This window comes from Anolis carolinensis, chromosome 3, assembly GCF_035594765.1.
Source record: "Anolis carolinensis isolate JA03-04 chromosome 3, rAnoCar3.1.pri, whole genome shotgun sequence".
NCBI lineage: Eukaryota > Metazoa > Chordata > Lepidosauria > Squamata > Dactyloidae > Anolis > Anolis carolinensis.
The window spans coordinates 240,100,237-240,172,325 of record NC_085843.1 but is presented as its reverse complement, the minus strand read 5'-3'; positions in this window follow the sequence as shown (position 1 = coordinate 240,172,325).

The window sequence follows — 72,089 nt, the reverse complement described above, 5'->3', positions numbered from 1 at the left end:
TTCTGAGGGGGCCAAGAAGAGGCTCAAGTGAGCCCAGTTTCCTTTTTGTTGGGGAATCTGAGCTGTTAGGCTCCAAATAACCTTCAGTTGGGGTGATTCCACCATAAATATAGCAAATACCAGTAGTAAACTTCATAACCAGTAGAAACTTAGGTGAGGTGAGCTAGGATAAGCTTCCATTCCTTAGGATGGTTTAGGATTGCAGAGTCAGAACTTTAGGTTCAAAAATATTTATTGAAATAAAAAGAAATACATTCTTGAGAGAAAAAGTCTTGGAGCTAAATCTCATCTTCTAAAGAGGTAAAAGGGTAAAAAAGTCCATCCGGCTACATTTTGCCTACTAGAGAGAAGCACAAACGTACGTCCTCATAGATAGAAAGAAAAGCAGAAGACTGAAAGACAAAGAAAACTTAAAAGGAACACCTCCCAACAAAGGATTCCCCCAGACAGTAAGCAGCGAGACCTTACGACCAATTGCATCACTCACACCTGCCTCAAAGACAAGAGTTCTTTCTCCCACCCTGGACTTTCCACATATATATAAACCCCACTTGTCTAGTTTCCAACAGACCTCACAATCTCTGAAGATGCCTGCCATAGATGCAGGCGAAACGTCAGGAGAGAATGCTTCTGGAACATAGCCATACAAGCCCGGAAAGCTCACAGCAACCCAGTGATTCCTGCCATGAAAGCCTTCGACAATACTTAAAAGGAAGTTCCCTCATTGAATTCCATTGCTACATCATCAAAGGGGGGGGGGGGGAGTGGCTTGCATGAGGAGGAAAGATGTATAGGCATGTGGGCAAAGGAATCCCTCAGCAGAGCCTTAGCTACTCATTGAGGACTGGAAACTTGATGACACAAGAGACTTGTGCAGTTCAGGGATGAACCCCAACAACCCTTCACCCCATTCAAGGAATAAATGGTGACTCTATAGCAGGCATGGGCAAACTTCGGCCCTCCGGGTGTTTTGGATTTCAACTCCCAGCCAGTAGGCTGTTAGGAATTGTGGGAGTTGAAGTCCAAAACACCTGGAGGGCCGAAGTTTGCCCATGCCTGTTCTATAGGGTAAAATCATGGCAAGAGGAAGCCTCTCTCCTATCTGGGGGTGGGGGGCGGAGAAGAGGCTCATGTGAGCCTCGCTTCCTTTTGGGAAGCCCCCCGCTTCTCAGAGTTGTGAAAGAGGGATAATTTAGCGAGGAAGAAGGGCTTGTGTTTTTTCCTCCCTTCATCATCCATTGAAACTTCCAACCTGAGGTGATGGACAGTGAAGACCATCAAAGCCGTTGTTTTCTGAAGAGAGCACTCAGGAGCCAAGGAGAACTGGCCTTAAGTTCCCTCCCCGTCGGTCCTGTCTCCTGGCAACTCTTTTTACAGAAGGGACACGCGTGTTAGGCACCTCGTTTCCCAGTTTGGCCCCGGGGGTAAACTGGAATGGCATTCAAAGCCGCCGCGGCTCTTCTTTGTGGAGTCGGGAAGAGCCCAGAGAGTGAGGGAGAGAAGACAAGCTCAACTGTTTCCAGAACACGCCCCACACCTGCTTCACACCCCCCCCCTCCCCAAAACGACTCGCAAGAATCACCTCGTGGTGGGATTTTTATTGGGGTGCTACTACACTGTTTAATAAATGCAGTTTGACACCATTCCAACTGCCCCGGATCCATGCTAAGAGTCCTGGAAGTTATAGTTTTAAAAGGTCTTTAGCTTTCTCTGCCAATGAGTGCTGATGCCCCACCGATTATTCTGGGCACCACAAGTTAAGGCAGATGTTGACAAGCTGGAATGCGTCCAGAGAAGGGAGACTAAAATGATCAGGGGTGTGGAGAACAAGCCCTATGAGGAGGTTGGCCGAAGCTGGGGCTAACAGCGGGAGCTCACCCTGATCCCCGGATTCGAATTGCCAACCTTTTGGTCAGCAAGTTCAGCAGCTCAGCGGTGACACCGGGGGATCCTTGATATGATCCGAGACATGATAGCCATGTATAAATATATGAGGGGAAGTCATATGGAGGAGGAAGGAAGCTTCTTTTCTGCTGCCTTGGAGACTAGGACTATAGCTTCAAACTACAGGATTCCACCTGAACATTAGTAGGAAGAACTTCATCACTATGAGAGCTGTTCAGCAGTGGAACTCTCTGCCCTGGAGTGTGGTGGAGGCTCCTTCTTTAAAGCAGAGGCTGGATGGCCATCTATCTGGGGTGCTTTTAATGTGATTTTACTGCTTCTTGGCAGGGGGACGGACTGGATTGCCCACAAGGTCGCTTTATGATAAGACTCCTTTCCCGGAGGCTTTTAAGCAGAGGCTGGATGGCCATCTGTCGAGGTGCTTTGAATGCGATTTCCCTGCTTCTTGGCAGGGCGTTGGACTGGATGGCCCAGGAGGTCTCTTCCAACTATGATTCTTCTCTGGAGTGTAGAGAAAGCTACTTCCTTGGAAGCTTTTAATCAGAGGCTGGATGGCCATCTGTCAGGGGTAGTTTGATTGTGCTTTTCCTGCATGGCAGGGGTTGGACTGGATGGACCATGTGGTCTCTTCCAACATTATTATTTTGTGATTCTATGATCACAATTCCCTGGATTCCGTAGTATTGAGCCATAGTGTCAAATTCCATTAATTTGACAAGTGGTGTCAAATTGCAAACTTGGCCACTCCCTTCAGGTGTTTTGGACTTCAACTCCCACCAGTCCTAACAGCCTCAGGCCCCTTCCTTTTCCCCCTCAGCCGCTTAAGGGGCCTGAGGCTGTTAGGACTGGTGGGAGTTGAAGTCCAAAACACCTGAAGGGAGGAGCCAAGTTTGCCCATGCCTGCTTTAGCCCAACTAAAATACAAAAATATTCGGCCCCCTTCGCCTGCCTTGGGTCCCCAACCGGTAAAAGAGGGATAGCCTTTCGCACAGGGCGGATAATGAGGGAGGCAGGCATTCCACGGCTTGAGGCAGAGGCTTTCGTTCCTCTTATGTTAATAGTTCTCATTGCTTCAGCTATTGGCCAGATGCTCCTAGCTTGGGGCAGGCGGCTTTCCCAATAGGGCTCCTGCGCCCTAAGGCGGGCTAATTCCTCTCTTCCTTCAAGCCCCTTCAGGCACAGAGAGCCAGAGAAAGGGAGGCAGTTCGGGAGAGAGCAACTCTGGGGCTCCCGTGGCTTGGAGTGGGACGAGGCTGAGGCGAAAGGCGGGAAATCAGGCGAAGGAGCGTGGCTTTGGAGTTGGCGCTCCTTCCAGCTTGACACTTCATCTGCTTCCCTCAGCACGCCTCCTGGCCCGCCAAATATAGTCCACCCAGGCCAGTTCCCTCACATAAAAACACTACGGTTGGGGTTGTTGTTCCTCCTTTACCTGGGAAGGCTTTCACCCACTTCTAATGATGCATCTACACTGTGGAATAAATGCAGTTCGGCATCACTTTCACTGCCATGACGCATTGCCATGGAATCCTTGGATTATTAGTTTTTGTGGGACACCAGCACTCTTGGGCAAAGAAAACTAAAGACGTCGTCAAACTACAATTCCCATGATGTGTTGTCAAAGGCTTTCCAAGTCTTGCCAAACTAGTGGTGGTGCCTCACTAAACTACAAATCCTAGGATCCCCCGCCCCCCCCCCCCCCCCCATAGCAAGGAGCCAAGCCAGTTAAAGTGGTGTCAATCTGTATTGGGTTGCTGTGAGTTTTCCGGGCTGTATGGCCTTGTTCCAGAAACATTCCCTCCTGACATTTCACCCTCATCTATAGCAGGCATCCTCAGAGGTTGATAGGTCTGTTGGAGGCAAATTAAGTTTATACATCTGCGGAAGGTCCAGGGTGGGAGAAAGAACTCTTGTCTATTGGAGGCAGGTGTGAACGCTGCAATCACCCTGATTAGCTTTGAAAAGCCTTGCAACTTCAAGGCCTGGCTGACATTGCAACATTCATACTTGCTTCCAACAGACAAGGGTTCTTTCTCCCACTCTGGACCTTCCACGGACATATAAACCTCCCTTGACCTAGTGTCCAATTTACCTCACAACCTCTGAGGATGCCTGGCGAAACGTCAGGAGAGAATGCTTCTGGAACATGGCCATACAGCCCGGAAAACTCACAGCAACCCAGTTCCCATGATTCCATAGCCCTGAACCATGTTCGTTCAAATGGTGCCAAACTGCATTCATACCACGGTGTAGATCAGGCATGGGCAAACTTCGCCCCTCCAGGTGTTTTGGACTTCAACTCCCACAATTCCTAACAGCCTACCGGCTGTTAGGAATTGTGGGAGTTGAAGTCCAAAAGACATGGAGGGCCGAAGTTTGCCCATGCCTGGTGTAGATGCACCCTAAGTATTGGGACAACTAAAGGAATGTGATGGTTCTGCCAATACAAAGCCGTCGTCGTAGGTCATGCAAGCTGTCATTGCACCACACATTTCTCCCTCTCTCTACGTTTGCCCCATCTGAGGTAGATTAAAATGCCCCTTTAACGCGTTGGAAAAATATTCTTATTTGGGATTGTCAAGGAAACCCAAGGCTTCAGGAGGGAACACCTGTTGCCAAAATAAATATTTGTGTGTGTCCTTTCTCTTTCCAGTCACACAGATATCCCTCCTACTCTTCCTCATACAAATGTGTGGTGCTCTCCTGACAGAGAAAAGCAAAGGGTCGCTCCTAATAGCTCAGAATTGGCGGGTTTTCACACCTCCTAAAAACCCAAATTTGGCAGCCGAAAGTGTGCCTTTTGTTGGACTAGGGAAGCAGTGACAATGGCAGCAACGCAACTTGAAAAAAGAACGCTCCAGACTGCATCCTTTCCCTCTCTTCTTCTATCTGGACACTTCAGAAAGTCGTGCTTTTCCTTCGGGACCGATTTCTGAAGGAAGCCGCATTCTTCGGAAATAAGATGAAGAGTGTTCAGACGAGGCAAACCAGTCACTCTCAGCGCTTCTTGCATTTCACCTGCAAAAACATCAAGGGCTGGAGGGTTCGGAAAATGTAGCTATGAAGACTTTTCGGATGCCCGTCCCAACCTCGACCCCATTTCCATACGAATCTTCTTTCCAAATGAAAGCCGGACGTGGAGCTGTTGTCTTTGCCTACGTTACAAGTAGCTTGTTGAAATTGCTATTAAAATAAAAATGTGCCAACAATATGCAAGATGTTGTGGGGGAGCTTAAATATATCCATGCATTTACATTCTGTCTGGCCAACTGGAAGGAATGAAGATAACCATGTCTTTCTCTTGCTTTTCTGTCTTTCAAAGCTTCCAGAGCAGTTTCAAGCAGCTATTTAGAAGGCGGCAGTCTTGAATAAATCCCGAGAACCAAGAGTTTTGAGTACAGTTGACTAATGTTTATGGCTATTTCAGCACAAAGCAACAGCAAAACAACCAACTTGGAATTGTTCAAAGGAGATTCTATTGCATTCATTGATTGATTGATTCTATGCATTCATTGTCTATTTTATTAGCTCACTGTTCCAAATAGTCTTGTTTCTTTAAGAAAGGGAAAACAGAGGATCAGTATCCATATATAATGCTGAAGGATTTGCATTTATGGGTCAACCTGATGAAAAAGAAGTGAAGTTCATAACCCTTCAATAATGGGTTGTTGTGCATTTTCCGGGCTGCATGGCCATATTCCAGAAGCATTATCTCCTGAAGTTTCCCCCACATCTAGGGCAGACATCCTCAGAGGTTGTGAGGTTACCTCACAACCTCAGAGGATGCCTGCCATAGATTTAAGCAAAACGTCAGGAGAAAATGCTTCTGAAACATGGCCATACAGCACGAAAAATGCACAACAACCCAGTGATTCTGACCATGAAAGCCTTCAACAATACCTTACATAATGGCTAACTAAAAAGGGCCAGCTAGCACCTCCCAACAAAGGATCCCCCCAGGTAAGAATCAGCCAGACTTCAAATCTGCAAGGCATTTCAATGCTAATCAAGGTGATTAATTGCAACATTCACACATGCCTCCAAGGGGAAAGAGTTCCTTCTTCCACCCTGGACCTTCCACAGATATATAAACCTCACTTGATTAGTTTCCAACAAATCTCACAATCTCTGAGGATCCCTGCCATAGATGTAGGTGAAAGGTCAGGAGAGAATGCTTCTGGAAAATGGCCATACAGCAACCCAGCTTTATTTCTTTTTCCAAAAAGTATGATTCACAAGTGTTTGAGAAAAAAGTACAGTTGATATCAATACAACACTTGACTGCTCTGAACACTTAACCACTCAGAGTAAGTTTAAAAACCTCTATTCACACTTCTCACAAAAATGCCAGATATTATTTTTGGAATGTATGAAAAACCTATGGGCCTGGTTCTCATTTCACATCTTTCAGAACCTATTCAATCCTAAGTTACACAACCTAGTAGAGGCATTCAGCTCTGTAAAGTTCTTTCAGGAGTGCCAATTTTGTAGCTTCTTATTTATTCCCTCATAGAGGGACCAATGCAAGTAAGTGCACATCTGTCTTTTGAAGGCCACACATTAGGTGCCAGAATAAAATCCAACACAGACTTCAATTTGGCCCTCCAGTATCACAGAAAAGCCATTTTCTTGTCACTCACATGTAATGTATGACTGTTCAAGGCTGCTGTCTTATACAAGTGCCTGAATTCTGCAAAGTTTGCTTTAAAGTAAATGTGCTCAATATTCCATTGATTGTAGACTTTCCTGGAAGTTTACCCTATTGAACTCAGTGGGATTTACTTCTGGATAAGCATGCATAGGATTGTTGTCAATATGCCTCTGATTTTCTCTACAAACCTTCAGATACAGCATGTGGATAGTTTCCCTAAATTATGAACAAGCCTGCCATCATCACTGCAGTAGTACAGCAGATAGTTCACTTGGCAACAATGTAGAAAAAGGAAAGGGAGTAGAAAGCATACCATCATGATGCTTAACATTTCTTTAGTCAATGAACTAACTTTTTGAAAACTAACCTGGTACATGGATTTATACACCATCTCCTTGGTGATACTGCCTCTGCGATTATTCTAAAAGTAAGCGATAGTTTCTCTTAAGTATAAGGCAACCTTTTTATTTAACAAAATAACAGAAAAGCCACTTCTTACTGCTAGAAGGAAAGGTCATCTTCCTTTTCTCTTTTATCACATAAATATGGATCTCCCTTTTATGGCAACCCATATATCTTTAAAAAGCAAAAAATCTTCCAACTCCATCAGTATTTTGGAAGATCTAGATCTGAGAAACAAAAACAAAATACCTTGCCAATGTTTCCAACTGATCACCATCTTCTGCAGTTGCTAAAAGCTTTATTTTTATTGGAGCTAGCAGCCAATAATGTTATCTTCAGATGTTTGAGGATAGAGAAAAAGCTATCTTTGTTTTTTTTAAATTACGTTTTAGGATAAACTTGGTAAATGTAAAGGATGGTTAAATACTCCATTAAAAAGTATATGATAAGCCAAACTATGTTGAATTGATTGATAGATCTAAAATATGCCTTACCCTGCATATCCAATCATACTTTGCATGTACAGGAGAAAGAAAAGGGGTTGGGGAGAAGAAGAGGTAAAATCCAGCAGCATCATTGTGATTGAATTATTTCAGCATGAGCTTTTGTGCATTCCAACACACTTCTTCAGATGCAATGATGGAGTGATATTAAAGCCACAGATATTTAAACACAGTTATTTGGTGGAGGCCTCAGTGGCTCAATGTGTTAAAGCACTGAGCTGCTGAACTTGCAGACCAAAAGGTCCCAGGTTCAAATCCTGGGAGCGGAGTGAGCGCCTGCTGTTAGCTCCAGCTTCTGCTAACCTAGCAGTTCGAAAACATGCAAATGTGAGTAGATGAATAGGTATCGCTCCGGCAGAAAGGTAACAGCGCTCCATGCAGTCATGCCAGCCACATGACCTTGGAGGTGTCTACGGACAACGCCAGCTCTTCGGCTTAGAAATGGAGATGAGCACCAACCCCCAGAGTCGGACACGACTGGACTTAACGTCAGGGGAAACCTTTACCTTTACCTTATTTGGTGGAGGAGGTGGGGTAGGATATGATAGAATACAGAAAGATGCAAATTGTGAACCTGGCCATCAACCTTTTAAGACTCATGTTAAACCGATAAAAGATTTTTCAAGTGACCAGCACAGGAAGAATTTTGTAGAGTGTACAGTCTTCTCCACACAAGTTTTGTACTTCTCATACCAAACTTGCACTTCTCAATATTGCCTGTTGCCAGTTTTCCAACTTCAGTGCCATGTTTCTCCCTGCAGATCTCACATGAATTGCCAGTTGTATGGATATACCATGTTTCTTTGATTCCAAGATGGCATTGGTTGTAAGACGCACACTAATTTCAGTACCACCAACAAGGGGAAAAAAGCTTTATTTATATATAATTGGAATTGGCTTTGGGTTGATGAATATGATTATCTGATTATCTGGCTTTGGATCTATGCACAATAGTTGTCTAATATTTACATATGTGGTTTAATTGCTTTTAATTGTTGTTTGGGCATGGAATAATGCTATTCATGTAAGTTGCCCTGAGTCCCCTTTGGGTTGAGAAGGGTGGGATATAAATGTAGTAAATACATAAATAAATAAATAAATATAAGAAAAGCACCTGCGATTCTAAGATGAACCGAATTTTTAGAGATGTTTATATAGGAGGGAAAGTGCATTGTAGAAATGAGGCAATACAATGTTTGTGTAAATGTCATAGCAACACATGGGACATACAGAAACAATAAGATTTATGAGTTAAACATCCTCTCTCATCAAATAGTTGAACCTTAAAAACAACATTTAAGCATAGTCACAGAATTAGCTAAAACTCTGTGGGAAAAGAGAGTGAGTCAACACAATGTACCACACAAATGCTTTTGTACTTAAAAATTGGTTAAGACCATAAACCCTCAGTCATGTGATGAATTGCCATTTTTTGAGATGGAACCTCCTAAAAGTCTTTCAAGGACATCCACTGGCAATTTCACTTGTCTCAAGTTTTATCCTGGGCTGGTTAATTAAGACCACTTTAAGCTTTCTCTTAGTAAAACCCATCTTGTATCATACAACTAAAACAGGAAAAAAAGAATAATGAAGTATGGTTAGAAGGAGACCCATTTTTGGCCTGCTAAATTGAATGAAGCCCACGGGCCATAAATGGTGGCCCATTAGAAATGCAAAATCTGCTTTTGCTATTTGCCAGAGAATCCAAAACCAGAGAATTTGTCAAGTCCTGGGCTGCCCAAATAAATGACTGGCAAGATAGGCCATTTTGCTGAGATCCGCTTTGCTACTGAATACTCCCAAGAATACACTAAATTGTTCTGAAATACAGTAAAATACTACCATTGTATAACAATGCTCTCTTTATTCTGAATAGGTATGAAAATCTAATTCTATTGACCCAAGAGTACTGGAAAAGATTGTGAACTGTAAATGTAGTGGTAGAGTTACAGGAAAACTGGTATAAGAAACTCCTAATTATAGATGGAGGAAAATTTTATTTCAGTTTATTCTTGAGAAGCATTTCCCATAATTCACACATTTCTTCATATCATGATCGGGAGAAAACTTCCTTTTAAAAAACAACACATATATGAAAAACCAGACTGACATATTAATCAATCCAGGCTCAAGGCTTTGAGAGATTGAGTTTTAACAGTCTGAATTTGAATCCCTATATATTCAACCATGTTAATGCTAAATTAAGATTGCTTCCTCTCCTTTTTCCCCCCTCAGGGGCTCCTCATCATTAACACTGGGATGGCAGGCAGACACATTGTGATCTTCTCCATTCTGGGAATAGCTGTTTTGTTTGCAATTTAGCTAGTACACATGGAAAAGAATTTATTTCAGTTTGGTTTCAAAGAATTAACCATAATTCACCAATTTATTCAAACTTGGGATGATTTTTTTAAAAAAAATGAATGTGTAAGAAAATGAAACTATAATATTTTCCTACTCCAGGCATGTAGCGGGGGTGGGGTGGGGGGGGGGCTTGAGGGGCTTCAGCCCTCCCCCCCAAAAGTCTCAGGGTGGTCCACGAGAAGGCCGTATATTTATTATTTAAACTGTTATGTTTATTCATATCATGATCTGATCACCATGCTCAATATATTCCATATGCATGGGGGTATTGGGATAACAATTCAAAAGGTTTGCTAGGGTAGATCCTCTCTCACTCAGAATTAACCCCCCCAAACCAAAATCCCAGCCCCCCCCCCCCCCCAATCAAAATCCTGGCTATGGGCCTGTCCTACTCCAATTGTCAATATCTCAATTTTTGGAGTTGAGGGAGAAGAGGCCTCATTAAGCAATGGGAGAGATCATAATGTTACTTTTTTTCAATCATTATTTATGATATTATATCCCTACCATGTGCCTATGCAAATCTATCTATCCATCTACCCCCACATACTTATGAATGAAAAGGCAGTATACAATAAATAGGACCAAATTTAAAAACACAAAGAAACAGTACACCACAATCCTTTCAGTGATTCCATGTAAATATATCATTTCATCTTGAGTAAGATATGGCTTTTCTGATTGATAACCATGTAAATATTTGTGACTATGGAGGGAGAGTCAAAGGAATTCATGTGAAGAGCTGGGAGCAGCTGTGGGAGATGGTGATGGGGCGGTGGTTAGTTCATCCTCTGATGGTTTGTAGATAAAAGTGGGTTCAGGGGTGAGGGGTCTTTGCAGAAGGCAAGGTGTTGATGTGCATTTGTGCGCTGGGTTTTGGAGAAGTTTCTTGTAGTCTTGCTGCTGCCTGTTTCATGTTCAGATCTGCAGTTTGGATCTGAACCAGTTTGGCTGGAGATGTTGCTTCTGCAGACATTGGAGCAACGCTGCTTTGGATTCTTTGTGCTTCGACCTTGGACTTTGGCTGAGAACTCTTCTCTTCTTGCAACTCCCTCTGTTAACCATTTGTGTACTTTGCCTTTTGTTTTGCCTCAGAGCCCTTTGTCTGACTTGTTGCTTTTTGCATTGAGTTGATCTGGATTACATTTCTGTTTACCCTTTTGAACCAGGTCTGATCTGGGGTTTTGAGTTTTTGACCAGTGGAACTGCATTTAAGTATCCCTGCGTCCTTTTCCTTTTGTTTCAAAAAACTCTGTTTTGAAGACACTTTTAGGTCTGGCCCTTTAAGGCATCTGTGATTCCAACAATTCCACTGGTATGGTTGAGAGAGGTTTCTTGGTGGCTGCCTCATGGCTATGGAATTCCCTCTCCTAGCAGTTTATGTTTATTCCCCATTTGCTCTTCCTCTGCTAGCAGGAAAACATTTTTTAAAACTGAGGTCAACCTTTGACCTATAACGGGTTGCTGTAGGAGACTGCAATACTTTTATTCTTGTTACTTTTTACATGTTGTGGGATGTTCTAAACTAGAGAAGTCCTTCATAGAACAGCTTATTTGATTTGCTCCTATTTTTATAAAAATGATTCGTATTTTAGCTGCACTTTGTTTTAATTTATGTGAACAATCTGGGGTCCCATATTGGGAGAAAGGTTGGATACCAAATAAAGAAGGGGGAGGGAGAAAAATATCCTAAAATATGAATAGTGTCAGTCTTTTTATTACAGTACACTTGGGTTAAACATAAACAGTATTAATTGTGCTGTTTAATGTTTCATGTTTTTTTTAAAATAAAAGATAGTTCTGTTACATGGTTTGATTTGGTATACTGTACAGCCTTTCAGTGCACCTCTGTGGATATATATGAATGTACTGCATCCCCAGCACTAAACATAAAAAGAAGAATGGAGCCTGGTAAATGAGTCAAGCTATTATTTATTCAATGCACACTATTTGCACATAGACGCCATTATGGCCCAGGCAAACAAAGAACCAAGTGTAATAAGAACATTGTTCAAATGATATCCCATTTCAAGCGGGAACTAGTCTTTTATTATCTTTAAACATCAGTTTGCAAGCAAGAGGAATCCCTTGACAATGCATAGAAAGGCAGAGGTTAAGGAGGAGGAACAGAGTTCAGTTTGCCAGACATAAACATGGGAGTGACATTCATATGCTGTTTGCATCAGCTTTGATTTCCTGGTCTCACACATTGGAAAATATCCTAATGATTTCACTTTGAATGGCTGCCCATTTCACTGCCAGTGCTTGAGCTACACAGGCTGGCCATAAAGAAGACAAGAAACAAATCTTGATTATGACAGAAAGGTGGAAACCAACTTCAAAAAGCACTGGAGAAAAATGTTTTATTTGAGCAAAGGACATAAGCTCTACAAAGGCTATTAGTCAAGGTATAAGGTTTCAATATGGATAGGCAAATCTCACTCTTCCTAGTCCCTTTCCTTTGTGTATGTTGACCATAATTCTTTCTACTTTAATATCAGTCTGCTATGAGCTGTTTTTTTAAAAACACAATCTCAATATATATGTTTTAATGGATAAATCTCACAGAATACAAATTTAAATGGACACTTTTCATCAAATATGATTTTAAATACATACTTTGAATATTTGCATACTGTCAAGAAATATTTCATAAATCTGCAATCTAATGAATAACCATGTTTTGATCCACACAGTAGTTCAAAAGATCAAGTCAATTTTTATCTTTGAATGTGTTTTAATAAGTTTTTAAGGATTTTAACTATTTTTAATACCATTAATATTTAATTCTGTTTAAATGTTTGTATATTCTTAGGTTTTAAATTGTATTGTATTGGCTTTACTGAAAGCTGCTTTGAGTGTCTTTTGTAGAGAGAGAAAGGGGGTATAAATAAACATAATAAAATAATAATAATAATAATAATAATAATAATAATAATAATAATAATAATAAATAAAAACTACAGGATGCATCATTTTGGGCAAGAATTCCCAAAACACAAAATGTTCAGGCATGCCTAGCTTTTAGATAATCGAACATCTCTCTCTTTCTCTTGTGCACACTCTCTCTTGGACAACTGTTTTCTATTTCTTCAATGTCTGCTTTGCATATATTACTGGAACCAAAGTGGCGAGAAATGTTCTTCAATGAACAGCGGTATATTTTTCAGGTACCTGCCACTCGATACAGGAGATAAATTCTTATATAACTCTGCAACTGGCCTGAGCAAACAGTTTTGCGAACTACAACTTCCTGAAAAGTTTGTCCTGCTGGTAAGTTAACCTTTGGTCCAGCACTGATCATTTTTGGAAAGGGAGGAGGTGAGTTAAATAGGTATGCTGCAGGTTTCCTTGACTCCCCTACAAATAGCCTATTAATTCTCCCCTTAGATCTAATAAAACAGAAGCTTGATGTCCCTTCCAGTCCTCTAAAGAGAAATTTTCAAAGTGGTGCATGGGGATTTAGCTGTTTTACTAATGCATAAGTCAATGGGAGCTGCATGGCTGAGTCTCGGTGCAATGCTTTGAAATTTTTCCCCATGAGTTTATGACAGCGTGGAACCACAGTTCTGAGCCCCTGGCTTCTCTGCTTACATGTCAATGATGCTAATACTGCCTCTGCCTACCAATGTGACAAGGCGAGGATGTGCTTCTATTGGCATCTTTTCTTTGAAGTGAAGGGAAATCCTAAAGCTTTCATTCTGATAGTGAAAATCCTTGCTAACAGCTCTCCCCTCTCTGACCCCCACACAAGACTCTGTAATCCAGACTTGCTGCTTGGAGGTACCACACGTTTTCTGTCTGTCTAGACCCCTTGAACAAAGGTAACATTTCATAGGAAGCAACCCTCAGCATTAAAAAAAAACACTGAAGTTGTTTCTGAGTTCCAAATACATGATTATGTACATTATTTTGCCTTATTTGTCTATGATGTCTAATTCTTCTGAATGTATAGGTAGAATGGGGAAATCTGTCAGTTCCCCTTTTTTCTAAATTTCCAGTTCTTTGCATCACAAATATCTTTGTGAATGTTGGTTAATTCTTCAAAAACAAATGGAAATACACCAACCATCTGCAACAAGTGTGACTCTCAGTGGGGATAGGACCACACTGCACTTGACTGCTATGCAGTTACTTACTTAGGCAATCTCTCATTGTCTGAGTATGATGGTCTTCCAAGTTCTTGGAAAATGCCTGTGTGCGGGTTTTTTTTAATGTGCGGAGGTCGGTGCATAGCCAATCAACACATAGACTTCACAAAGTGAGGGTCCCAACCAGTGGTGTGGTTAACACAACGATGGTGGCTTCTCAGTCTGTTGCAGCTTTCTTCTGTCTTCACAGCCATTGTAACATGTATCATGTTATCTTCCACCTGATCCGCCATTGAGGCCTTCGGATTGTGCTCGGCCTGAAACCTCCTCTGCTGCCCACCCTAGGAGTGCATGACTCTGATGGTTACATCCATAGGTTCATTGAAACAAGCAAGCCCCCTCACCACAACAAGGTGGAATCCATCAAGGGGGGCATGCAATTAAGGATCAGGTGTCTCTTGAAAAGAAAAAGAAGTGAAAACACCAATTTAGCTCTACAAAAATGGGTCAGTAAAGAGGGATTTTAAAACCCCCAAACCATTCAAGAATCAAGTGTGAAAAGCCCTGTACCTTTATGGGCAGATCTCTCATTGACCCTACGTTCCTCCACCATCGTTAATTGTTGGAAAGATTTCTGTAATATAATCCCATGTAGGCAACCAGCTGTGAAAAATTGGACAAACCACATTGCTCCCATAGCTATCCTTAACAGCTATTTAGATGAATGTCAGCTGAAGCCACTATAAAATGTAGGCTGCATGGAACACAGATATGTGGCCTAAGTATTACTGTCCTGCTTTGGTACTTGTCCAAAGTGACATTGAACACTGTTCTAAAGTCTCACAGCCATTTGTCCCATACACTCCCTGGCAGATGTATCTCAGCTGAATTGTTGAAGTGTTTCATCACACAGACCTCTTGCAGAGCAAAAAGGAAAACTATCAATTGCTGCCCAGAATTCCTGAGTTTTCCCTATTTTCTGGACTGCTGCCAGAGTCATGTGAGCTGCCAAGTCCTGGATTTCCCTGCTGTAATCAGGGACTGGGGAGATTATTGCTCAGTTGCCCTTGGGTCTAAGAGAGATAGAAAGAGGCAGTCAGGCACCACTGCGCTTATCAGGGCCCCTGTGCCTTCTACTCCAGCCTTCCAGGATAGCACTCAGTGTGTTATCTCTGCCCATGACTCAGTCCCTTACAGAGAGAGAGGAGCATTGCTCAATAGTACTGTCCTATTAAACAGTCTTCAAGCAGAAAATGTCTATGCTGAAGCTTCAGGGTGGAGAAAAAGGTGATATAACAGTGCCTTTTATGTAATTTCTTACATGAGTGATAGGTTCAGCACAAGTCCTTCTGATTTATTGTCATCATCATCCTAACAGTGAATAAAGATGGATGAAGCTGTCAATTTTATTTTCACCATTTCTCTTTTTTTCTAGTATTACATAGTTTGTTTCAAACTTTTAGAATGTTTCACTTTATCTCTAGATTTAAGATAATTTTTTAGTTTCCATGAAAAATTGAAATATTGTATATTATTTCCATGAAATATATTATTTCCATGATACGTATTTTGGCACATAAGTTTGCCTAAAAATTACAATGTTCTGCAAGTAAATTTCAAAGATAATGTATGGAGGGCATTTACACCTAAACTACATATTTTTGTAGCGAGAAAAAATATTGTGAACTGTTGCAGTTAAATGAAGGAAGGAAGAAAAAAAGATGGATCTCACAGATATTCACAATTGGTACAAAGTTTCATTACAATCGTTCAAACAGTTCAAAAGTTGTGAAATTAACTAAATGTACTTGCTACTTCTATGTACAGTGAAAGCATGCAAATGAATGATTCTGATTGACAGAGAAAAAGTATGCAACCCACACATACAATCAAAAGCTGGCTTTGTAGTTGAACTGAACTCCAGTATTGTTTGTGTTGTGCCGCCACACTTTCGTAACGTTTCTTGCTTCCCAGAATTTTGTAGCTTTGTTAAGAGTGTTCTCAACTAAATTAATGTATAAAAGGAAAACTCTGTTCATGGAAGAGTCTGGCAATGCAAGTGTTCAGACACACTTCAGAATTATGTGGATTATTGAAAATGATTTGTGTTTCTTCTTCAATAACCAAATGCAAAGAAAAGCATTTGGTTATTGTGAGGCAAAGTGGTTTTAGAATATTATCACAGTGTATTTCATAGTGACACACTTTGGCTGAGCTTCAGGATGGATCATTGGCTGAATCTGAAATGTATAAAATACTGATGTTATTGATGAGGTGCATCCTATTCAAAGCAAAATAAAGACCCCATCTACACTGCCATTTAATCCAGTTTGAACTGCATTAAAATGGTCAGTGTAGATTCACATATTGCAGACTGAACCACATTGAACTGGATGATAAGAGTCTACACTGCCATATAATCCAGTACAATGCAATTAATTTGCATTCTGAAACTGGATTATATGGCATTGTAGATGGATGGGATTGAAGTTTCTTCCAATGGTCTTAAAATATACTGCCCTTATAGCAAGAAATATCTGTCGATTGGCTTCATGTTTTCAGGCCCAGGAAACATGCAACTGCCACAGGGTGTGATATGTTATGATGTGTTGTCCAACAGGGCAAAGAAATTCACAAATTTTTGAAGACATCTCAAATCCAAACATAGAGAGCATCATTTTTTTCCAAAAGAAAAGAGCAAGTACATGGAGTTTCTTGTCTCAATATCCCATGTCTTAAATTCATCCTGTTCTAGAAAAGCTGTGGGTGGGTACATAGTCAGTAGTGGGTGCATAGTAAGTATGAATGGGTTTGAATGGGTGCATAGTCAGTAGTGAGCCAGATAGTGATGAAGTTGGGGGTTGGGGAACTAATAAAATGGAACTTGATCTAGACATGACAGAAGTATTTCTGGTTAATAGAGCAGACTGGGGCGGCTCTGGACTGAAATAGATCTTCCTTTTTAAAAGAAAATACTTATTCATGCTTTAGGTTTCCATCTAGACCTGGCCTTCATATGGACAAAAATTGGCAACCATACCTAGGAATGACTTTGTCCAATTTAAGTTGTTGGCGCCAGGCCTTCAATGCCTGTTTCTAGATCATACAGATTTGGCCAGGATGGCACCTGCCTTGTCTATATCATGGTCAGACTATGGTGGTGTATCATTCATGAGGATTCCTTTGAAAAATGCTTGGAAACTTCAGCTAATGAGGTGCACAGCAGCTAATATGTGAACTGAAATCTGGTGTCATGAGGTGCGAGTGACCTGTGTTAAAACAATCACACTAGATTTCCCATGTGTAGGCCTTCTTCAAAGTGCTGGGGCTCTTTCACACTCTATGATTCCAATTTAAGTACCATGGCAATTTCCTAAGGCGATGTTTCTCAAACTCTGCTCCTCCAGGTGTTTTGGACTCCAGCTCCCAGAAATCCCAGCCAGCTTACCAGATGTCAAGAATTGTGGGAGCTGAAGTCCAAAACATCTGGAGGAGCAGAATTTGAGAAGCACTGTCCTATGGAATAATGGGTTTGTAATCTCTTTACAACGCAAATCCCAAGATTCCATAGGATCGAATTACAGAAGTTAAAGTGAAATCATGGTGCTGTAATTGTATGGTGTGAAAGGACCGTAATTATCTCCTTTAGGACCAAGATGACTAAAGGATCATTTCTTCACATACAAGCCCATCTTCAAACCTATAAATGGTTGGAACAAAAACGTTCATGGGTATCTTGGCGTTAAAAGTCTCTACATAGGGAAAGCTGTTTTTCTATTTTAAAATCATCCTGTTTAAGAAGGCTTTGAGCTTTTCCTACATTATGATCTGAATGATGAAAGAGCCTAATTGTTGTCCTGCCAGGCCCTGCCACAGCTTGTATGTAATCCTATCTCTCTTATTTTTTTCTTAATTGCTTTCATTTGCTGTCTCACTGTTCTGCTTTATCTTTCATATTCTATGCATTTATATTCTCCTTGATTATTTCTACAGCTTGAATTGTACAAGGCAAGGAAGAATAAGCATGTACAGTATATTTTTAAAAATCTTAGCTGTTGCTGCTGTTGTTTTATTGTTATTTCCACTTTTCTTATTACTATATTTATACCATGCCCAAGAGCAATCCTAATTAATCCTGATCTTAAAATGTCCCAGTATCTCTCTCCTTCTTCTACTTTACTCATTATCCTCATATTACTCCAGTTGCTATAGACAGATTTGCAATGTCTCCATTTTCTAGTCCTAACTACTGTATTGAGTTAACTGTTGAATAATAACTCTACATATAGGCCCCATCTACACTGCCATTATAATGTAGATTAAACTGCATTATATGGTCAGTGTAAATTCATATAATCCAGTTCAATGCAGTTAAACTGCATTATATGAGTCTACACGCTGATTATATAATGCAGTTCAATCTGGATTATAATGGCAGTGTGGGTGGGGCCTTAGATGAATTCTCTTGCTTCAATGAGACTGCTATAGTTGGAACTTCTAACTGAATTTAGTCTTCAAATCTTCTCAATATCTTTGCAATGAATCTCCTATTTCTAACCAGTATAACTAACAATGAAGTATGCTGAAAGTTGTAATCCAATAATATCTGAAGGGCCACATGATTCTGACCCCTGATTTATATCTAGGAGGAATGAGTTGCACCAAGAGTGTGGTAAAAGATAAGATGGCGTCACCTCCTTTCTTCTTGTACAAAAGCCAACTGGACAGGCAGCTGAATCTTATTTTAACACAAGTGATGGCAGAGTGTTCACCATCATATATACGAAAGACAAAAAGCTAATTGAGGAAGCCCAGAACAAGCTCTGAAGCATAAACAGTGCAATCCTACAGCAATTAAGGAGAAATACCTGGTAGAGGTGCCTACTGAAGGAAAAGAGACACCATCATATTGATATACTATTCCAAGCACAAGGCATAGTGAAAGAGAAGGGGTAGTGATGCTTGATGGAGAAGGAAATCCTTAGATGAATAATAGTGGTGAATCTGGAGATTGGAAACTCTGCATTTTTGTTCCCATAACTTTATATAATTTAATTCCATCAGCAAATCTGGCCGCCACACCATTCAGCCATAATTGCAGATCATATGAATTAAAAAAACACTTACCCCAATATAAATCTCACAGATTAAAAATCGGTTTTACAAATGTATACAATACTTTACATTTGAATCCATGGGACGGAGCATACCAACCACTCGCTTCTGCCTTCAAGGTGGCAAAAATGAGATGCTGGCAAAACTAGCAGCTGCCTCTACTGGTGTCCAATGCCATTTTTAATAAGAGCTTAATGTATAAGCATTATGAGGCTTTACAGTCTCTCTGACTGCAAATGTAAGGCAAGCAGCAGCCACCAGATATATCACATTATTTGAACCAGATTGAATTAGTTTGTCTCGGGGCATGCAATGACTTCCAGCAGTGAATGGAGCACACTTCACCCATCCCAGCAAAATTCTAGTGCTGCTTCTCATTCCTCTTGAAATCAGCTCCCTTAAACAAGCTCTATTATTTAATTTGGCAAAGGATTCAGAGTCCTTATTGGAGTTCCTCTATTTGTAGGTCAAAGAAACAATTCAATAACTTTCCCAAATTATTAATCTAGTTGCATGGGAAATGAAACTATGGAAAGGTTCTTCTGTCCTCACATCTCCTGGCCTGAAAACACCTTGAAAGAAGAAATTGTCTTATAAGAAACTTTATCAGATAACTGTTTCAGTTGACTGCCATGGGGTGACTTTGTCAAGATGTTGTCATAGCAAGAAGTAGCCATGTGAACACTTTCTTATATGCAACTGAACCCAGTAGACTTGTTTTTGTATAGACATGTACAGGATTGTACTGTGAATAAACACTTTTTACCATAAGAAAAAAGAAAACTTGTCCTTAAAGAACAAAACATTCAAAATAAACCATAAATCAAACCTGCCACAAATGCCGTTTACTTTCATTTGTGTTTCTATCTGTTTAGCATTTTACCCAGTTTTCTTCTTCTTCTTTGTAGGCTCTTTTAATACTGTGTATTGTTCATGCTTTATTTTATCTCTTTATTTATGTCCTTTTAATGCCAAACTTTCTTTCATCTCTCTAAGACCTCTTCTCCCCTTCTCCTGATTCTGACACTTTCTTTAGCTTCTTATGTTTCCCTTTAAGTACTCTTTTGCTTATTTGGCATTGTAGCAAATCAGTGTAGGACTTCATGGTTGTCACTCTTCTCCACACATACTATGACTGTCTCAAAGAAAGCAACCACCAGAAGAGAATATGGGGGGTTTTTTTGCTCTTAAAGCAAAGGTCTGACCTTTTGATCAATCAGAATCTCTCCACTGTTGCTTCTTGGCCAGATTCAGATAATGGCCTAGATCTCCTTGCTGGTCAAATAGGACAAACTGTTTGAATCAATGGGATTCACAGAAGTGTTGATTTATCATTTGACACTTGATTCAATAGGTCTTTTCTAGTTGGCACTAACAGCTTTGACTCCATCCAGCAGGGAGCAGTGGTCAGCTCACTATAAGTATTGTTTTAAGCACAGTGGTCAGCTCAGTATAGGTAGCTATTGTTTTGAGTTAAAAAAAATCTTTTTATTCCCAGCTTACTCTTACACATTTTGAAAACTGGTCCATCATTTTTATTTTGTTTTATTTTAAAGGATGTCATATTAAGGAAGGGGCAAGTATGTTTTCTGCTGCTCTAGCGACCAGGACATGGAATAATGGATTCAAACTTCAGTAAAAGAGGCTTCACTAATCATTAGGATGGTCAGAGTTGTTCAGCAGTGGACTATGCTGCCTTAGAGTGTAGCACAGTCTCCTTCTCTGGAGGTTTTTAAACAGAGACTGGATGGCCATCTGTCAGGAATGCTTTGATTATGTGTTCCTGCATGACTCCATCCAGCAGGGAGCCGTGGTCAGCTCATGATAAGTATTGTTTTATACACAATGGTCAGCTCAGTATACATATAGCAGTGGATTGGACTGGATGTCCCTTGTTGTATCTATCAACTCTTTATTCTATGATTTTGTGGTGAGGCCACACACACACAACAGCATTTTTACACCTCAGATCAGTGCCCTCTTTTCACACACACAAAAAACTCTAGGTATTGCAGCCTGTGAAATCATTTTGGCAAATTGGGCAGAAAAGCCCACAAATGACTCACTGCTTCCCTAATTGTAAACATGCAAAAATAACAAACCAGGTAACTAAAAGAAACTGTTGCCCTCTCATGACATCCCAAATATGTTGTCCTTCACGCCACTTCTGAGATGTAGTTAGGGCTGTTTTAAAAATCACTATGCCCAATACCTCCAGCTGGAATGCATTTCATGGGTATGTTTCCTTCATTATAAGCATTATTTCCAGTTTAGTTTCCTGACTTTTAACTAATTGCAGGTCCATAAGATAAGAAGATAAAGAGATCCTATCTGAGTAGGGAAATTATTTTATTCCAAACAATAGGAATGATATAATTTCACATATTCTGTAAGGCTTCTATAGGAAATTCCTTGCCTTCCCCTCTGTGAACATACAATCTTTGTCACTCTCTTTGTTCCTCAAAACCAATTTATTCTGGCATCTCCTCCTCAATTTCTTATACTGCATTGCAGCCTCTTGTTTGAGTAGCAGCTGTAGATGTTCTCATCCAGATAAGACACTGCGGTATCTCTTTTACTATAGCATTTGATTTTATGTGCATCTCAGAAACAATGTTGACATACAAAGTGCCAAACATTTAAGACTACACTCCTATTTAGAATTTGGTATTCCTATGAACCATTTGAAGTTAATAGGTTAGGCCGTTTGATTCTGCATAGGACTTGGATGCACATGATGACTATGTACCACTTCTGGAAATGTTGTTCAGCAGTTATTATAAAGACATATGAGGTCTGCAGTACAAACCTAGACTCTTCTCATCCACCAGAGAAACACAAACTTCCTAAGGTCAAATTAAGTTGTCAATTACATCTTTACAACTGCAGTTTTCCCCAGTTAAGGCCTTTCAGTAAATTTGCAGAGGGATTAACATTTAATAAAAGGTTCCCTTGTGACAACAGGAGGAAGGGAATTGGCAATTCCCCAGGTCTGAGATATCATAGCTTTGTAAGCTCCAACAGACAGTAGCAAACAGGAGGAATAGCAATATTTACTTTGTGTTAAGATGGTATGCACACATGTAATGAGATACCTATTTTTCAGCCATTAGATGACTCTCTGAATTGCATTCACTTTAGGTTGTGGTGAAAACAATGAAAACATGGAAGGAGAGAGGGATGAGCTCAAATCTGTCTCTATATTTTGGAAGATGGTCACAGTGAAGTGTCTTATGGGAATTTATTCATACGATCCTCTTTAAGAAGGTGAAATGCAGATGATCATACAAGAAGTAAGTGTAGAAATCTGTAGCAAAACAGCTAACTAGTGATTTTAACATATGGTGAATTAGCCGCAAAAAATCAAATTCTCAATATATAGTTAGAAAAGAAAGTGAATTTCTAATCTGTCTGGGGTGCATTTAAATTATATTTTTGAAATTAAGAACACACATAAATTGTATGCTCTTAATTTTCTCCCTTCCCAGTTCTTTGTCTTGAACTGCAATATGTGATGCTTACGTTTCAGTAAAAGTTTCCATGTTTCAGTTCAAAATGAACTGGTTGTAATACAACAGCTATACTTTTTCAGTGTTCAAGTTAAGATGATGAGACTCCTGTGGATTTTCAAATGATGCATATTTTGTTTCAATAGCAGATGGTTAAGCCTTGAGAGTCAAACCTCCTCCAATCTTGAAAAGACTGAAGAGGAAGAACCTAGGTAAGAGAAGTAGGTGCAGAAACCTCTCTTAGAAGACCAGGGACCAGAGTTCCTGCTGTTTTCCATTTTTTTTCAGACTAAAAGGATTCTACATTTGGAATTGTCATATTTTGCCTTCTCTGTCAAAGAGTGCTGGTACCCCATTAAACTACAAATCCCAGGATTCCATGCATTGAGCCATGGCAGTTAAAATGATATCAGATGGTGTAAGTGCACACTAAGAATATGCTATTAAACTAATGTACTGCTCATAGGCTACCTAAGCAAGTTTATAGCCACTTGCTATCCCCACTGAATCTTCTTCTGTAATGAAGTGTGTCTTGGTTTTATCCTCATATTACCCATAGTAATCTATTACCCATAGATTTTAGCAAAATCCATGATTTTGGCCCCAAAAATCTGCCCTTGACTTATTCATGAGGTTAACATACACAGAGACAGATAGTATATTATTCCTGATCCATTTAAGAATGCTTCAGTAAATTTAGAACCACCAGGACATCAAATAATAATATTAGCAAAGGTTTTGAACAAAATACTGAATTTCTGATCCTTTTTTTTTTAGCTTCACTTTTTTTTTCTTGTCTGACAACTGGATTCTGCCCTATATCATAAGATCATTATGTGGCTTAAAATAAAATCAGTTTAGACAACTTAACCCAATAAAAACTATTTTTAAAAACCACACCCGAAGCACATTTTTAAAAAATTCTGTAAAAGTTACGTTTTTTCTTGTATCATAGCAGTAAGTCTAAGAAGGAGAGTCTCTTATACCTGTGGGGATTCCCCAAATGAGAAGAGACCCATTTTCTGATTGATTTGGCTTGCAAGCCTTCAGGGGACAGGGGACATTGCTTTTATGTGAGAGGAAACAGAGAAGGCAGGCCTGGCATTCTTTCCACCCTCATGTATTTAAGCAAAATGCTTCAGGTATGGCTGAAAAGACTTTTTAAGGTAATACATGAGATGAAACATGTGCTACTCCCGTCACCTCAGTCATTGCTCTTCATTTCTGAAGAGCAACAACATGAAGAAAACTCTTCTCTACTTATTCCTGAACACATAGAGGAGGCTCCTTTCTTCATACCAATGCTCTGTATGTGTGGAGAGTGATGACAAAAGGGGAAACACTTGCTTTCCTTGGCTCTTCAAGTATTTACTGAACTATATTAACAGAACATCTGAATACGGCTAGTGCCCTTCTCCTGGGCCCTCCTTTGAAAGTAGGAATCATAGGAAGATGCCTGATACAAAGTCATTGGTCGGGCTTGCTCAGCACTGCCTGTACTTACTAGGAGCAGCTTGAGTTATCAGCAGGTTTCAGGTATGAATACCTTCCATTTCCCTTTCTACACGACCATAAGGATGTATGCAAGTAGGGGGAAAGGAACATGAAAGCAGGTATTGCAGTTTTGGAAGTACAGAAGAAATTTGAATTACCCTAGGAAGTCAGCCCTGAGCTGCAATATGTTTTATAACAGCTACCATCATTTCCCCATATCATAGCAGGTGATATCCATCTTTTTTTTTCCAGAGTGGAAGTCTGTTTCCAGTTTGGGGGATACTACAACAAGCCAGGAAGAAAACTAGCCTTTAAGTGGCCAATTGCATTCCACAAAGGTTTCTAGACATGCAAACCTGTATTGTAATAGAGTTCTAAGTGTTGAGATGGAACCAGGGAAATCCCTGGAGGGGTCTTACTTGTTTGCATATTTCTTTTGAGTTAAACAACTCTCAACTCATCTTTTCAGGAAAGTATTTGGATCCTTTGATTTTCCAGATAGTTTGGCCTACAAACTCCTGATAGCATAGCACATTAAACCACTGAGCTGCTGAACTTGCTGACCAAAAAATCAGCAGTTCAAATCCAGGGACCAGGGTGATCTCCTACTGTTTGCCCCAGCTTCTGCCAACCTAGCAGTTCAAAAACGTGCAAATTTGAGTATATCAATAGGTACAGCTCCAGCGGAAAGGTAACGGTGCTCCATGAAGTCATGCCGGCCACATGACCTTGGAGGTGTCTACCGACAACACCGGCTCTTCAGCTTAGAAATAGATATGAGCACCAACCCACAGACTTAATGTCAGGGGAAAACCTTTACCTTTTTACCTTGCCCTACTATGAAGTGACAATCAGTGGTAAGGAACTGCAAAAACTGTGGTTCAGAGGATGTGGAGCACCAAAAGAACCAAACTCTCCTATAAGGCTAGGAAAAACACATGAATGATTTTTAAAATATCAACTTTAAAAGTAGGATGAAAGAATAAGACAGCTGTAGAAAAAGACATGTTTGAAATCAATCATTTGTGTGCCACTTCCTTTGTCAATCTCTTAATGCAACACTTTAGCTTCAGGAGCAGTCTCTGAGGCAGATAGTCTGAACAATCAATGGCACAAGTATTATCCATACATTTCTGGTGATTCAAAAATTTATTTTCCACAATCTGAAATTGACCTGAGCATTGCTATCATAAAATTAAATTGAAACCAATTTCTCATACATAGTGGCCTGAATTCTGTTTGTATTCTCAGTTAAAGTACACTCAATGAACCTTCTAATGAACTGATGAATTGTAAGTCAATGATTCAATGGTCTGCTCTAATTAGAACTAAAATGGGATTCTGGACTTTAAATTCAAGCAACTGTTTTGGTCTGTAATGGCTACAATTTTCAGTCAGTCTCATAACAACTTCCTTTTTGCTGTTAGGCACGTAACCTTGGGTCTATTTGCCAGTACCATGGACAGAACAGCTGGATTAGCTCCTGCACTCAACCAATAATATCAGCCATACATTACAGGCTTAGCTTCTGGAAGTGCAACTGGAATCAGTCACTGGATTATTGAAAACCATGGCTGCCACAATCACAAACCATTCATATGATAAATTATTATCATTATCAGTTTTATTTATACCCTCCCTTTCCCCCAAAGTTGGGTCTCAGAGTAGCTTGGCATCATGAACAATATCAAGCTGTTCACAGTATTATAAACCAATTCAATTAAAAAGAATAAAGCAATTTCAATAGCTAACATTTTGCTGTTAATTCTCCAAGTTCATTCTTGATGTTTATAAATATTTTAATAATAGATACAAAAAGATAAATGGCTTTTTCATTTGTCCAATGTCAAGTTCATTTCAGCCTATCTTTGAATTGCTTTGGAATAAGGCAAAATTCATTAAAGTACATTGCCACAAAAACCTGCACACTTTTTGTGTACATTATTCCTAAATCATGTGCTTCATATGTACTTTTTGAGTGTGCATAATTAAAAACCTTTACCCCTAAAATAACATGTTGTTGTATATGTATATATTTTGTATGCACACATGTCTCTAAAAGTCATATTTTTACATAATATTCTGAATTATGAACAAGATCATAACATTCTAAAATTGGGGTTTCTGTGAACCAAAGAATTCCAGTTCGCATAAAGGTACAGCAGGTTCAAATGTATTAAATCCACCCAATATTTGGGCATGGCAAATTTCTCCAAGATCACTACCTTATAACAGCTTCAGAAAGAAAAAGTCTCCTGAGAACACAATGCAAGGGGGAAAAAACTCTAGTCCAGTGGTTCTCAACCTGGAGTCTCCAGATGTTTTTGGCCTCCAACTTCCAGAAATCCTAACAGCTGGTAAACTTGCTGGGATTTCTGGGAGTTGTAAGCCAAAAACATCTGGGGACCCACAGGTTGAGAACCACTGCTCTAGCCCTAGTAGTTAGGCTTTGAACTAGTTCCCTGACCCTTTGGGGCTGCTTTGAGGCAAAACCCCCCCCCCCGCCCCCAAAAAAACCCCATGATAGGAAACACTCACATGGATATGGCTCAACCCTCAGAATCTGTTGGATGTCATCCTGAACTGTACAAGTCTCAAGTCCTCAATGAGTAGTTAGACAGGAGAACAGGATTAGAATGAGAGAACCCTCTCTCTGTTCCCATGCATGCCTAGAAGGGGTCTTTCCTGTCTCTTGCTTACTGTCACCTCCCCATTTGAAGATGTAGCAATGTGATCTCTTTGAGGTATGAAGTAACTTCTTCTCTATTGGAATGTTTATTGCTCCTGGGCTTTTGACCACATGGTCAGCCCCATTTTTGCCTCTCTTCTGCCTTTTGTTTTCTCCTGAGAGCATGCATTTTGCCATTCTTCAGGGGAAAATGTAGCTATTTGGATATATTGTTATTTTTACCTTTTTTTACCTTCCTTAGAAGCTAGCCTAGAAAGCTAGTTAGCTCCAATAACCTTTTTCCATCTACAAATGGATTTCTTTTTAACACAATAAATATTTTGAATCTATAATTGTGACTCTGCAATCCTTTGCCATCCTAAGAAACAAAGGCTTATCCCAGCTCACCTCATGTAAGTCTCTGCTGCTTATGAAGTGTGCTTCTGCCACCCTGCTGTATTTGTGGAGTCACCCCAAGAGTCGGTTATTTTGAATCTAACTGCTCAATAGATTCCCAACAGAATTCCTATAAACAGCAGGTTCAAATATAGCTATTATCAAATATTTTCTTGTACAAATTCCCTTACAGATACAGGCAGCCCCATGTTTTGAACAAGATAGGTTCTGTAGGTTTGTTCTTAAGTTGAATTTGTATGTACGTCAGAGCAGGTACACATTTTTAAGTGTAACTCCATCCTAAGATAGATAGATAATAATGCTTTGGATAACATAGGGACGGATTAACAAGCCTGTGACATTTGTTTTGGTCTGTGACTTTGTTCAGAGGACTTCACACCACTTTGGCTCCTTCCACACAGCTGAACAAAATCCCACATTTTCTGCTTTGAACTGGAATGTATGGCAGTGTGGACTCAGAGAACCCAGTTGAAAACATATATTGTGGGATTTTTTGCCTTGATATTCTGAGTTATATGGCTGTGTGGAAGAAAGAGCTCTTTGTCGCTGTGACAATTGGCTTTTGAAAATGTTGACTTGCCATGGAAACAAGGATTGGTGATTAAGCTTTAGTGGAGACACCTTTTCCCCATGATAACTCTTCCAGGAGTGAATTTCCCTTCGAAGGGGTAGATTTCTCTCACTTTGTGATGTTGGTAACCCAGGGACTGTGTGTATTCTCTGTCACTAGATAGTGAGAGAAAGATGGGGTTTGGGTGAATGATGTGTTAGTGGAAGAGAAGATGTTGGAGAGGATCAGTTAGTTTAGATCAGTGGTTCTCAACCTGTGAGTCCCCAGTTGTTTTGGCCTACAACACCCAGAAATCCCAGCCAGATTACCAGTTGTTAGGATTTCTGGGAGCTGAAGGCCAAAACATCTGGGGACCCACAGGTTGAAAACAATTGGTTTAGACTTTGCTGACAACCTAGATTTTAAGAAGGGCCTTGAGAAGGGAGAAAAGGGGTTGAGGAATCTATTGCATGTACAGCAAGCAGTGTGGCTGAGTTAAAGGGGGCAAATATCTGAGATTAAAGGGGACCTAACTCTAGTCTACCCTCTTTTTCTGGCCTACATTAGCATTGTTCCATTAAAGAAAACCTTCTGTTTGTGAAAACACTCCCAGGCTTCAGGACAGAAGCCAAAATCAAAGCGTTGTCTTTTATTTGGAGGTTTATCAGTGGCTATTGTCCTTATCAAACAAAACCCTTTCATCAGGGCTTCTTTAACACACTTTATTTCTCTTTTATTTTGCTTTGAAATAAGCTGGGCAACAATTAATTTCAGAGAGAGAGAGTGAGTGAGAGAGAAAGAGAATTCAACAAGGATCTATTACTACTCTCGGCTTCTATTGCTGTAATGAAAATCTATTTCCTTTCCTTTTGTGTCCCATATAATTTAATGCCCATTTTATTAATGGTCTGAAATAATTACGGAACCTTTTGTGATTCTCAAGTATGTTTCATTTAATTGTGCAATAAACGCCTAATCTCTTCCTCCATCTGAAGCTATTATGGCATTAAAATTAACAATTATGCAGCAGCGCGCCCGGGTCCATAGAAATCACTCCAGATAACTAGACATATATAAATCATTCATGAGAACAATTTCTGAAAAGAGACGAAGGGAGGGGAAAAAATAGTGTAGAGAATGACATTGGGAAGCCAAGGGCCTGCTCTGTAAGGAGATAGCAACACCTTACAAAAATCTTTTTTTCTTCACTTTCCTTTTTATTTTTTGTTATTATTATTTTACTAATTGTGTTATGTGGCACGTGCTCTCCTCCCTCCCCTTCTATTAGCCTGACAGATATTTTCAGAATTAATTAACCGTTAGCTCAGAGGATAAATTTTCATTATCAATTTTCTCCTGTTCTTCTTTTTCTTCCCTTTTATAGCTTCTCTTTCTCTTTCAGACCCACAATTACATTCTCCGCCTTTCACTGGCAGGTCCTGTTCTGTAGGAGGTAATCCAAATGGAGGGTGGAGGGGAGTGATTTTTCTCTCTCTTTCGGACCCATTCACTTCCTTTCTTTCTACCTTTTGTGGCCTTTAATAACCGTGGCTGATAGGCACACCACGGACAAGGAGGTTAAGTTTGTTGTCTCAGCACTTTCCTGACAGGAGACAGCACAGAAATCCCAGAACTATGGGCAAGCCTCTTAGGGTAAAAGTGCATGCAAGTTCCCACAGCGAGGCTGCATGTACCTAGCACTAGAAAACTTTTCTCATTTTGTTATGCAGTCTAGGAATGAAAAATTTCAAAAGTTTTGTCGTTACTTAAGGTGATATTATGAGAGGCTTTACATATTTCTAAGGAAATGCAGTGTTCCTCCTCTTCTCCTGTATTTCAAGACTATTTTTGAAATTTTCATTCACACAAAAACAATGGTTTGTGCAAAAAAAGCGGTTTTCACATAAAGTTCAAAGGGGTTATTTTGCAAATAAAAAAATGCTACTCTTTTTCGACTGGCCAAAGGATTTTTTTTCAAAATTTAGTCTCAAGGGACATCTTAAAATGTCCAGCCTGATAATGATTTCGCTGTATTCATGAAATGTTCTTTTTTATTCTTATAGAAACTGTCCCCCCAAGGGATTTTAAATAACAACTTGCATAGTTTTAAATGGATTTTTCCCTCAACATTTTAATATATATTTTAAATTGATATTAATGTAATTACATTTTAATTGCAATACGTTTGTTTGGTTATATTTGCACTATATTTGCTTTAATTTTTATTCTTATAGAAACTGCCCTCCCAAAAGGATTTTAAATAGTTTTAATTTGATTTTCCCCTCAACATTTTAATGGATATTTTAAATTGATATTAATGTAATTACATTTTAATTGCAATAATTTTGTTTGGTTTTATTTGCACTATATTTGCTTTAGTTTGTAAGATACCTTGAGTCCCACATCTGGGAATTGAGGGGAAGGTGATGTATACAAACATAGATAAATACATGTAACAGTGTGTGCACATACATAGAAACATACTTCTTGTTTCCTTAAATGCAGACCAGCCTTCAACTTCTACCTTCTGCTCATCTCATGGTTTAGAATGAAGGTGGGAAAGTGAATCAAGTCCAGTTGACAACTTTCTGCCCAGGGATCTTATAGGGATTGCATGAACTATCAAAAATGCCAAAAAATTAAATAAATACAGAGTCTTTAAATAAGAATAATCTATACAAATAATAAATGTGGAAATGTGTGCGTGTGGCATGAGTATCCATTTACACAGACAGGCTCCCACCTCCACAAACACCCACAACTCCCAGTGCTGAGGAACCACCAATGGCCCTCCCTCCAAGGAACATTGCAGGTTGTATTCTTGTGGCTTCAGTCATTTCAGGGAGTTTTTCAGAAGCCTGTGTCCAATTATCTTTGGGTGTTTCCAGGTGAAGCATTTATTCTCATAATAATTTGAATGCCTTATTGACATAGGCATTACACAGGACTGAAACAGCCATCCCATGTGTGGAACTGTTAAACAGTATCTTGGGTAGCAGAAGGAGCCACCTGTCTAGAAGCATTCTGTGCTTTTTAGATCCACCTATGAATTCACGAGGCATATTTTACATTAAAGCTCTACCTGGGTTTCTTTCACACTACAAAGCTGTAGCACTGCTATCAGTTTAACCACTGTGGTTTCATCTTTCGATTCCTGGTGTTTATTCTTTCATGAAATATTTAGAATTCTCTGCCAGAGAGCAGCAATTGCTCACCAAAAGTATAGATCCCAGGATTTGGTAGAATTTAGCCATGACAAAGTTCTAGAACTGTGTGATGTGAAAGTGAGGATTTCTTACACTACTCAGTAGATCAAAGCTAGCACACCTGATTCTTATCTTTAAGAAAAAGCATGAGCAAAGATTACCTGTGCTATATTCTCACAAGATTAAACTAAAGTTAATATCATTAAAGATTGCATAGTATTTGTATTATCAGGAATCCTAGATGCCATCTTTATTACGGGTTCCAGCACTAAGCAGATATCTTTGCTGACGTTTTCAACTTTAGTTCATTTGTCATTTGAATGAATAAAGTAGAAAGAAAAATAAAATAAAATTGCAGTCCTCAAGAAAAATGAATACACTGAATATTCTCCTGGGTTAATACAGGTAGAACATCCCTTATTTGAAATACATGGGACCAGGAATGTTTTGGATCCCCCAGATATCAGAATCCATATCTTTGCCTATACATACATAATGAGATATCTTGGAGGTGGAACCCAAGTCTAAACAAAAAATTAATTTATATTTCAGATATACCTTATATACATGTTCTGAAGGGAAATTTTTATAATTTTAGGCATGAAACAAGGTTTGTGTACATTGAACTATCTGAAAGTAAAGGTGTTACTATCTCAGCCATCCATGTGTACTAGGTCTTTGCGATCAATGAAAAAATGTTTCAATACTCATTACTAAATTAGGGTGTGTGTGTGTCTGAATTGTTTCTAAAGTGTTTCTAAAATATCATAAGGGGTCCATATAGTAACTATAATGAAGTAAAAAAAAGTTACTTTTTTGCTCTGTAATAGTGCAAATAGGGAAGTTTATGGGGCTCATTTCTCCCTCATTTTATAGAGCTATTGGGTTGGAACATACTACAATGGCAGAACACATTTATCACTGTTACTCCCTCAAGTATCATAATGTTTCATTCATCCACTGATTTTTGGGAATTTTAATAAGTTTTTATGAACATTTTTTTTAAAAAAACGTTGTATCTACTTTCAATGAGACAATATAACCACAGTATCATTCCCTCAAAGTTTCAGAAAGAGTTGCAATCCACAGATTTTTAGGGAATTTTTAACCAACATAAACTTAACAGTACTATTTCATTGGATGACCCAGGGGCCATCCAGTCCAATTCCCTTCTGCCAGGCAGGAAAGGCACAGTCAAGGCACCCCCAACAAATGCCCATACAGTCTTTGAAATAATAATAATAATAATAATAATAATAATAATAATAATAATAATAATAAGAAGAAGAAGAAGAAGAAGAAGAAACATACTAGGTAAACTTTGGAGTTACTGCCTCTCAACTTTGCCTAACTCACAGGGTTGATTCAACTCCCAACAATCCCCTTTTATCTCGAAATCCTAGAGAATGAACACCAAAACTTTCAGGGGGGAGGAGGAGGAGGCACAAGGCAGTAAGCAGAATTCTAAAAAATGTAGTTTGGGAAGGTGAGGATCACTGTGGCAAATAATTCAAAAGGCCCCACCCAAAACTACATTTCCCTAAATTCTGCTCGTTTCCCACATTAAAGCCTCAATGTGAGTGGGGTCTCTCTCTGGGCTGGCCATGTGCTGGAGGGGCTTTTTCCTTTCCTGACCATACAGCTAGGTATCCCCCCTCCCCCCCTCACCACCCTTTGGGGAAAGAGCGGGGTTTCTGCCTCAATTCTAGCCACGCCATCCTCTCAGGGCCCTTTGAGGGAACCAAACCCAGTCCTTTTGGGGGAGAAGCGGCGCCTGCAACAGAGACCTGGAGCCATTTACGAGACTTACATAACTCTTCCAAAATGTCAGGTCAACATTATGAATCTTAAGGTTTTTGCATGGGTGCCCCCCACATTTCTTAATATCGCGTCATATGTACAAATCTTACTCTGGAACTCGCTCCCCAGGGAAATCAGGCAAGCCCCCACCCTGGTAGCATTCAGAAAGAGCTTTAAATCCTGGCTCTTCACTCAGGTCTTTGGATAAAGATTGTTCATCCCCATAACAATCCTGTATCTGTGACCATTCTTGTACCAGTTTGCACTTTTTACCTTTGTCAACTTGATATAGACACAGGGTCTACTCCCATCCCAACTTGCACAGGGATTTTATATGCTAAATGGGACAACATCACAATAGTTAGAAACCAATCAGATTTTGTTACAGGTTGGTGTCAGTAAATCAATTGAGAATTAAGGCATAGCTTCTTGGGCAGGTGATGGGCTTCTTTGCACCCATTCGGAGGAAATCAGAGAATTAAAATAAACTATACCACATAGTCAATCAGATTTGAATTATGTAACAACATAAATAAAGGCAACTACATTAAACTGAGAGGGGAGAGATTAAGGGGGGGCAAAGTAAACAAACATTTGACATCTTTTCTAGCAGTTTCAAAAGTCATAATAAAAAAGGAAGATTGGGAAGTTTGGACTTGCCTTTATGTTTGACACTTTAGAAACTTCCTCCCACAGGAACAGTGCCTTTCAACTGCTCAGTGAAAATGAAATACTCCCTCACATGGCTAATGCCGATAAGACTTTAAGAGGTGTAAGATAATAAATTTCATTCTGCATATAAAGTGTTAAGGATGGATAACAAGATAAAAATCTGACCAAAGACTTCAATTAGTCTTCTTCAGTAATGCCACATCAGAAATAAAAATATCATCTAGGAGAAATATATAATTAGCAGAGACCAGGACAGCCTTCATCAAACATCACAATGAGCATAGTTCAAAAGCTGAATATTCAAATTAAAATCCAGATTCATTCAGTGACCTCCCTCTTTGCAGATCAATGAGAAGAGAGACACGCTTCTCCTTTGATACATCTGTGCCATGTAAAGTGTCCTTTAACTAAACAGGGTCAAAAACCATAAATGATTACTGGAAGTGATTTGACAACTGCACGGCTACATTAATTTTAAATAGGCATTAATCCATTGAATAGAGTTGTGTGAGAGAAATAATTTGGATCATTGTAAACTTGGGATAGAAAAAAGAAGATACTCTGCCACTTTCTTCTAAAACTGAAACACCTTGTCGTGTTGCTGGGATCATGCAAAGATTCAAAATCTCTTTCATAGAATCATAAGGTTGGAAGAGACCTCATGGGCCATCCAGTCCAGCCCCCTGCCAAGAAGCAGGAAAATTGCATTCAAAGCACCCCCGACAGATGGCCATCCAGTCTCTGCTTAAAAGCTTCCAAAGAAGGGACCTCCACTCCATTCTGGGGCAAAGAGTTCCACTGCTGAACAGCTCTCACAGTGAGGAAGTTCTTCCTAATGTTCATGTGGAATCTCCTTTCCTGTAGTTTGAAGCCATTGTTCCATGTCCTAGTCTCCAAGGCAGAAGAAAACAAGCTTGTTCACTCCTCCCTATGACTTCCCCTCACATATTTATACATGGCCTTACTCTTATCACAAGAACTTACATGGAATGCTGACTTGAGGTGCATCTACATGGTGGAATAAATGTAGTTTGACACCACTTTAAATCCCATGCTATGGAATCATGAGGGCTGTAGTTTGGTGAGGCAGCAGCACTACATGACAGAGAAGACTAAAGTTCTTGTAAAACTACAACTTCCATTATTCCATAGAATTGAGCCACAGCAGTTAAAGTGGTGTCAACTTGCATTCATTCTACAATGTAGATGTATCCTAAGATGAATTTAATGGCTTCAGCTTTCCTCGTACTCCTATTGCTTCTCCATCTTCTAGGAGTCTTCTAGGAAGGTTCTAGGAAGTCAGTCCATATTGCAAGAGCCCAAGTTAGCTGTCTTCCTCAATTTTGTCCAAATCTCAAGCTGAAAATTGAGGTTATTTTGGACACAAACACCTAGATAACTTCATCGGTGATAGCAAATCCTTACTTGGCCTTTTTTTCAGGTATTCTGTAGTCATTTGGGAAATTTGAGGAGATGGCCTAACAGTTATTTTTCATGCTGCTGGGCTATCCATATGTTCTAACATTTGAGAGAGTGGAAAAGATGGCAAAAAATATTAAAAACAGACAAGTTAGAAGAGACCGCAGTAGTTTTCTTTGCCAGAGCCTACTGGAAAGGGCAAGATTCCAGCCTCTTCTCTTCCTCCTGCTGAATTAATTGAATGCAAACTACTTTTGCACTTTGAATTCAGTTTGTAGAAATCAAAAGAAGCAGGACAAAGGTTAAAGTGGGAGGCAAGAAAGAGAAACGGAGCTGAAAAATGAGACTAAAATCTCGCCCTTGGGATAATTGGGGGATACGGGCTGTGACACTGCCATGGAGTTGAAGTTTCTGGTCTGATAATGCTCAGGGCAGTCCACAGTGACAGCTTTACCCACCAAAATCTGATAGGAAACCCACAAGCATATATATTCATAGAGAACATGGCTAAGAAACCAGCAAGGAAGACATTTCACAGATAAAGAGGAATGTTTCCTGCCAGAAGTGTTAAGATAGTAATTTATTTCCTCTTTTCCTCCCACCTTAGCCCCATGCTCCCCACACAATTTGTCCTTCTCCTGATAATTATTGTTAAAAATCAAAACAATGTTTTACAAACAATTAATTAAAAAGACTAATTAAACAAGGAAGAATCCTTTGTCAGAGTTATGAATGTTTACTCAATTATGAACAATTTTGCGCATATGCATTGTGACTGTCTCTTTATCTTCATGTGTTAACTTAGAAGCCTTTATGGCTGTGACATGGTTGATGGAGATAGGGTTGAACTATTATTCTTAAAAATAAAATGTGCATTTTGGATGTTTTAGTGTGATTTAAAACAAGTTCAGCCTGAGCTGTTGTTCATGTCGGGTGATTTTTTAGTGTTTATATGCCTAAATCATCCCAACTGACGAAGACCCATTGACTTGCTAAATGATTAGCCAACACCTCTGTAAACTCACTAATTAAATGGTCTTACTCTAATTAGGAGGCGTCATGGTGGTGCAATGAATTAAACCCTTGTGCTGCTGAACTGCTGACCTGAAGGTTGGGGTGCTGACCTGAAGGTTGGCGGTTCGAACCTGTGAGACGGGGTGAGCTCCCATCTGTCAGCTCTAACTTGCGGGGACATGAGAGAAGCCTCCCAACAGGATGGTAACACATCTTGGCATCCTCTGTGTAATGTCTCCGTAGGTGGCCAATTCTCTCACACCAGAAGCAACTTGCAGTATGTTTTCAAGTCACTTCTGACGTAATTATAAAAGAGCTCTAATTAGGAACAGCAATAGAATTCAGCCCATAGAGTATTGGTATTAGAAAACACTAAACTGTTTAGGCCAAATTTCATGCTCTTTATTGCTTTTTTAAAGTCAAGTTTGAACATAAGGCATTAAATGCATGGATGTAATAAGTGAACACATATTGTCTTTGAAACAGAGATAGAGATTGTATTTGAGCACTAGTGGGATGAGAGTGATGAGGGGAAGCAAAACATTTTTTTCTCTGCTATAGTCTGGACACCTTTTTTCAAATTCCTTCTTCAAAATTACTATTTACATTTCAAAAGAAGTTTCCACTAGAAACTGAGATGGCTTTCATTGAAATACACATGTAATCATTGAGATCAAAATGTTGTGGTCCTCTCTATAGGTACCAGACTCTATAGGCATCTGATCTTGGAAGCTAAGCTTTTGTACTTGGGTGTGAGACATACAATGAAAACCAAAAGCTATAGGCTATATTTTAGAAGAAGGCAAAACCACTTGTAAATCTGGATCTACAGTGCCATATAATCCAGTATTGGATCCTAGATTATCTACCTTAAACTGGATTATACGAGTCTACACTGCCATATAAACCAGTTCAAATTATATAATCTGGGATCAGAAACTTGATTATAGTGTAGAAGGGGCCTTAGTATTGCCTGCCTAAGAAACCATATGAAATTCATTGACGGAGAACATGAAGGCATATATGCACATATGTTTTCTGCAAGTAGAGTAGCAGTGCCAGGTCTCAGGGCACTGGCTGAAATTTCAGGGAATTAGTTCCCTCACTAATCTCTTCTTCCATTAAAAAGTATTTCCTAATGTTCAACTAAAATCTTCTCCAAATTCACAGCAAAAATCTGCTCTCTAAATTGAACCTGCTAGACTACAGGTTAGTAGATTACCTTGTCTTCTTCTATGTGGTGACCCATTATGGCGTCATGAACCTCTAGCTTTCTCCTCTCCTTGTCTTTTACTGGATGCTGCTGGATGATGCATGAAAGTATCCAAAAATCTTTCATTTTCCTATCCATGACTTTCTACTCCTGGCTATGTAACAAAGGTGCCATAGTCTGTTAGCAAATTATTGTAATTTTAGATAAAACCATTCTTATCCAATATGTTCCGGTAAAAACTTTGCATCTGAATTGGGCCATATAGCCTTCTTACCAAAGCCCATTTCACTCAACTGCTAATCATTCTGCCACTGATTACTATTTATTTACTTGCTCCAGCATAGCATATTGGGACATGTTGTGAAAAATGACCTAACCTCATCATGGAGACTGCCCAGTATGTAAGACCATTAAGATAAAGTCCTGTATAAGTGGCCTTAATAAAAGGAATTTATCACCAGACATGGCAAGGAAGCCGTCTTTTATTCATAAAGGGAATAACACTAAGGATTGTCATTCCAGATATTCAGAGCTAGAAATTATTATCATCCATTCTCCAAATTACCGGCTGCACAAGAATTACTAAATGGGGCGTTATCATCACTCCTTCTCAGTGTGAGAATATCTTTGTTATATGTTCAATTTGATTACAAATGGCTACCCATGTGATTATCATCAATAAATCAGAGGTACCAAGCTGCTTGCCATACAAAGCACTGACTGGGGAAGGAAAAGCATGAAGAACTCAGGAAGCCAAAGGCCTTCTGCTCCATGGAATGCAAGCCCTCCCAGTCTGCCTTGTCACTCTTCTTACTGCTCCCCAAATTTCAATCATAGATACAAAGGTCTGCAACATAAATCCATATCAGACAGCTGCTTTTACCATCATCCTTTTGCTATCAAGCAGAAAGCCTGATGGAGAAAAGAAGCAAGAATGGCAAGAAAGGAAGGTATAATTTTCACCTCTGGGCCAGGAGGCAAAGTTGCTTTGGGTCCGACTAAACTGGTAAGAGTGTCTGCATAATATGGGTAGTCTTTGTTCCACTGAAGAGATAATTTCTGTGTTCTGAGCATGCTTTTCAGGCACTCAATTAGTTGGGTCCAAATACGAGCAGAGATCCTATTTAACACTGGCAGGGCATAAGAGGTGTCCTTGCATGGATGATAATAACTATCTGCCAGGCAACAACATACGTATTTTCTCCCACTGATCAATTGGTAGCCATGTGCTTTTGAGGGCGGAGTTGCATCAAGGCACAATAATTATATAGTTTTTGGAAATCTATTATTCAAAGAGATGCTAGGTGCTACCACTTTGTGCAATGATGAAAATGTATCTGTACTAGCACAGCCCTACTTATGTCATCAAGAAGATTCCAGCCTAAGGACCTCATCAGATGGTCCTTTGTAAAGTAGGGGACAGCGGGGGAAATCGTGGGGCAGAGTAGGGAACAATCTTGTTGTGTTCCCTACCATCAGGGTCCATGGCATCCCTTCTCACAATGTTTCCCAGCGGTCTCCCACTTCCTTTTTGGCTCCTCTTGCCTTCTTCAATGAGGACTCAGGTGTACACCCAACTGCTCTATGGTGCCACAAAGCTGCCACAACTGAGCCCCACGGGGTCCTGCTGTAAGTAGCCCTGTGTCATGTGATGGGCTCTGGGGGACTCCATGCCAGCAGATGAGAGAAGTGGGGAAAAGACGCCTCTCTCCCTGCATGTGATGAGGTTGTAGTTCTTTAGCCCAGAGATGAGCAACATGCAGGGCCTTGCCCTTGGAGCCCCAAAGACCATTTAATAGAAAACATTTAAAAACATCCAAAAATAATACTCAAAATCTTAAAAGAGGGATTTGATTTATGATTAGTCTTTCAAAGGGGTGGTGGGTTCCATGGAGAGTTCTAAGGAGATTGGTTTGATTTGGGACCTCCTAATTTCTCCCCTCTCCCTCACTTGGGTCACATTGAAATCAACAAGGCAGTTGTTGTTGTTGTTGTTAATCTTAGTCCTATTATTTCAGAGTAAGTGAATGAATAACAGGTGGTGGCAGTCTATCTTGCTGGGAAGGTTTTCACCTCTGGTAATAGGCAGAAAGCCAGAAGAATTGAGGTTGATTAGGTAGAATCTGGGAATTCTTGGAACTATTCACATACTTTAAGATTCTTAGAGAACTCTAGGACATCAAGAAACTACTTACCATTAGTTGGCCTTCTGTGTGGGCAAAACCTTAAGTCTGGCTTGTACATTTTCACCATAGAATATTAACACTGTCATCCTCATGTTCATTTTTTATTTGGAAAGCATATGGCTCTCCCTTCAATTTTCAAAAGAAAGAGAAGCTTTACAGAGTCTTGCTAGAGACCTTGATTGTCCATTGACTGAGACTTTCACCTCTCAATCAAGGCCCAGTGTGTTTGGAAATGACTCATTCACTATTACATTTGTTAATCACTCTTCCAGATTTTTTTGATATCATATTATATAAGGTATATGGATTTGAATTTCAAGTACAGGTATACTTCAGTTAATGAAGGAGAAATATTTCTGCACATTACTTCTTTAACAGAACACTTGGTATCAAAGATAGAAATAACATGAAAAGAAAATACCACAAAAAGAGCAATTCAACATGTTTCAGCAAACTCTTTATTCAAAGCTAACAATATGCACACATGAAGTGAAACCACTAGGTTAGGCAAAGCATGTGAAAATTAACAGAAACATTTTGAATCTCATAGAAACCAATAGAAACTTTCTCCAAAATGCATTTAGGAGTGATTTTATTTCTTTCGCTAGCCTCTACTTTTTATGTATTTTCCATTATGATCTATAAATCTTGCTCTTTAAAAGCATGCTGAGGGGAGTTGGTGATATAGACTTATCTGTTTTCTCTATTATCTCTCTTTCTTTCTGTTCATGCATGCTCAGTGAGAAATTCTGGAGACAACTGCTGTTTACCTTGCCCTTTGTAGAAAAGTACATACAGATACAGTAGGATTGGCTAGATTAAATCAAGCTATTTCCCAGCTCAAACTCAGATTGTCCTTGCCAAACACTGGTGCAATATTGCACCAAAAGTCTGTGTTTCTCCAAGAACTACTCTCTCAATCTGTATGATAGTCAAAAACTTCCAGCTAGCTAAAGGATGACAAAGGGAGTCTGAACTGTCACAAAAGACTAAATACAACATTCTTTTTCAGAGGCTTTGTTCGTCGAAGTATGATTGCAAATAGAGCCCTTGTGAAGTAAACAAGCCAACATTTCTATTATATAAAATGAAGCATAATCTAGGTAGAGTGGCACAGCAATACCAATCCCCTTACAATTTCTTGCAGATTCCCCAAGTATTCCTCTTTGCTGGGGTACAGAGCTATGATATTTCTCTTGATCTCCTAAACTAGCCAGCCAGCTTTGTCAACTGTGGTTGAAGATGCTGCCCCTTTGCCAGTACTGAAGTTAGATTCCACTGGGAGAAAGTTCAGTCAGGTTCAGTATGTGTAATGGGAAGAGGATGCCATCTTGTGCTTTGTCTCAGGCAGCCAACAATATTTGGTCAACCCTGGGAATTAAGATTAAAATTAAGATTAAAATGGTTCAGCCTGAAAAATGTTGTTGGGACACCATTGTTTTTTTCTATAAGAATGTGATATTGTTTCTTATGTTATTTATTTAGTCAATGTCAGGTCAAATACCGTATATTTGTCTGATTTTAGACTTGAGACAATATTTTTGCTTCTAGTTAACTCATACATTTTCCATATGATAATAATTTTTAAGACATGTTTGCTGTTTATGGCTATGGAACCGAGAGCTGCACTTGTTGTTCCTCTCCAAAACATTGGCTTTATTATGGTTTATAGGTAAGAAAATACTACAGTGGAACCACGATTTAAGAGCATCCCAACTTAAGAGCATTTTGAATTGAGACCTGTTGCTCAGCCTGGGTTTTACTTTGACATACAAGCAGCATTTTGAGTTAAGAGCTAGCTCCAGGAGGAGCGCTAGCGCCAAAGGGAGCACTAGCACAAGAGTACAGGCTTTAGGGCTACAAGGGAGCAGCCTCCATATCTGATGCTTCCGTGCTCTTGTCCACTTTGGAGATTGCGGTCTGCTTTGTTGTTGTCCTCTTTGAGGAACTTTGCGTTAGTTGATTTTTTGTGGTTTTTGTTCCTGGTATGTTTGGCTTTATGAAGAGAGAGAGGGAGAGGACAAGAGAGGAAGGGAGGCTGGAAAGAGTACACTATGAATAAAATGTTACTTCTGTGTCTTCACTTCGTGCTTCCTTGTCACAACTTTGTGCTTCTACCACTGTGCCACAGCTTTGTGCTGCTACCATTTTAAAGTTGGTACAGTAGAGTCTCACTTATCCAACACTCGCTTATCCAACGTTCTGGATTATCCAACACATTTTTGTAGTCAATGTTTTCAATATATCGTGATATTTTGGTGCTAAATTCATAAATACAGTAATTACTACATAGCATTACTGCGTATTGAACTACTTTTTCTGCCAAATGTGTTGTCTAACATGATGTTTTGGTGCTTCATTTGCAAAATCATAACCTAATTTGATGTTTAATAGGCTTTTCCTTAATGCCTCCTTATTATCCAACATATTCGCTTATCCAACATTCTGCCGGCCCATTTATGTTGGATAAGTGAGACTCTACTGTATTTCTTTTTGTTTATTCCATGTAAATGTGCAGATTGTGCTTTGCTGTTACACTGGCCAACACACATTTAGTCAAATATGCTTCTTTGCTGCAACTTTGTGCTTCTACCATTTTAAAGTTGATCTTTCTTTTTTATTGTTCCATGTAAATATGTGTTTATAGATTATTTGTTATTTATAAAATACATTTTATTATTCAAAAGTATGTAACAAAAATGAGGGGTAGTTAGGGGGGCAGAACAGATTGATAAAAATTCAATGCATTTCAATTGTCAATTTTCTTTGAGATATGAGCATTTTCAGCCAAGAGCTCAGTCACAAAACAAATTAAACTCTTAACTCAAGGCATCACTGTATATCTACTTGCACATCATGCATGAAAAAATAGGCATGGTACCTGACTTTGTTTAACTGTATTGTCAGGGAACAAGTCTGGTGAGTTTATGTGTTTTTGAAAAATGAATCCCTTTTACTGTCTGTAGTTTTATCACTCAAACTGACAAATGCACATACCTATGCAAAATACACAAACTTTCACAAACCATATTACTTGCTCCATAAAGCTTTTGATTCATCTCCTTTTTCAGTCATGTGCTCTCACCTTAACAATTCTGGAATTTATAATAAAACAAGTGTTTATTCTGAAATTTCCTTCTGACCCATAGATGCTATGTGTGCATATATGGTGCCTGGGGAAGGAAGGGAAAGCTTGTGGTTATGTGAAAGGGACACAGCGGGGAGATTAAGATCTCTATCAGAGCTTGTGGCTGTGGTGATTAGAGTGCATTAGGTCTCTCTCAGTGTTGACAAACACTGCCCCAATTAGGAATTAGTTCAGCATGGCATCTGATAGCTCTGCCACTGTTGACCTGCTTAGCAGACTGGTCTTTTTCTCCCTTCATTTGCCTTTCTCTCTGCAGAAGAGGACAAAGGCTATGGAAAAGCCACCTGCCCTCCCGCATACACATGTATGAACACAACCTCTTTCATAAGGAGCCCTGGGAATTGTATATGTCATATGAAAATAAAGAATTATATTTAGAACTAATTTTGGCAAAGGAGTCCAAAAAAGAAAAAAGAAACACAGATTGCACAGAAATAGACGTTAGCTGATTCACCTACCCAATACATCAGTGACAGAAAGGCAAGCAATCTGGATTTTCCCCCTACAAGGCCAAAAAACTCCAAGATATAGTTTCCCTTTGAACAATTCTAACACAACAATGCAGTTAGTGGTTCTTTCCTTTCTACCTGTGTTTATATAGGTGCACTATTTATAAATTTATCAAGTGCTTTTCTACTTTTATGCTGCTCAAACTAAGGTAAAATAAAATATGTAAACGTGCCACATGGCGAAACACTGTAAAACCAGACAACAATACCAGAATATTGAAATTTGCACACATTCTCTAGAAGGAAATTTCTGCTGCCTCTTAATGATACAAAGTTGAAAATGAATTTGGAACCTCAGCTGTAAAATGATCTCATTTGTATACCCATGATAAATCTATGTGGAAATGGTCACAGAGAATATAGGGCAATGGTTCTCAACCTGTGGGTCCCCAGATGTTTTGGCCTTCAACTTCCAGAAATCCTAACAGCTGGTAAACTAGCTGGGATTTCTGGGAGTTGTAGACCAAAACACCTGGGATCCACAGGTTGAGAATCACTGATATAAGATATTCTGGGGAAAGATACTGAAGCAGAAGCCATAGCACTGTATGGGCTGAGTTGCTGCCTGAAACCTTGGCTTTTGAAATCTAAAAAAGGAATGTTTCTGGTCATTCCATAGGGAACTCAGTAACATATCTAAGATCGCAACTCTGTGAGTAAAGGAGGTTGCCTTATCAACTTTTGTTCCATTTAGCCCAATGTTGTCAACTGTGATGCAATGGTTCACCATGGTTTTAGACATTTTTTTCCTAACCCTAATTAATAGGAGATCGATGGTTTGCACTCCCATCCAAGTACTAACCAAGCTTTCAGTCTATATCACAAGTAAACAGGGTAGTTCACAGTTGGATGGTAAGCACCAATGGGCTAAAACAGAATTTATTTCTAAGCAGATATGTGGTGCCATTGATATTAAAAACTTCTGACAGCTAAGGCTAGCTGCATATCTCTTTCAAAAATCCTTAGTTAATACCCCTCTCAAATTCTCATGTGGCACATGATATCCATAATATCAAACATTCCAGTGTTATATATATCTATGGTGTATCTTAGGACATTATCCCATGCATTCACCCTGCTCCCAGTACAATGAAGTACAATGGAGCCCATCACATGACACAATAACTTTATTTATTTATATTTAATATCCCGCTCCCATCTCCCCAGAGGGGACTCGGGGCAGCTCACATGGGGACAAGCCCAGTTCCAAAATACAATAAAATACAGCATGATTAAACCAATGTAAAACAGGTATAATAGTATTATCATACAAACCAGCATAAAATATCAACATAAAACATTAGAACATCAGAGTCTGAACAAAAGGAGACTTCCTTTGTTGTTAAAGATATGTGTTAAAAGTGTTAAGAAATGGTGGGAGAAGATGGGGAGAAATCATCTTCTGAGCTCCGGATTCACATGAAAATAGGAGGAAACAATGAAAAATGTGGGATGGGATCTGTCAGATTCACCCTCATTGAATCATTTTAGTGACATTGGTGAATGGGTGTTCCTTTGGGTAATCTCCTACAAAGCAGCAATGTCCTGATAATCTCTCAAAATCCAGCCACTTGATCATTACACTTTTTTATTAAATGTATTTAGTCAAAATTCCCTACTTCAGGAGATCACTACTTTGCTTAACCTTTCAAAATTGCACTTTTTCCTGACTTTTCTTTCCTTTTTAAAAAACTAGAGTTAACAATCCATAAAAACCCACTGAGAGGGAGAACAGAAAAGCCCATGGAGAGAGATGGGTTTAGAACAATGTCTCATTTCTCCTTCTGAGGAGGCATTGGGAGGGAGAGCAGAAGAGCCCATGGAGAGAAATAGAGTCTGCCTTATCACTCACTCATGTGATAAATCAGAAAACTGATAGTTTTGGGAGAAAAGGCAAGAAACAACAGCATGTTATGGGTACTGCTAAATGATACAATTTGCTTTTTAGCACAACGGGTCTAAACACCACAGTAATATGATGCTTCCCCCCTCCCCTTATGTGATGAGGTCCTTGGTCTATGTAAGCAGGAAGTGAAACTATCAACAGTCTATTAAAGGAGAAATTTCCTGCTCTTGAAGCTTGATAGCAGCTTTGCTCACTATGGTCATCTTCATGGCCTGATTGTCCTATCCTTGACATGGGGATCACCTCTCTTTAGTGTATGGGTTGTGGATGACTAATAATATGAATGGTGGTATCAAACACCACAAAATTACCTATGGGTTGAATACTGGGATTGTGTAAAAGCTTTCATTCCCTTCTCTGCCCTTCCCCACAAGGGCCTCAGCCTTCTACTTGTATACATTTCTATTAGATTAAAGAGACTGTCTTGGGGGAGGAATTGGTGGCCATGCACCCAGCTTGGTGCATCTTTCTGAGCCAGTGGAAATTGATAAGGTTCATCTGCATACAAAAGGCTGAATGGAGAGGCGGTAGGGTGAAAGGGGTCATATACCCAGATGGATTTTTTAATTCCAAGAGGAAAATACCGCCAACATTTTCAAGTGATAACTGAGCCTTTCTTCCCAATTCGAACCAAAATATGATTTTTTTTCATTCGTGTAATGAAGGAGAAGCAAATTATACAGAACTGAATTCTGTAGAATAATAAGGTTTCATGCTGCATAAAGCCCCCATAAGCCAGTGTAATTACTGAAGAGCAGGAAATACAGTTTCAGTTTATATCTAATCACAATGCTATTTTGAGTACAATAAAAGGGGATCTCGGGGCCAGCAGGCTCCTGGGATGCAAGATGGCCTTTGCTGCCAGACTCTCTTCTCAACAGGACTGCAACCGTTCACAAAGAAAGCTGGCAGTGCTTTACCAAAGTGACTTTAAAAGTGGATCTAGAAATAACTCAAAAGGATCAACCTGTCTTTCCAAGATCAAACTTCTTCATGTCAAATGACCCTTACATTTGCCCCTTGTTTCCACCAGAAGACCTTTCAATGACTGATCTAAAATAGTGACATTGTTACTCTATTGCAAATGAAAGTCTGGCTTCACTTCTCCAGAACAAATACACTCATTTTGATAGAGATGGTGTGTATAAGTATGGAGAGGAGAATGTTTGAAAATTAATCCAAATGACAGGAGGGAAAATATGTATCTCCAGAAATATAATTTGCATCCTGTGGACCATAGGCTAAAGCCCAAGATTTTACTAGGAATTCTGGAATGAAGTTTCTTGCCATCATGGTTATGCCATCATGGTTATGCCTTCCTGCTATCTCAAGAAGAAATCATAAAGGCACGGAAAGCTAACACTAAATATAAAAAATGGCAGAAACTGGTTAGTTATTAAATTGTGTATGTTTCAGCTTTGATGTTGATGTTGTTGTTTACATTGACTGAGGAATGGGGATACCAATTGCTGCTCCATTCTAGGCAGCAAAATACCTTGATCTGACTCTATAAAGTAGTTATACACCAAGAGAATTATTTCAAGCAGCTTCCTGCATGACAGGCAGCAGAATATAGTGATTTGATAATTGGACTGTATCTTTGGAGACCAGAGTTCGAATTCCTGCTTAGCCACGAAAGCCCATTTGGACAAGTTACATTATCTAGTCTTAAAAGAAGGCAAAAGGAAACTCATTCTAAACAAATATTGCCAAGAAAACCCCATAAGTCTCCATAAGTCTCCATAAGTTAGAAATTAGCTGAAGGCACACAGTGATAACCTTCTCAATATATATATACGGAATGTATAGAACTAATCCTGTCTGTTTAGGTTAGGTTGGCTAAATTTATCTTAATCCACACATCTGTACCACACACTTTTCCTTAATGTGAACTTAATTTTGTGATCCTTGTCCCACTCAGTTCCATGCTTAGTGACTATGTTTATTGCTAGACTATTGTAGAAACTTGTGTTTGGCTAGGTATTCAGAATCTCTTTCTTCCTTAAGAAGCTCTGAAATATACCTTTCATGTTTAACATCTTGTCAGATGGACATATTCCATAGAGTCAGAGGTATAGCTATGAGGTGGACATAATAAGGGCATTGTCCTCTCATATAAGGATTTGTCATCCAGTGAATTTTTCCTTCAGTCCCAAAATGTCTAGCATGGTAGACAGAGACACTGAAAATCATTTACATCTAGGATTCTTATATTTGCTTTGATTGCATTCCCTTAGTAACTTTGCTCACCTCTTTTCTTTGGGAGTTTAAATTATATTTCTAAGTACTCAACAAAAGTTTTAAGCTACCTCAAATATTTATTTATTTATTTTTCAAACTTATATGCCGCCACTCCCCTAGGGCTCGGAGCGGCTTACAAAAACCGGTTAAATCAACAATTTAAAAAAACATCTTTAAAACATCTTTAAAAACATCTTAAAAACATCCTAAAGGCACCTTTTAAAACATCAACAACATGTAAATTTGGGAAGAAAAAGAACATGAGGGGAGTGAAATTGGAGGAACAACACCATTATTTTTATTGTTACATCTCCCCTACATATAATTCTCTTTTGTGGTCAGAGTGTATTTATGTTTCCTTAAAAAAACCCTCAATTTGTCTTTGTATCCTTCAGATTATATGTTACAATCCATTTTATATTTTAAATATTATAAAACTGTAGTCTTTAGAAAATCCGGAACTATAAATAAAAATGTAATTAATCTCTTTTAACTTATTAACATGTTTGAAAGGATGTTTCATTGTTGTTACTTATTACAATGTTGTTGTTTTTAACCCCAACATGTTGTGTTATTGGTTGTGCTATGTGTTACTTTGTTGTTACTTATAGGGTTGATAAACAAATGGTACACAATTTGAAGTATTCCCAGCAGCAAAGCTGATAAAACTAAAAATGAAACCATATTGCAAGTAATTACAAACTATAATAGTTGTGATGTATTACTTCCAAACGCCGGTTAAAAATAATGGTCCATTCTCACATTGTGCAATTACATGACTATAATGCCACTTTAACTGCCATAGCAATGCCCTATGGATTCTTGGGAGTTATAGGTTGGGCAGCCTTCTCTAAAACTGCAGATCCCCAAATCCAATAGCATGTTTTAATAGCAGCTGAATCCAAGCACTATAACTATAAGCAAATTATAAGAAAAGAGATTTTACCTAAACATTAGGAATGACCACTATAGCATAAGAGCTGTTCAATAATGGAATAAGCATTCTTAGAGGATGGCAAACTCTCAATTTTTGGAGGTTTATAAGCAGAGCTTGGATGAACATCTTTCCAGAGTGCTTTGGTTGTGCATTCCTGCAGGACAGGGGGTTGGACTAGATGGTCTTTGTGGTCTCATCCAGCTCTAAGTTTCTGTAATTCTCTATTTGTGAAAGGGCGTCAGTATAAAATAGTAAAGTGGGAGTAGATGATGGAGAATCACAGAATCATAGAATCATAGAGTTGGACAAGACCTCATGGGCCATCCAGTCCAACCCCCTGATAAGAAGCAGGAAAATCACATTTAAAGCACCCCTGACAGATGGCCATCTAGCCCAGGGGTCCCCAAACTAAGGCCCGGGGGCCGGATGCGGCCCTCCAAGGTCATTTACCTGGCCCCCGCCCTCATTTATAATATATTTTTATATCAGTTTTAATAATATAATATATTATATTTACATATGATATTGATAATAATATTATCATTTTATACAATATAATACTAAAATAATACCATATAATAATATTAATTATATGTTATATATTACATATAATATTACAGTATAGTGGTATAGTTCAATATAGTAATATATAATGCTAATATTGTGCTATGCTAATAATATAATATATTGTATGTACATATAGCTGCTCTGAGTTCCCTTCGGGTTGAGAAGGGTGGGATATAAATGTAGTAAATAAATGCAGTAAATGAATAAATAAATAATTTTAGACTTAGGCTCGCCCAAATTCTGAAATGACTTGAAGGCACACAACAACAACAATCCTAATTAACCTAACTATCTCATTGGCCAGAAGCAGGCCCACACTTCCTATTGAAATCCTGATAGGTTTATGTTGGTTTAAATTATTTTCATTTTTGAATATTGTATTGGTCTTTCATTGTTATTGTTGTTGTTTTGCACTACAAATAAGTTATGTGCAGTGTGCATAGGAATTTGTTCGTATTTTTTTTTCAAATGATAATTCGGCCCCTCAACAGTCTGAAGGATTGTGGACTGGCCCTCTGCTTTAAAAGTTTGAGGACCCCTGATCTAGCCTCTGCTTAAAAGCCTCCAAAGAAGGAGCCACAGTCTGGGGCAGAGAGTTCCACTGCTGAACAGCTCTCACAATTAAGAAGTTCTTCCTAATGTTCAAGTGGAATTTCCTTTCCTGTAGTTTGAAGCCATTGTTCCCCGTCCTGGTCTCCAGGGCAGCAGAAAACAAGCTTGCTCCCTCCTCCCTATGACTTCCCCTCACAAGTTTATACATGGCCATCATGTATAAGGTTTAGGCTTAGAAGCCTGGATCAAGCAAAACTCCCCTCCACTGATGTTTTGTATTAAAAATAAAAGACAAACAAAAAAACAGGATTATGGACTTTTATGATCTTACCACATCAAAAAAATGTATGCAGCATAGCACATCACAATCATTCCTATTACGATGTTTCTAACTTTTATGGTACAAAAAAGTAGGGCAGTGCCAAAAACATGTACTTCTACAGACCTTGGTGGATTCCAGTTCCCTCAAATTCAACTCTAGTGTCTGACCATAGCAAATCCTAACTGTTTCACCATCCTACATATCCCAGAAGTTCATAGGATGAAGCCATCATAGTTAAAGTAGTATGACATTAATATAATTGTGTAGTGCAGATATACTATTTGATCATATAAACCTACTAAAAAAATTAGGTTAACATATTTGGAATAGGGAGCTCCATGTTAGGATGTGATTACTCAAAGAAATTACCAGTAGGTTGTTAGGAATTGTGGGAATTGAAGACCAAAACACCTGAAGGGCTAAAGTTTACCCAAGCCTGCATTAGACGAATGAGCATTGCATGCTCCCAGTCAGAAGAAATAGCATTCGATTCCCAGTCCCTATCCTAGACCTGTTAAAGCGTGCCCCCCCCCCCCAAGTTGGACCTGCCTGAATTTCTCCATTCATCTATGTGTGCATCTCCAGTGTATGATTAATTAAATTGGACACCAGTTGAACTGCCATGGCTCAATGCTATGGAATCCAGGGATTTGTACTTTGGTGAGGCATCAGCACTCTTTGGCAGAAAAAAATTAAAGACCTTGTAAAACAGTGGTTCCCAACTTTTGGGCCTCCAGGTGTTTTGGATTTCAACTCCTAGAAATCCCAGCCAGCTTACCAGCTGTTATGAACTATGGGAGCTGAAGTCCAAAGCACCTGGAGGCCCAAAGGTTGGAAACTACTGTTGTAAAATGATAACTCCCAGGATTCCATAGCATTAAGCCATGGCAGTTAAAGTGGTGTCAAATTGCATCAGTTCTACAAAGTAGATGGATCCCATGTCATAGGTATTTTTTACTGAAAAATAACTCTTCTTTTGTAGCAAGATTTCCTACTTTTACAAAGCCAGAAAAACTCATGAAGCATGGTTCAATCCAGATTCTGTTTGGAGAGAAACCTGCTTTGCCTCAAGAAGGATCAAAATTGGTCTGAAGTACCCTAGTTAGGCTTGGGATTCAGGATTCAGCAAAAGTGCTCCACATTACTATAAAACACATAAATAGATTATGTTCCCTTGCTAATATTTGTGGTGTTGATTTGGTACAGAGACTACCACTGTGTGAAGGAACAGTATTAATATATAACATACTTGTGCTAAATATGCCATTATTGTGTTAGCATAAGATAGTCAGGAGCCCCTGGTGGCGCAGTGGGTTAAACCCTTGTGCCAGCAGGATTGCCGGCCAAATGGTCGACGGTTCAAATCTGGGAAGTGGGGTGAGCTCCTGTTTGTCAGCTCTAACTTCCCATGTGGGGACATGAGAGAAGCCTCCCACAGGATGGTGAAGCATCAAAACATGCAGGCGTTTCCTGGGCAACGTCCTTGTAGACGGCCAATTCTCTCAACCAGAAGTCACTTGCAGTTTCTCAAGTCGCCCCTGACATGAAAAAAAGATCGTCCAACCCAGCCAAATAGCTTTCTGAGAAAAAAAAGTATCAGCTCATCAATGCCAACATTCTTTGCCAAAGAATTCCTGATAGAGTAACTCCACCACACCTCTCCATCAATTGCAGTGGTACATGCTGATTATGTTTCTTCATGGTATGGAAGACTCTGGATAATATCCAGTAATAACTAAAATTCCTTGGTAAGACTTTCACATAAAATGCACAAGGTGACAACAATTAACATGCCTCCACATCCAGTGAGCTGGAAAGTAGTAACTTCTGTTTGCAGATGCTACCTCTAGGGCAGAGGTTCAAACCCCTCCGTGTTTCAAGCATTGCCCTCAGCTTCCTGAAAACTGTGGTGGGATGGTGGTAGACATACATAAATATTGCTGTGGTGGGATGGTGGTAGACTTAAATTTTGCTGTGGTGGGGCAATGGTAAGACATTTTTCCCCCCGTAAGATCCTCTGAAGGTGCCAGCCACAGATGCAGGTGAAACGTCAGGAGAAAATGCTGCGAGAATACAGCCATACAGCCCGAAAACCACACAATACTCCAGTGATTCCAGTTGTGAAAGCCTTTGACAATACATATTTTTTACTGTGGCAAGATGCTATGATGGGTGATGGTAGACTTAATTTTTGCTAATGGTAGGGTGGTGATAGACTTGATACATGTCTACTCAGAGGCATGCCACATTGAGTTAAAATTGATTCACTGACATAGAAGTACACTTAGAATTCAGACAAGCACCTTTTTCCTGAGATCCTCTGAAGATGCCAGTCACAGATGCAGGTGAAACGTCAGGAGAAAATGCTGCTAAAACACACCATACAGCCCAGAAAACGTACAACACTCCAGTGATTCTGACCATGAAAGCCTTCGACAACACACCATTTTTACTGAGGCCAGATGTTATGATGGGTGATGGAAGACTTAACTTTTGCTAATGGTAGGGTGGTGATAGACTTAATACATGTCTACTCAGAGGCATGCCACATTGAGTTCAATTTGATTCACTTCCATATAAGTACACTTAGAATTCAGACAAGCACCTTATGAACATTTCTCATCTGGGAGCAACAACGAAATAGAGAATGGATCCGGGATATTCAATGTAGCACTTTTCCTAAGCAGGTCTCTACATATACAATCGGCCCTTTGTATCCATAGATTTTGCATTCACAGATTCGACCATCAATTGCGTCAAAATATATCTTTTTAAAAAACCTAGAAAGCTAACCTTGATTTTTCCATTGTATATAAAGGGCACCATTTTATTATGACATTGTATGTACGGTAATAGGACTTTGCATCCCCCAATTTTGAGTTCTGGAACCAAACTCCAGCAAATGCTGAAGACCCACAGTATTTCTACTGAAGTGTTCAGTTCATACATGTGCTTCTGTCAACTGCTTTAGCCTCTATTCAAGCCTAATCCCACAGTTTCTGGGTCCCCAAATCTCTGTGACCACCTCCCTCTCTTTGGAACCACCTTTAGGTTTCCATCTGAAAGCATACTTAGTGTTTGCCAAATTATGCATGCCCCCACCGGCTTTTTAAAAACCTGTAAACTCAATTAACCCTCCCACTCCTCCACCCAGATATCAAGGATGATTGTCAACTCTTTCTGCTGGGTACAGGGAAAGCGTTCCGCAGGTTTAAAACTTGTTACTTCTGTGCCAATGTTAAAAGAGAACTTTAATTTAAACAGAAATTCTGATTGAAATGCTCCTGCTGGGCCTTTATGGTCACATGCTTCGCGATAATGTGCAATTAACAAGCTACCAAGGGAGCTATTCTCAATTTGGTTCGACTTGCTCCTGCTTGGAAGGAGGCAAAAATGTTCACACCAAGATGTGCGGAGAATGCCTCTTCTCCCGTTTTACATGCAAATAAATGAATCTGTAATTAGTGAAATGAGAAACATTTGGGAAGCGTGCACCTTTTGTGACTGGGAAATTCCAACGGCTCTGGTTTCTGGGCCATCCAGCGAACCACATTTGCTTTTGTTAAATCCTCCACTTGTGTTTGCTTTGCCTCTAGCTCTTATCCACTTTAAACTGAAGTGCAACTGTTTTGTACTAAGCAGTTAGCTGAGGGGATTCAGCCTGCCCAATCAGCACAGCTAAAGCATGAAATGAGGACACAGAATGAGAGAAGGAAAAGTGACAGCACTCCTCCCTGCTACCCGAAAGCCTCTGCATTAATGTGTGCTCCGTTAGGACCACAAACACTACATTTGTATCTATCTCCCCAACTCTCTCCACCCTGCTTTTCCTCCTCTCTTCCTCCTCCTCCTCCTCCTCCAGACAAAGTTCTTGAATCAGCAGATTGTGAGCTCAGGAGAAGTAAAGAGCTATTGAGGGACAGACTCTGATAGCATTACAGCCATACATGGAGCCATTTTCTGTGGCGAATCGCTGAGTTCTACCTGGTTATCTCCTGCCTTGCACATCACTTCCAAATGACATGCTCTCAGTCTGGGCAAAAATGAGACTTTTTAAAAAGAGCTGGGATTTCAATAATATGTGACGAAAGGATGAGATTACTTTCTGAGGTGGAAGAAGGAGAGAAGGAGAGGAGGGGAGGGAGGGAGAGAAAGAAGAGGAGATGAAGAGTAAGTTCTCCGTCCTTTATGGAGTTTCCTAAGCAAGGATTCTGTTACAGATAGATTCCCCTAGAATCCTAAAGAAAAGAGAAAGTTGGGCTGTTTTCAAGTCTTCTTTTGCACATCTGGAATAAAATGAGCAAAGAGGCCTATTTACTCCCAAAGAAGTGCACGCATCTGAGCGCTTTCCTTTTTCCCAATTGAACCAGTTATCATCTAATTAGCATTGCCAAACAGCCATATTTTCCTTTCTTTTCTGACCATAGTTGGCCCTATGTATCCATGAATTCTGCATCCATAGATTCAACCATCCATAGCTTGAATTTATTTTTTTGTAATTCCAAAAGGCAAAACTTGATTTTACCATTTTATATAAGGAATAGCATTTTACTATGCCATTGTATATAATGGAATTTGAAAATTCATAGATTTTGGTCTGTGTGTGTGTGTCTCCTGAAATCAACCCCAGTAGATACCAATAATAATAATATAATAATAACTTTATTTTTATATCCCACCTCCATTTCCCCAAAGGGACTCAGGGCGGCTGACATGGGGACAAGCCCGATCCAACAAAGATTAAAATCAAACATAGATTAAAACATATCTCAATAAAATCATCAACATTACAACAAGACAATAACATAAAAACAGCATCATCAACATCCAATAGTCTGAGCAGTAATGGGTACTGAAATTCGGGGAGAAGGGAATTGTGCAAAAGAATTTCAGAACAGGGCTGGTGGACAAAAATGCAAGGGCCAGTAATAAATTACAAGTAAAAATGCAATGTCAGTTTAAAATGCTAAATAGGAGGAAGGACAGGGATAAAGTACAGGAACTGCTGGTAGATATAGTTGGGGAATGAATAGCTTGTGAACCCACTATATAGATACACCAGTGTAACTAAGTGAGATGGAAGTTTCATTTTCTATTCCATTTCTTTCAGATTCCGTATTTTAGGCTAATATATGTCCATAATTTTAAGTACAAGCCTCAGCACTTGGTTCTATGGTTTGAATTAGTGAACAATGTGCAATTTCATTTCCTCATTAGGACATCATGGGTTCCCTCCCTTAGTAGGAAACTCGTCTTTCAACACTAGAGAAGGATTCATCTCCTAATTTTGCATCAATATTTTCCATTCCGCATGCTAATGTCACACCTGATTCTGATTCGTTTGGCCATATCTTGGTGGACAACATTGAAGAAAAATTTTCAATCCGGAAATAAAATTGGTTCAAGATATAGAAATAAAAAATATTGGCATTTTTTGTATTTGTTTTCATTGTGAAGAAGTGTTTTCACATATGAAAACACCCCATCAAGGAAATGTTCTATCACCATGAGGATTTTCACATTTCATGGCAATTTCACAAAACAGTGTTTATCCAACCCAGTTCCTTGTTTAATATTAAAACTGAGGGTTTGCACAAAAACAGTAATATACTGTACTATCATTTTTTTTTACACAAAATGTCCTAGGCTTCTACATAAACCCTTTATTTTGTAATTTAATTATCTTCCAAGAAATTTCATTAGTACATGCAATAGCAAATAATTTCAAAAGTGAAGATTTGCATCCCAAGTTTAGGCAAGATTGGGACTCATGTCAATAGTGGTTATGGTTGGATCTTACAAAATGGTTGGATATTAACATGTGGCCCCAATGTACTTGTCCAAACTCAGCCATTCCCTCCCTCACTCTCTAGTGCCACTCTCTTATGGGGAGAATGGTAGGGTTGCCTGCCCCCAAGATTTAGCCTTCCCCCACAAAAACATGTACCATGTGGCAATAAGGCTTACAGCAACACTGGAGAGAAGGGAATCCCTTTTCTCCCTTTGCTAAACATGTATAATTTCTGGAAATTGCAATGCCATGGCAACAGATTTTTAAAATGGCAATTTTCAGAAAAATAGAAGGAAATGTAAGATTGTCATCCTTATAAGGACTGAAAGTCACCTTTTTTGCTTTGTGGGCATAAAATGTATCACATACATAAAATTATACAATTACATAATTTTACTTGGCATAAAATTATCTATGTGTGGTATATTAAATGCACAGTTCAGTTAGACATTAATTACAAACTCAATTCCCCTATTTCTTTTTTGTTTTGCTTTGTTAAAAATTGAGTACAAGGCCCTCAACTCTAAGGAACCTCTTTTGCAGTACCATTTTATTAGAAGCAGGCATAAAAACCAAACAAACATAAAAGAAAACATCAATGTTAGTAAAACAGTGAAAATTACTTTGTCTCTTCTAGACTTCCAAGGTGTCAAGCAAACATAAAGCATTCAAGCATTCATTCCCATAAAAACAAGTAAGAAAGAGATACCATGATAAGAAACTGCAATGATCAGATTCTGTACATTGTCTTACATATATGTTATGTATATGTGTGTGTGTGTGTGTATGCTGCTGCTGCTCAGTTGTTTAGTCGTCTCTGACTCTTCGTGACCGCATGGACCAGTCCACGCCAGAGCTCCCTGTCGGCCATCACTGCCCCCAGTTCCTTCAAGGTATATATATATATATATATATATATATATATATATTAAAAAATTGGGGTACTAAATATATGATTACATTAACGTAAAACATGTTATTTATTAATCTTTGAAAGAAAAATATTCCAAAGCCAATTTTAAAAGTATTTTTTTTAAAAAAAATCAATTTTTCTAATAAAAGTTTCCCCAAAGAAAAAGAATGTGGGAGGAAAATCTTTCCCCTCTTCAAATTTTCTGGTTCCCCGCCCCCACCCCCCAATATCTCTGCAATGACTGATTAATGAAAAGGAAAGTAAGAAAGCTGTAGGTTAAATGGGGACCCCAGGAGGGGGGGGGGGGCTGGTATCCAGTCAGTTAACCAGTTTCAGGATATCCTTTATCATGACCTGTATGGTATCCTATAGGTACAGTTGCTTCTTAAGCTTGGAATCCCTTTAGCTCAATGTTGGGGTCCTGAAAAAAATTCTGAACATCACCTAGTGGTTGTTTTAGACATTTACATAAATCTGTTTTGCAGTGTTTACAGCTTCAACTGTACTTCATAAAAAGGAAAATCAACCTGTTTACCAAGCCTTGCAAATCCTGATTTGTTATCAGTAACTGTTTGATTTCTATATCTATTTTATATACCGTATTTATCCGAGTCTAATGTGCCATCGGTTCTAATGTGCATCTCAGTTTTCAAAACCCTGAAACCAAAATGTAATGCGCAACAGCAAAAAAGTGCACTCTTTGTAACTTGGCCAAAAAAAGTGTGCCTTACAGGTGCTGCCTGCTTTGAATTCTTTCTTTAAAAGGAAAAGTGTTAGAATCACAGAGCTTCCAGCAATGAAAAAGAAACATTGTGGTGTAACTTGACCCTCTACCCCACCCCAAATTCTGCTAGAGAACACTCCAGCACTTTGTCCAGGCACCTTATTAAATGGTCTTATAACTATATATCTTTGCACTTTTGTCCTGACCGCCCCCCACCCCCACCCCATTTTGTCCATTAATGGTGGTCTTTGCCTTATATCATTTTACCATTTTATTTTACTACCAATGTGGCATACTGTATTATTGTGTTTTAATTTATTTTATGTTTGTTGATGTTGTTTATATATGCTTTTAATCCTGTTCATGTTTTGTTTTGGGCTTGGCCTCATGTTAGCCGCCCCGAGTACCTTTGGGGAGATGGAGACGGGATAAGAAAATAAAGTATTATTATTATTATTATTATTATTATTATTATTATTATTATTATTATTATTATCTCTGACATAGAATTGCCTTTTATTTGCCTTTTTTAATGCACTGTAGTTTTACATGATTTTGGGCCTTTTCTGCCAAGGAGTTCTGATCCGGACCCTCACCAAACTACAACTCCCAGGACTGCATAGCATTGAGCCATGACCATTAAATTAGAGATAAGGTCCCTCAAAAGGGGACTTTTGCTTGGCTCAGCACTAAAATTACCATATCCCACAAATCTAATGCACCCTAATTTTGGTGAGGTCATTTAGCCGAAAAAGGTGAGCATTAGATTTGAGTAAGTAGCGTACCTATATACCCACTATCACATAAAAATGTATTGGGCCAAAAGGGGTCCTGAGTGGAAACGTGTAAGAAATCCTGGACTAGGTGTCATTTCCAACTCTGCCGTTCTATGCTTCTGTGAGGTACCTGTAGCAGCCATCTGCCATGCATCATTCTGATTCACAAGATCTGTGCATCTGACACCTTGCAATGTAAAGGGTAGCACAGTCCCACTTTCTCCATCCTGGAGGAACAAATTCAGATTAGAAATGTGTCTGTTTCTTCTAAAATGTGTGAGGCTTGTGTGTGTGTGAACGTGTGAGTTGGTACCTGTGTCCCCTCCACCCTATTGCCTTTAAACCAACAAAATGGAAAGGCCATAAATGCAAATATATTTTTTAAACCAGGCTCTTTTTGATGGCATGGCTAATAACATCTTTGCTGCACCAACTATTTGTTCTGCTCTCTCCTCTAAGCAGGCAATATCTGGAGATGCAGGAACAGAGACAGCGGGTGAGGGAGAATGAAAACAGCCCTCTCCCGAGAGTCAGATGCAATCACCCATTTGTCACAGTGAGTTGCCCGCTGTCTGTGTCAGGGAACAATCTGACGAAGTGCGCTAGATGAAATTTTGCTGGCTTCTGTCTTTAGATAAGGACACTATCACTGACTCAACATATTTTATGTATAACATACCAGCTGCAAAGAGCACTCAGGCATCAGGCTTGTTTAAATATAGTTGATGGTATCTGAAAAAACCAGTTAACATGTCTCGGCTCAACACAGGACATTTTTATGTCCAATCACTATGCTATGGAGGCCACCGTGCCTCTTCTCCGCATCCACACCGTACAAACCTACCCATGAGCCAGGTGCAGGAAGCATTAAATAGGTCTGGGCAAAAATAAGCCCTTTCGGATTTATGAAACTATGGAGATTGTCGATTGAGGTGAAAGAAGGAAGTATGGAAATCTCTCCCTTTTTGGATTACTTGTACCAAAACAATTGTGGTAAACAACACAACATTTCTGATTCATTAGATAAATGCATAACACTGCCACTCAGCTATAGCCAGAGACGCAATGTCAGTCGTAAAGCTATAAAGCTAATCACTATTGAATAAATGGAGAAACTGGTAATGAATAGCCACTAGAGAACACCCCACGCTACCAATAGCAACTATTACATTGTTCCTTCCTCCTTGTCATTCAGTCAGGAATCATGCCATTTAGTCAAGCAGCTTATTTTCCTTTTTGGGCTGGACAATGGCTTTGTATTTGCTATTTCCCTAGCAGATTTTTTAAAATTTCCAAACATCATGCAACTATGAGTGAACAATATTTTATCTGTTCTGGTTTAGTCCTTAGCATAAACTGTACTATTGTGGGGCAATATCAGCATGGCATCGTAGATGAAGTATGAAGATCTGTATTCAAATAGCCCTAAGTTATGACGCTTACCAGCTGATTTTGGGCAAGTCAGCACTTGCCAGAGTATTCCCACAGAGTTGTTGAAATGATATATAGGCACATAGTCAGGTGTAATGACCTACATCAAGTAGTACTATTGGTGAAAATGGGGATACATGAATGTAGGGATTGTTATATGAATAGTGCAGCCAGACGTTCAAAGCATTGGCTTTAGGAATAAAGGAATCAGTATAATTCCAGTCCATGTCAGTTTTGCATGTATTCAGTCATAAATCCAATCCTTCCATTTTCTACATCAGTTTGCCTTTTTAATGCATAATTTAGATATATATTTCACACACAATATATCCATAAATACACAGATTAGTTTCTCTAATAGACATATTTTTATATGACTTTTAAGTTATCATTGGTGGGTACGTTTTACTTATCAAACTCAGTGGTAAAACTCATTGATAGAAATGATGTAGGTTGCTCTCAGTTTCTACAGAGAACATGTTGAGCTACATCTATCTTATACTTCATTCATTTTAAATCATAGTTCTTCCACTGCCCCCCTTTCCAGTGTGCACAAGTCATTTTGCATCTAGTTATGGGTTTCCTTCAACTTCAGAAAAACAAGCAAAAATTGACACAAAGCAAATTGACAAAAGTATGTGTATGTTTGGATGTGTGGGTGTCAGACATAGGTAAGTGAAACCACAAATATGAAACCACAAATATGGTTCTAAGGATACAACTGTAATTCTGTAAACATTTTAGAATATAGAGACATAATACCATTGATGGATTATATTGGTAGGCTGATGGAATGATTGGAGTACCTGGGGAATCTCAAACGGTGTGGCAAGAGAATAGCTATAGTTTGATCATACGTTCTTATCTTTCATGACCACTGCATCCCCAAAGTTCTAGATATGTAACATGACAGGTACTGGATTACAGGGCTCTGAAGATGACAGCGATTAGGAATGAAATACCTGAATGTAGAAGAAATAGTGTGAAGAGTGCACCACATGTTTTAATGGCAGAAGTGAGACCATGGTTCAACATGTACTGCTCACCATCTAACACAGATGCCTTTCTTGTTTGGGACTGCGGGTGTTGGACTGGTGAAGGGTGTGATACCAAAAGGAAGAGCACCTGTCCTTTTGACCACCAGTGGTAAAAATAATGTTACGTAGTTTAACAATTTCATCTTTATGTTGTATCGGTTGTTTTCAGTAGTTAGTTTTTTGTCTGTCCAATATATGAAAGGTGTTTTCCAGAAAAAAGGGTAATGCACAGGTTCAGGGAGCAACCACAGAAGTCATATGGGGCAGAAAGAGATATAGAAGTAGGATGCAATTACAGTATCATGAACGAGGGGAGTAAAACAGGATGTGGATTTTCCTCAAACTGTCTTCCAGGTCAGATAGCCTAAATAACCTTTTGAGAACTCCTTTGGAATTGCTACTGTTGAATTACAGGTCAGTGAGGAGGAAAACCAATTCATGATTTCTAGATGAGTATGCCAATCTGTTCTATATTACAGAGATGGAGTGAGGGTGTATTCTCTCTCAGCTCCACCAGGTTTTCTCTACAACTGCAGGTGAGACATGGAGGTGCAGTTGCAGTAGAATTATAGTGTTAGAAGAGACCACAAGTCCCAGCCCTCTGCCATGCAGGAATGCCACACTGCTCAACAGTGTCCCTTCCGGAACCATCCGGGATGGTCTCTGGTTTAGTGGAGTCTCTGCAGATAATGGTGTTGGAAGCCTTCAACATTCATGCTGAGGCTGCCCTGTTGGGAATGGCTCAGAACTTCATGGCCTCCACGACAGCCATGAGTTTGTTCCAAGTGGCATTTGCCTCTATTCATTCTGTTAGAGCGGGCATGGTCAAATTTTCCCTTCCAGGTGTTTTGGACGTTAACTCCCATGATTCCTAACAGCCTACCGGCTTGGTTCCTTTATGTTTTTCAGGCTGTATGGCCATGTTCCAGTAGCATTCTCTCTTGACGTTTCACCTGCATTTGTGACAAACATCTTCAGAGGTTTGTTCAGAGGTCTGTTGGAAATGAGGCAAGTGGAGTGTATATATGTGGAATGTCCAGGGTGGGAGAAAGAACCCTTGTCTGTTTGAAACTAGTGTGAATGTTGCAATTAGCAAGCTTGGTTAACATTGAGTAGCCTTGCAGCTGCAAAGTCAATCAGTGAGAGTATTTGCATAGAGGTAGCCTAGCTGTTGATGCTTAGAGGCATCCTTTGTTTGGGAGATGTTAACTGGCACTTGATTGTTTGCTGTCTGGAATTCCCCTGCTTTTGAGTGGTGTTCTTTATTTGCTGTCTTGATTCTGGTGTTTTTTAATACTGTTAACCAGAATCTGTTCATTTTCATGGTTTCCTCCTTTCTGTTGAAATTGTCCACATGCTTTTGGATTTCTATGGCTTTTCTGTGTAGTCTGATATCATGATTGTCAGAGTGGTTCAGCATTTCTGTGTTTTCAAATAATCTGTGTCCAGGTTGGTTGATCAAGTGCTCTGCTATAGCTGACTTCTCTGGTTAAATGAGTCTGCAGTGCCTTTTATGTTATTTGATTTGTGTTTGGGTGCTGCACTTTGTGGTCCCTATGTAGACTTGTCCACAGCTGTATGGTAAATGGTAGACTCCTGCAGAAGTTAGAGGATCCCTGTAGCATTTATTCAATCTACCTAGTAGTCTGTAGATTGTTTGTAGGTTGCTAGACATTTTGGGAGTTGAAGTCCAAAACACCTGGAGGGCTGAAGTTTGCCCATGCCTGGGCTAGACGCATTCTGGGCCTTCTTTTCTATGTTCAATGAGGTGGTGATGATTGTGGCATTTTAGCACTGTAGGTGCATTGAAACAATACATGCAAGATGGGATGATGTGAAAAATGTGGTTGGTTATATCTACCTGCAGGGGAACTATTTTTTATATTTTAAAAATTCTGCTGAAACACAGTATAAAAAGTTACAAACAGTTATTTTGGTGTCACCTCCTCTGATTGTGTCACCCAGTATGGTTATCACCCCCATGCCTGTGATGCCACTTAGAGGAACCAGGGCACATTTTTTGCACTGATTAGATTTGTTGTGGGTCTTTCTGGGATTTTTTCTTTGCACATATATATGCTACCTTTCTCCTCAATTCAGACTCAGCATGGGTCACAAAAAAAGTTTAAAACAATAACATTCTGAAACACAATTGAAATAATCAAACTCTATAGCACATTTTAAAAAGATAAAATCATTAAAAAGCATACAAAAAGTAAAAAAATAAAGTTTGCGGGAGTGTAGCAACAAGAGGGCAAATCAGAATCCTATCCCTCCAATGAAAAATTTCCTTCACTTCTCAGATTTCTAGCTTGGTAGTTTAACCATTCAAAGAAAAAAATTTCAGGCACTCAAAGAAAGTGATATTTTACAACCATGAAGAAACTCCAGTGCTAACATTTCACAAACTAACTAAAAGGCACAAGGAAGTTTGTCAAGTAATTTATAGTCATCGTCTTCTTCTTCTTCTTCTTCTTCTTCTTCTTCTTCTTCTTCTTCTTCTTCTTCTTCTTTATTTTTGTAATCTGCCTCCATCTCCCCAAAGGGACTCAGGGTGGCTTATATATGGTACAAGGTGCCTAAAACAATGCATAAAATAAATAGACAGTACAATACAAAATAAAACCATGAGTATATAAAACAACAATTTGATATATGTTACAGCATTCAGCCTTGGTGCATCTATGCCTGTGTGTTTAAATTCTTTTTCAGCTTTGAGGCATGTGCTAACATCACCCAAAAATTTAGCAACCTTGGATTCCAAAAAGTAACATATTTGAAGGAATTTAGAGTGGACAGTTCCACAATAAGTTTGCAGAAAAATCATAACTTGTTAAACTCCATTGATAATTGAGTTCACTTAAGTAGAATAACTTGCAAAATATGCATTTACTTTCAGTCACTTTTATTTAATTTACACATTTTTGTATGTAGAGTATTTTAAGTAGATTTGCATTTTTTGCAATTTTCACAACACATTTTCTAATTAAAATACATTAGCTGAGGTTTATTTTGTCTGAAAACATTTCCCTCTGAAATCTTTTTTATAGTGACCAGTGCCCAAATCCTCCTCGCCAACTGGATGAAATAATTATTTCTTTCAATTCACCTCAAAAAGTCCTTTTAAAAAATGGAAACTATGCAGCCTTATCATGACTACGCTCCCATTTTATGGAAAGAAGGGCTTTTTGAGGTGAGAATTAAAAGAATGCATGCCATTTTTTACAGGACACCACACAATAAGAAGCAAGTGTCCCCAGTCTTTTTCACAAGATAGCATTGATAAATATCCTCCCCTGATTTGTAAGGAATGGCCATGTATATACTTTCCTGTGAATTAATGGCTTGAACTCCTTATGTCAGCCAACACAGGTTTATTTCAATGATAGGTGACATGATTTAACTTTGTTTGAACTTCACATCTATGCCACATTGGAAATGTAAGAACATTTGGCACTTTAAAAGAATTAAAGGTGTAAAGATGTCATGATCATTGTGTTTTATTCACGATTGCTATGTTTGGGTTGACTGTTTAAGGTTATATATTTCAGCTATTCTTATACAGAAGTTGGGAGCCTCTAAGGCATGGCCAGGAAAAGGGGCGTGGCTTCACCTTGCTGGTGGAAGCCTTAGAATTCAAATTTAGCAGTTGGAATTGGGCAGTTGGAGTTTGACGGTTGACCAGAGCAGTTGGTTCTGTTCAGTGGGAAAGGAGTGAGATCGAGAGAAGGGATTGTGGGAGGAAGTGGAGCAGCTAGAGAGTTTTAGCGGAGAAGGGCTAAAATTAAAGTTGCTGAGCCTTTAGTAGGGATAACTAAAGAGCTGAGGCTACATCCCTAAGTCAAGGAGGACTAGGGTTAACCAGTTAAACTCCCCAGTCCAAGTTTGATCGGGTACAGATCAACTAAGTTCAAAAAGGACAGTATTCCTAACTGAAAGAAACAAGTCATATAAAGCTGATACCATACTAAGCTCAGAGAAACTATTGAGAAATCTTGCAACACTTACTGTGCAGAAGTAACATCGTTCAACTCAAGATATAACATTCTTGCGACCATCAAGCTTTGTGCTATAAATAAACAAGTTACTGTTTCTTCAATTGTTGCTTATCATTTGAGCAAAGCATCTTTCAAAGGTGGTGGCAGCGACAACATTGAAAAGTGGGATACATAGAGGTAGAAGTTGAATCCTTCGCAATTTGGTGGCAGCGGTGGGATCCAAAAAGATTCCACCCCTGTCATCATACTTCTTTACATTTGGTGGCAGCGGTGGGATCCAAAAAGATTCCATCCCTGTCATCATACTTCTTTACAAAGGTACCTTAGGGCAACCAGGAGTAAACATGCTAAATAGTTTTCAGTGACTCAAAGTCTCTTACTTTTATAGGTATGTAAAACTTGGAATGATCCTCTCCAATAAAAACCAACCATCTACATTGTTATTCTAAATGTGCCTCCCAAGCAGAAGGTCAAAACAGAGGAATGATTCACATAGGAGAACGATTTCTCTGCTGTGCATTGGAAGTGATTGTTCCAATTGTATTCAACATTGATATGTAGCAAAATAATCTGGGTTTAGAAGACTCTGAAAGGGTGAAAATAAAAATAGTAATAGAATGAGAGCAAACAACTGAGTGCTTTAGTTTGCACGTAGCTGACTTCATTGGTTTGCAAGAATTTTTGATTATTTATTTGGCTTATTTTTTTTGTGTGGCACCCCAGCAGTTTGGAGCCCCCGGTGGTGCAATGTGCCAGCAGGACTGCTGACTGAATGATTGTCGGTTCATATCCGGGCTCCAGTCTGTCAGCTCCAGCTTCCCATGCAGGAATATGAGAGAAGCCTCCAACAGGATGGTAAAACATCTGGGCATCCCCTGAGCAACCTCCTTGTAGACAGCCAATTCTCTCACACCAGAAGCAACTTGCAGTTTCTCAAGTCGCTCCTGACACACACAAAAAATCTATATATCTTAACCTTCCTCCTGAGTGACACATTGAGGGACCTTTCCAATTCTTCTCTTCCCAAGTCCCTATTCTCTCAGTTCTATCAAAAATGAGAATAGTTTAGTTCAGTGTTAATGTAGAATCTTTAAACAGTTTTTCTATCTTTCTTACAATAAAGCCTTAATTTGTTTCTTAGGTCACAAGCATCATCACTCTATAATCAGAAGCACTAGCTTTTGCAAATGTGTACTTTCCACCTTTTCAAAGCTATACTGTGCTTATCCATGAACACGAAATAGAGAAATTTTGTCAGTTGAGAGTCAATGATACTCTGGGTGGTTCTATGATAACCCTCATCCAGAGATCGGCCTCAGTATGATTTTGACCATCAGCCTCCAGCCACTGTGGAGACAGAAAGAAGTCTTGACCATCCAGCAGTGCCGTACTTGTGTCAGCACTGCTGGAGAGCAACTCTTACTGTCCTTCTCCCTTTCTCATCATAGTGTTGGCTACAAGGTGTGACATAGCTAATGTTATGTCACTCATCACCTGGAGTAATGTTGGCCGGGGTGCCAGAGCAACATAGAAGAGAGGAGCTGATGTCACTCCAGGTGATGAACAACAGATACTGGTCATGTTGTGCCCCATGGCCACTGCTGTAATGGGAACAGGAGGGACATGGTGAGTACCACTGGTGTCCTCAGATTGCATGAGCCCAGGAAATACAGAATAGCTGTGTAAACAGTTTCAGCCAATTCCATCACAAAACTGGCACAATTGCTGACACAGTCCCAAAGCCAGGAGAAGAATCTGGAACAACACATAATTTTTGTTAATTTGGTTCAAATTAATTTGGTTCAAAGCCTTGGCCCACATTAACCTGAATCAGCTCCCTGCGTTGTAAAGCCACCACAGAGCTGATGCATGCCCCCTTCTCTAGAATAATGCGCTTGTGTAGATGTGTCATCTGCCTATGCTGGAGCCCCCGGTGGCGCAATGGATTAAACCCTTGTGCTGGCAGGACTGCTGACCAGCAGATCAGCGGTTCAAATCCAGAGAGGGCGGGTGAGCTCCCTCTCTCAGCTCCAGCTTCCCATACAGGGACATGAGAGAAGCCTCCCACAGGACGGTAAAACATCAAAACATCCGGGCACCCCCTGGGCAATATCCTTGCAGATGGTCCATTCTCTCACACCAGCAGCGACTTGCAGTTTCTCATATCGCTCTTGACACGAAAAAAAAATCTGCCTATGCTTAAAAGCACTCTTTTCTTGACCCTGGCATGGGCAGAGGAGGGGGAAAGTCACCCATTACCAATGCCATCAACCCCATGTTATAGGAACATGACTTTAGCTCATTTCAACAGAGCTTATTGCCATGTTGCAGGCTTCCTCTCTAAGTGCTCATGTTAAGCTTAACAGAAAGTCGTTGCATTCATGTTCTTTATCTTTCCTTTAAAGAAACAATAGTGTTTTCAGCAATATTGGTGCAATCATTTGAAGTGCAGCTCTTTGCTTGGCAGGGGCAGCCGGGTCATGCCAGGAAGGGAGGTGTGTGATGGAGGAGAAGAGGGTGAGGAGGGAGATGGATCCTTTTGTAAAGATCAGCAGTTCTGTGGGCTTTTATCCCAGGCAAAGATTACATTTCACTCCCAGGGGTCTCTGCAGCCTCAGATCCTTTTCAGACTCAGTCGCTGTGGCACAGCAGATAGTTTGGGGTGTCCTTTCATTTTTTTCCTTGACAGTATTAAATATATACCCCAGTGAGCCATAAATCAGTGGTTTATCAGAGAATAAATCGTATCTGTAATAAGGGACCACTTCTTTTTAATTGGACACTGCATTAAATTAAACAGATATACTTCCTCAAAGAATACAAAAATGTGTCAGCTAGACTTCTTTAGTGAATTTTAATTTTAAACCACAATTTCTTTGGAAGAAAGGTTTTTCTCCCCCCACCTCCACCCCCAACTTCTGTCCAGCAAAAATTATATTCTAACTGGATGATTTGCTGACTTTTGTAGGTTATTGTATTCTCTCGACTTTATCTTTTTCTCATTCAGGCGCATAGCTGGCCCTTTATTTAAGTTTTGAATCCATTTCTGTACAAATGTGACTCTTTATGTATAAATATATTAGGGCACATGTGTTGATTTGGAATGAAAGAATTTGCAGCTAAGTATACACATATGTATATATGTGATGTATTGGGAGGGGAGAATTGTTATAAATCAAACAAAAGGAGACTTCCATATACCAGTTGTATAGTGAGTAAAAGTTAATTTTTTGTTCAAACTTCCAAACTTCCCAGTCAGAATAGCCATCCAATGTAGAGATTTCTGGGAGCTATAGTCCCACAGCACTCCATGCAGTCATGACAGCCACATGACCTTGGAGACATCTATGGACAACGCCAGCTCTTCATCTTAGAAATGAAGATGAGCACCACCACCCAGAGTTGTAGACTCCGACAGTGAATTATTGGGTTCCTAAAATCTCATCCTCATTCTGTAAACAAAGATTTCCACTCACTCACCCAACCACATCTTAATAATAAGAATGAGAGATCTACAACTACAAAGTAATTTTCATACATATTTTCAATCAATTGCTTTTAAAATCAGAACGCTGCAAGAAATTGAACTGCGCTACACTAATAGTGAGGCCACTCCTGTAATTAGAAAAGCAACTAAAATAGTTACACTCCAAGAGAATGAAATGACCCCTCTTGACTCTATTATAGTGACAAAATTTAGCTAAGCCTTTGTTATTGCAAAAACTGGAATAGCCAAATAACTCACTATTTATAATCAAGTTCTAATCATAATATATGGTAGTTCTTTCTCAAATGCAGGTATCCATTGAGTTTCATTTTGGGGGTGGGAAGCGGGTTTGGCACTCACTGACGATGGAGATTTATGTTCAGCTGTAGTAGCTCAAGTTAAACCAATAAACAGTGACCAGTTTCTCCCTATGATGCTTTAGTACCTGAACCTTATTGGAAAGACTGATTGGGGCCTGGGATAAGAGATGGCTGGAACAGAGGTAGGCAACCCTTTGGATCCCAGATGTTGCTTGACTCTAGTTCCGCACAGTCCAAGCTTCTCTAATGGCTGTGGTTCAAAAATAATGGGAATTGTCCCATACTTGGATGGCCACACGTTCTTCACACCTGCTATAAGCATACCCCTTTTATTTAACTGAGTATATCAGGTAGCAATATGCTTCAGATATAACATATGAAATATGTTGTGAGGTGAGTATAGGCCAGACATGGGCAAACTTTGATGCTCCAGGTGTTTTGGACCTCAGCTCCCACAATTCCTAACAGCTGGTAGGAATTGTAGGAGCCAATTTCCAAAACATGTAGAGGGCCAAAGTTTGCCCATGCCTGGTATAGGTCTTTGGCATGTGGAAAATTCAAAAGGGTAAAAAATGAAATCTTTATTCACACAATGTATGGTTCAGATACAGAGTTGCCATGTGACATAGTAAAATTCACCAATATGGACTGCTTTAAAAGTATTTAGAATAAATTCATGGTGGCTATGAATACTAATCAGGATGGTTAGTTTCTCCACTATCTGTGGTTTCAGAAACAGTGAGGCTCTGTATATGAGTTGCTGGGAAACATGACTGGGAAGAATCTGTTACATCCATGTCCTGTTTGTGTTGAATTCCCTTAAGCACCTGACTAGCTGCTGCTGCTGCTCAGTTGTTTAGTCGTTTAGAGTTCAAAAGCGTCTATCTTCCTTTGCTCAGCCTTTCCTATGGTCCAGCTCTCGCATCCATAGGTTACTCTGGGGAATACCATTGCTTTGACTGTGCGGACCTTCGTTGCCAGTGTGATGTCTCTGCTCTTCACTATTTTGTCAAGGTTGGCCATTGCTCTCCTCCCAAGAAGTAAATGTCTTCTGATTTCCTGGCTACAGTCTGCATCTGCATTGATCTTCGCGCCTAGAAATATAAAGTCTGTCACTGCCGCCACATTTTCTACTTCTATTTGCCAGTTATCAATAGGTGTAGTTGCCATGATCTTGACTAGCCTGGATATGAATTAGATACACTGTTCTAGAGCGTCTAGAAAACTCTGCTGAAATTTTAAGGAGCTGTCCAAGTGCTGAACCTGAATCTATTTCAGGTACACAGTTTAGCATTATGGACATCTCGTTTAAATTTCAGACTAAAAACCAAAAACCCCACTGACATATATCATATGCAACTACTGATGATAACACTTGCAGCAGGTACATGACTGAGTACATAAGAAGGGTTGTGTTGGAAAATACTAAAGATGTGTGTGTAGTCCAACATCTACTTCCACATTGTGCTTTAGCCTTTTAATATATCTCTGTATTCTAGCTTTTAGCCTAGATTCTAACTATTTTAATGTATTATGCTTTTATGAGACTGTACCCCCATTCTCCTCATACTGGTCTATGACCGTAATAAAGATTTGTTTGTTTGGATACTTAGCCAGTATATAGAAAGAAAAAGATATTTGCAAAAACAAAACTTATAAACATTTTTAAAGCTGCCCTGAATCAGATCAGAGAGCTTCTCAAACTCTGCTCCTCTATGTGTTTTGGACTTCAGCTCCCAAAAATCCCAGCCAGCTTATCAGCTGTTAGGAATAATGGGAGCTGAAGTCCAAAACATCTGGAGGAGCAGAGCTTGAGAATAACTGGCACTTGTGCCAGATTAATGACTGAAAGCATTGCTTCTGCTGTGGACATGAACGCATGTAACGTGGACCATCAATAGTGGGTTCAAGGTGAATTCACTTTATTTGGCTCATGTAGACACAGTCTTAGATCCAGAGTGGGTTCACTGCCCTACTGACATTGAAATCATGAGCTGTTACTGCACTCTTGCAAAGTTGCACTAAACTGCTGCTGATTTTTGTGATATTTAAATGAGAAGAAGAAAATGGTGTGAAACTTTTAACACAACACAATTTAAAATTTTTAGTGCAAAATGTTAAAACATAGTTAACCAAATCTCTGCTTCAAAAATTGTTAAAATATTGGCAAGTTTAAAGCAGTTTTCATAACACATTTAGAACATAGTAAAATAGAAACACCACAAAAAGCACGATCGCCATTACTATTGTACCAGTAGGTCAATATCCTTCAAAAGATTACAACTGAGTTTGTTTCACTATACAAAGCATTTGCATAGCTAAGATTATTTTGGAGCTGGGTCTGATTGCAAATGCATGCATTTGGTGACGTCACCCATGGGTCTCCTTCAGCATTAGAGTTTCGAGCGTTTCCATCTTGCAGTCAGTGCATTCATTTTGGGATTATTTCCTTCTGTTCTCAATGGCAATTTTCCAAGCAAAATCTCATTTGATTGTGTTCAGTCTCTGCTTCTAATCTTTTCTATTCCCTATGGATGATTTATCGCGCCTGACTGGTACTGCCCTTGGTGACGGAAGCTGATAACTGTTGATTTGCTTTGAGAAAGGGTGACATTTTTGTCTCCGGGTGTGGAAGTCTGTGTACCTACACATTTCCATTTGTCATATACATGTATGTATTGGATTTCTGTGCTGTCTTTCTTGCCCTCACAGTGACTCACAACAATTTATTACAATTTTACAACTAATAGGACTAGCTGTAAGTGGAATTGGGTATGCTATTTTTAGCTGCGAGAAGCCAGAAATAATAGAATCAATAGATGCAAAATAGAAATAATTCAGTAAAGAGGCACTCCAACTTCTTTTCAAAATATGCTTGTTGCTGGAAGAATGATTAAGAGATAGAAAAGTGGGGAAAGTTCCAAAAATATGACCATACAATACTTACAAATCTTCCTGTAAATGCATTAGGTTTCCTGCATTTCGTTTAGCTCTTATTTTGTACTTCTTGATTTTGACTTGCTGCTGATCCTTTTGGATTGAGATCCATGCTTCCCAGTTACTATTTTTTCAAATGATATTCATTCTAAATAACTTTTAAAAGCCCATGACAATTTCTTAACTATTTATAACATAATTTATCTGTTCAACATTTTTCTTGTTTATTAATAATTGGTTGATAAGTGTGAATCTGGGATTGGTAAGTTTAAGTAAATAAGACACATTATATCTAGTGAAAATGTAATGTGGAATTTAATCACTGAGATATGTATTACTCTATTTGTGTTACCAAATAATTAATAAAAAACTTTTAAAAACTTTAAAAATATTTTACTTGTTTATTGATTTAATCGATAAAACTCTACCACGTTCACTTTTCTGATTTATATATCTATATATATCTATATATATATAAAAGAGTGATGGCATCAGGGCAGTGGACAAAACAAAAAAACTACAGGCCCTCCAACCTCGAAATTTGACAACACAACCCATCATCCACGGCTCTAGGTTGATACAACAAAAAGAAAAGAAAAATAAAGTCCTAATTAAAGGGAGAGCAATAATTGTTTTTATCCAATTGCTGCCAGTTACAAGGCTAAGTTCTGCCCACTTGGTCTCCTGGCAACATACTCAGCCCAGGGGACAGGCACAGTTAGGCCTCACTTAGGCCTCTTCCACAGATTATCTAATTTGCACTGGATTATATGGCAGTGTAGACTCAAGGCCCTTCCACACAGCTATATAACCCATTTATAATCTTATATTATCTGCTTGGCATTGGAATATCTTGACTCCACACTGCCATATAATCCACTTCAGTGTGCATTTTATACAGCTGTGAAGATGGGGCCTCATATAATCCGGTTCTAAACAGATAATATAAGATTATAAATATACAGAAGAGTCTCACTTGTCCAACATAAACAGGCTGGCAGAACGTTGGATAAATGAATATGTTGGATAATAAGAAGGGATTCAGAAAAAGCCTATTAAACATCAAATTAGGTAATGATTATACAAATTAAGCACCAAACATCATGTTATACAACAAATTGGACAGAAAAAGTAGTTCCATGTACAGTAATGCTATGTATTAATTACTGTATTTACAAATTTAGCACCAAAATATCACAATGAATTTAAAACATTGACTACAAAAACATTGACTACTAAAAGGCAGACTGCATTGGATAATCCAGAACACTGGATAAGTGAATGTTGGATAAGTGAGATTCTACTGTAATATGAAAT